Here is a 72,089-nt window from a genome sequence, read left to right on the forward strand (position 1 = left end):
GGTACTGAGGCAGAACGAATGAACCAGACCAGTGACTCCAGGTACACTGCCTGCTGCTCAACTCAGATAAGACGGCGATGATTTGGGGATAGCAGGCAAGCACGGTCACTGTCGATTTTACCACATCAAAGCTGGACAGCTGCAATATGCTACTGGCAAGACTTCAAAACAGTTCAGAGGCTAAACGGAGGGGGAACCCAGTGGCTCATCTACAAGCAGGACGCTTCGCAGGCAATGCTTGACTGTGTATGACTGACTCAGAGGCCCGCATTGCCTGACCCCAATCTTTGAACAATATTTATGATGTTGGTCATGAGGTATGAAGGTCTTTGTGGCCTAGGACCACATTTCTCCCTAGGCCATAGCTCTAACGGAAAGAGAAATGTAGAATGACCTTTTCATTAGAGCAGGGTGTCCTCCAGTGGGGCTGGGAAACAGTGACTATCACCTTCTCCAACCCCTGCTAAGTCTTGCCCGTTGGTCTAGAGTAGCCCCACATGGGACATAGTGACTCACTGTGCCCAGCATACCCAAGTGTGTTTCAGAAGAGGCCTGAATTAAGGTTTCTGAGATGATGAAGCAGTAACTGCTTCCTGTCTAGCTAAGTGAAGAATTAGCAAAGTTTAATGTGACTACTTCTCACATGATGAATTGCATTAGGGCCATTGCATACAGCCATTTCTGTCATTTTAAATACAAATGCAAGCTGTGTCTGGGTCTGCATCCTCCAGGAGAGCCTGCTGCCCCCAAGATGCAGGACTGGTTTCAGCCTTCATTTCTGTTTCCATAGATTGGGATAAGCTTGCACTGACTTCACAAACACTAATGGCTCTTCCACAGTGTACCACCAAAGAGCAGGGTGTAATTCAGCACTGCAACGTATGGAGCTACACAAACGCTGTAAGGCAGCTTCAGGTCCCCTGAGGTAGTTGATACAGGGGAGAGAGACAACCAGCAACCTCAGCCAACACATCCAAATGTCCTCTAGTGGAAACTTTCAGAGTAGGTGGGGTTTCTTCCCTTTGGCTCTTTCCTACTGCTTCCATGAGCAGCATTTCATTTGATCCAGTTCCCCTACTTCCTGCCCATACAAGGCAAATTGATCCAAACTGTCCTTTGGTTAGAAGCTGACCCAGGTTTCTCTGTAATATGGGAGTGATGCTATTTCTCCTACCACCCACTATAAGACAGACTGACCCACACTCTCCCTGCTAAGTCCTGGCTGGTGATAAGCTGAATTTTCAGCCTTATGGTGAAGAAGCATTTCCTCAGACTGAACTTGCATCCTTCCTGGATACAAGCATACAGCCACCAGCCCAGCAGCCCCACAGGCACAACATACATCATCTCCCTTGCATTCAAGTAAAAGAGAAAAGCTCTATAACACAGCAGCATTTGGGGACCAAAATATTTATTATAATAAATTAAAGAAAAAGCATTTATAAAACAATCCACCTGCATATAAATATTACACGGCAGTTTTAATTTCATAGTTCATTTAAAAGGCTCGAGTGCAGTTTCATAAATACATTTCCTCGACTATTTTTCAACTGATATATATAAATAAAAGCACTGAATAATTATTATCTTAAATAAGTTACCATTAAATATGAATGACAAGACTAATTCTTAAATGAATCTAAAATATCTACTTTTCAGGTAAAGGTCAGAAGGGGGCAACATATGCGAGAGAGGTTTCCAAGTTAAAGGCTCAAAACATCTTGGCTATGTATCGCTGCCTACCTTGAACAAAGCTGATTCACAGCTGTCAAGTCTCAGCCTGCAAAATACAGAAGCAGTTGCCTCATTTCAATAGAGATTAGCAGGACAGAAATGCGCCTTCGAAAATAACCAATGTCCTTTGTTGAAATGGAGCTGCAAACACTGCTGTGGAGCTTTCTTTTTCAAAGAAGGCAGCAATACACATCCCATCTGTACCCACTTGGCTTGCTGTTTTTGTACAGGTAAAAATAAACAGCATCTAGGGGTGTGGGGTTTTTTTCCACAATAGTTAGTCAATTTGTTTCATAGTAAGAGTTTCTTGAAGACCCTTCTTCTGGCCTGATTCGCAATTCTTTCAGTTTTTCTTCTTGTTCCCTCCCTTCTTTGGGGTGTCAGTACATGCATTTTCTACGTAGTCAAACAGTAAATCCAGTTCTCCAATGGCTTTATTCTTTCCATTTGCTCCCAACTAGAAAAGAGCAGAACACAAGTTTTGCCATCTCATTATTTCTCAGAAGATTTAAATATGCATCCAAGCTTGTCACAGTAACTGAATCCAGAACTTACTCTCCTTATTCTCCCAAGTAGTTATGTTAAAGTCATTATACCATAATGTATAAACTACCTCATCCAAATCCAACCTAGCATTTATATTTACCTGCAGCCTGGTTTCTCAAGGCCAATTTTAAGTTACTTTAACCTGTGTGGAGAGTTAACAGGACCAATGAAGCAGGGCTGGAAGTGGAAATATCACTAATCCCCTCTTTAATGCCACTGCACGCCTCACCTCTTAAATGATCTCCTGAAGTTCATTTCATAATTAGGTCAGTCTTAATCTAACTAAGTGACTGGGGCTTGGAACTGCTCTTTTTAAATGTTGAAAAAAACGTACCTGTTGCATTTTGCTTTTCATTCCTTCCAAATTCTTTTCCATGTGCTCTCTGTGTCCTGAGAATTTCTAAAAAAAGAGAAAACATCCAGAGATATTATTGGCAACTCTATGCAACAGTGGTTTTTTTTCCTTTTTCACACCTTTCTGTTAACCTCCAGTCAGATATCTTTGATCTGAGGTTTCCTTTCATATCACTGCCTTTTGCCACTCTTGCAGCATTCTGAGATTCAGGAGCAGCATCGAGAGTCACAGTGCACCGAAGGGGAAGGAAACCCGACACGACTTACGCATCTGCTCAGCTCTGAGGTCATGGACGCCAAGAACTGTGCTACCTCCTCTGTGTAGGGATACTGATCCTTGGCCTCAGACAGGAGGACATCTTTCACGATGATCTCCACAACTCTCTTCATCATGTAGCAGCGGTTGTTTTCCTACATATGCAAGTAAGAGGTCATGTTAAATCATGATAAGAGATAGGTGAGTACTGTGGAGGGATGCAAAAAGCAGCGTCTTGGGTGTAAAACTCACCTTGATGTTAACGTAGAGTTGCTGTCCAATGAGCCTGTTGTCTGTGTCCTGGTCTGAGACCCTGGCCTGAGAGGAAGAAAGAAAATGTCATATGGGGATGATATGGGGATTTTTTAACTAAAATTAGTAGTAAGCCCTAAGATTTTCATCAATAATAGTGCAGATGAAACAAATGCATGGAGACGATAGAAAGACAGCCTGTTACAGGTGGATAAACTTGGGCAATGTGACTGTTTCACCCTCTAACTGTGTGAGACTCAGGGTCAGCATCACTGGAAAATAAATAAGCAGAAGTCTGAATTCACGTCCCTCTCATAAACGTCAGATGTCGTAGTGGTTATGATGACTAAATCAGATGCCTCCAGTGGCCAGCTTCATCATGGCCCACAGAGCTGCTAGAGGTGCTGCAGCACTCGATGGTTGCACACCAGGGTGAGGCGTGGGCAAGAGCAGGCCAAGAAACCTAATGAAGTAGACCACCAAAAAATGTCTGAGGACCCTTCTGGCCATGACCACAGTCACACCCAAACCTAGCTCTGAATGGACTGGGGGGAAAAGAGAAATTTAAGCTCGTGTTTCACAACTGTCGGCTCAAGAGAAAGGGCTGCGTTCTGCCAGGAGGTTGCCTTTGCCTCTGGGATGGAGAGGAGGCGAGGCAGCAGCTTCCCTGGCTACACAAGTAGCAGGCAACAGACCAACAGCCTGTGCGTAGAGCTCTGCCTCGCCACAAATACGCGCTCTTCTGGAGAAGAGTATGAGGAAGAGAGAGAAATGCTGCAGACAAGAAGCCTGGGCACCAAGAGGAGAGGAGGTTCTCAGGTTCTGCCATGAAGGAAAGGTGGGTTACTGTACCATTTTAGCCAAGGTGTAGGTGCGATTCCTGATGTAGGGCTGCTGGAAGTTGATCTTCCTGAGTTTGCAGGCATGATGGGCAGCAACAGCCACTCCTACCCCTTTTGGAGGCAGAGGGCTGGTGAGAAGAAGAGGGAGACAGCAACAACAGCAGCAGAAGATCCATGCTGTGAAGTACTTGGTCCAGGTCTGCAGGGAGGCCATGGCTCACGATCCAAAATAGTCAGCACCAGTGGGCTGCAGCTGTGATGTTCAGCGCTGATGAGAGAGAACAGTGTTAGCATCAGAGAGCATGTGCAAGGCAAAGCGAGAGAGGCACATAGGCTGCAAGCCTTACCTTTGCTGTGATTCTTGGTGTGCTCTGCAGGAGGTGAGGTGCACCTTATATAGGCCCATCATCATCCCTCTCAGCTTTTTTTTTTTTTTTTTTTTTTTTTTTTTTTGGTGCTGGTGGTGAATTAAAAATGACATCAGCAAGTCTCTTACTTTCCAGTATCCTCTTCTGAGAACTACCTAACCACTACAAAACCCACAAATACAACTTCAAGGCCATTGTAATCTTGAGTTTCTTATAAAGTAAACCAAATTTTAATGCAGGGGCAAAGCAGGGGCTTTTTTGGGGGTAGGAATCCTGAATCCTTTTTGCATAAAAATAATTGTGAAGTTTATGGTTCTGTGCCTTCAGTCTTGATTGTAGCATGCTAATTGGATCAGCAATTTGATGACAGATTTTATAATTTATATTTATTTCTGTTTGCTCTCTGTGGTATAAGTTTGGTGCCCCACTGGTGCTGACTGAAATACACGAATGGTCAAAGACTGCACCAGACCCAAAGAACTAACAACATACAATTCTTATTCTGCAGATACCCTTCCCACACCGTGGTCCACTGAAGTCACTGGCCATCTGCCCATCACTCTGCAATTCTCTCTGAGAGATCAGAAACTAAGTAGGACTGCATTTATCACACCCCTTGTCTCCAAATTCCCATTTTCCAAAAAACGACCTATATTCCAAGCCATAACCGAGGCTAATGACCAGAGCTGTGTTCATGCACTCACTTATCCGAGTAATTTCCACGTTTCTGATCCTGTGTTGCTAACATAAAGGCTTTGCAGTAGGAGAGCTGCACCCTGAGCCCAAAATGCTGTGCATGATGTGAAAGGGAATCTGCACTCTTCAGAAAGTAATGTGCAGCCCAGCTGAGACAGTGATGCATGAGCACATAGAGCTGGTACAAACGCAAACTCATGATCGTCCAACAGCCACAGTGCAGAAAGGCTCCAGCTCTGCAGCTGAGGGAGAATGGGGCATCCCTGGGGCTCGCAGTACAGGCACAGCTCAGCTGCAGCACTAGCCTGTGCCTTGTTATGTGCAGAAGGGTAGAGCAGGAGGCGCACTTTCTGGGGGTGACTTGTAGGTAGAAACTGGGGGAAAAAAGGAAGGGAATCCCTGGGGAGGTGCAAAATAAGGAGGGGAGAGCTTGGCCCTTACCCGTTATCAGACTCAGAGGACCTGGACCTCTCCTGTGAGCTGAAATATCCAGCTCTTTTCCTTATAACCAAAAGGAAGCAGTTAAAAGCCAGTGGGCACCAGATTCACACTTCAGCCTCCCCTGACGTATCCACAGGATGAGGTTGTCTCTGTGTGCCTCAGTTGCCTTCACATACCTGCGACCGCCGCTCTGCACAGCTGTGTGACCTCGCCTGGAGCCTCTTCCAGCAGAGCTATCCTCACCATGTCCCTTTTCTTGCCTCTCATGGGGTATCCTACCTGTTTGCATGCTGCCTGCTGGCCTGCAACAGCATCTGGACTGCAGCAGGCAGCAGAAAGGGAGACCAAGGCTGGGCCCAGGATGTCAACAACCTAGTCTGGGCTCAGAAAATGCCCAGCGGCCATTCAAGAGTAACTATAAACTCCTTCACACGAATTTTTCATTTACCAGGCTAATAGGCCCATGGGGGAGTAGGTTAATGAGAAGATAGGAGGCTGAAGCATACTTAGCCAAAAAACAGACACTGAAGACTGAACTTGGAGAAATCTAGATGGAAGGGCTGTTTTGAAGGATTGGCCTCCCCTGAAATGCGCTCCCATGAGCTCCTCCCCAGCTGTTAAACAATCTCATAACCAACATCGGTTGCTAACTTCAGTTTCTCTCACTTCTCCACCAGCTCTTCCAGCAGTGCGCAGGTCTCCATCCCAGAGCAAAAGCCGGGGCTGGGCATTCAATGCTCTTCCGAGAGTGGCAGCGCTTCTCCCCGGTCCAGAGCTGCCATCCTCCAGCCGCTCTGGATCCCTCCTCATTCAGTTTGGTCACTTGCTGGTGTCCAACATGAATAACATTTTGCCTGAGCTCTTCTCTCCAGTTCAGATCCTGTGGAAAGGGTGCATGGCCTGCATAAGCCAGGGCTGTGCTCTTTGCATCTGCTCAGCCCGTACGAGGAGCCGATCGGTTCCGGGGTTCCTGCACATCCTGAGAGGCATTTAAATAAGGTCAGGCAGACGGCTGAAGAATTGCATGATGAATCTTTCTTTTTACCTCTTTTATTATATAGTGATTACAGGAACTTTTCTGTCTGTCTTCTCTAGTACTGCAAACTGTAGAGAGGAACATACCTGTATTTATAGATGTCGTGAGTCTCTCTCTCTTTTGTATTGCTAGCCATCTCTCTCTGCCATACTACCTTTTGGCTGTGCTGTGATGCCCTTCTGAGGCTTTCTAAAAGCTTTTCCCTCATTTAGTTTGCCTCTCAGCTTGTAGCATTCATCTTTATTTTTCCAGACACTGAAATGCTCTTTGTACATTCATTATTTCATGTTTTACAAATTCCCTTTACGTGACATTCTTAAAGCCTTTGCATTCTTTAGTCTTGGAGTTTGTAATTCTGAGTTTTAACAACCTACCTTCCATCTTTCTGGCTTGCTGTGAACATGGCCCAGCTCAAAAATGAACATTCAAAATCTTGCTGACCACTAGTTTTCGCAGCCTGTATGGTTTCCCTGCTCATCAGCCCACTCTGCCTCCTCCCGCCACCACTAGCCATCACTTAGGACTGCTGGTTCCGGGTGCACCATTCAATTATGGTACAGTTACAGCTATGGTTACAGTTATTCCCTGTAATATATCAAGAAAATTACTTTGGAAATAGAGCTATGCCTCCCCAAGGTCCATCATTTCTTTTACGAGATTGCTTTGAACAGGGATGTGACTAGTCACGGCTATCGCCTCTTCTGATCAGCTCATCATAGATAAGAGATATGCATTTGGCAGTTCATCTTAGAGAAAGATAGGGCTAAAAAGTTGTGAAGCCACAGCACTGGATCTCACTCCAGTCCTCAACTCAAGTCCAGAGAGGGAAGGAGGAATATGAGACTTTTCTGCTGCAGTTGAGAAAGAATTTCTCTTTCTTGTTGTTTGAGGGGGAAATACAAGGAGCCTCCAGGGGCTTGAGCCAGGAATGAAAGTGCAGCTTAGGGAAATGGACCTTTTCGCTTACCTAGGACCCCACTCCCTGTGCAGGCTGCTCTAAACTGGAGCAGTAGCCTGGTGGAGGAAAGCTGCAAATGCCACATTTGATTTTAAAATGGGAGACCCTGGCTGAAAACAATCACTGGTGGGTAGAAACAACAACGTTCAAAATCTTCTCTAAAGAAGGCACCCTAAAAAAGCACTTCTTTCTCACTAATTTTCTTACATTAATATTGCCAAGTATTCTAGCAAGTGGTATGGTAGCTGATATTTTTCTTAGAGCCTCAACTACTGATGTCTTGTGATACACAATAAACTCAAGCTTTTCTTTATAAAATAGTGTTTTCTAAAAAAAAAGAAAAAGTTGAACTCTCCAAGGTCAGGGGGGAAAAAGTAAAACAAAAACATCAAAAGTCAATTTTTATTTTTATGAGTTTTCTGTAGGTTTAATATTTTTTTAATGGCTAATGACACTGCTTAAAATACAGATTTCTTACAAGAAAACATACCTGCTATGGTTCTTTTTTAATTCAAAACTACCAAAGACCTATGACCTTCTTTAAAGTACCCTCTGCTTTTTTTAAGACTAATTCCTTTAAAAATTAATTCTGAAATTGTTCACAGATTGTATTTTCTCCGCAGTGATGTCCCGAAAGTTAAACGTCTATCCTATCACTGACCTCACTGGTAAGTGTTTAAAGCGCAACTACATGGAGTTTCCCCAAATCATTAAAAAAACAGTGGTTGAGCATTCTCGACAATGACTTCTTGACCCATATTGAACACAGGATTTTTAGAGGAGGACTGGAACTCTGCATCACATCGGCCTCAAAAACCACAGACACTTCCTTCTTACTTTGAATGAGGCCGCAGGTGAATAACCAACACTGTGCTTTGATGTTCACCTGTTATGTTTCACCAGCACACTGGCATGCAGAATTTTCTTGAGCTTTGATACATCTTTAATTAGCTAGGATTATGTCGTGTTATTAGAAACATCCTCAGGATCAAACACCAGGCTAGAAACATTGTCCTGAGAAAGCACGTGGAAGAAACAGTCTGTGCATCTTTCTGTGGTGTCTTTTACCTGAAGGTGAAATTCCCTCTACTTAAATACCTGTGCGAAGGAACCACAGATCACACAGTGCTTAAAACTCAAAAGTGCTCAAAATCTGTCTGGAGACATCCCCAAGTTTCAGGTCACCCTCTTCCCCTCCACTTTGCTCCAACTCATTTGTAAGCTAATTTTTTGCATTTTATCATATATTTGTATTTATTTTTCTGTTCTATGCTAAGATTTTTCCTAGACTTTCAAGCTTGAAAAGATTAAAGCAGACTTCAAAAAATCTTTCAACTCAAGTGCTGGAAGAGCCTTATTTTAGCCAGGTCTGCCCAGCAATGGAAGCATCAGCAATGGAGATTGATTCTTCTTTATCCATTTTGAAAAGAAAGCTTTTCCATAACAGCCCTTCATTATGGAAGCATCCCAGTAAGCAGGCAAGTTTCTTCTGGGCACGATCGTTACAGAAGGCATAAGGGATTCCTGTGCTGTGGGGGGAAATGATATCAACACAGAGACTGCAAGACCTTTATATTTTTGCCTTTTTCATGATAAACTCATGGAAGACGCTGAGAATTTTTTGGAAGGAGGAGGATGGTGTTATTAAAACTGCTTAGGCCAAGAGCGCCAAGGGACTTTGGAAAAGACTCCTGTGTCAGGCCTCAGCACAGACACTGCTGACTCAGACTTTTTGCAGAGGATGTACGATTCACCTATTTCCCTTGACAGTAACACTTTTGTTACACTGTCAGTAACACACTTCCTCTGACAGTAACACTTTTGCTTATACATCAGACATTCCCCTGAACATCCTTGTTTCTGACCTTCACTTGGTACTGTTACATAATTTCTGGGTCTATGAAGTAAAAGATGCTACACAAATATAATAAGGGTCATAAAATCGGTATTTCATATCATAAAAAGGCTAAGTAGAAAGGAACTATTAGTTCATTTTGGTCTCAATTTTAAATTATATTACAAGACAAACTTTGCTTTAAATAATTTTATTCTTCCCTCAGAAATACTGATGTAGTGGAGCTCCAAGAGAAAGCCACTCAGAGACAAGCTGAAACAACAATATACAGTTGCTACCGACATTTCTGCTCTTACCCTGGGAACACTGATATGGTAACTTCTATTGCAATGCCAGGAAGATTCAGTGCTTAATTTTAAAACAAAGAAAAAAAAACAAAAACAAAAAACCCCAAAACACTAACAAACCAGCATCAATGGAAGTGCAACATATTAGTCTAGTGGTCCTGCTTCAGCAGACAATCGCTGTTGACATCAGTAAAGCATAAAAGTTGCAACAGGACTTGCTGCAACAGGAGGCAGAAGAGAGAAAAGAAAATTCAGACCATCTCAACATACACAGCTTCATGCCACCAAAGGTACCACTATTAACCACTCCACCATATTACTGGTTCTTTTTAATTCAGAAATTAAAATCAAGCATATATTATGAGCCGCTGTTGCTTTATAGAGTGACCTACATAAATCCAACTATGTCTTGAGAATAGTCAGATCAGGTGAACTGAAACTTCTGTGCTTCCTGTTAATGTGGTGTGGTTGCAGAGCAGTGACTCAGTGACATGGCAAAGTGGAATTATTGACATATGTTTAAAAAAAAAAAACAAAAAAAAAGAATTTTGCAAGCTGGTTTATAATCCAAAATTCAGTTATGCACAATTACTTAGGTTAAGAAATAGCCTAAGCATTACACATTTTGATTTACCAAGTACAATCAGTTATAACATCTACAAATCCACAGCATCTTCATTAAGTAAATCATTCTGAAGGGTAACAATGTCATTTAAGGTGAGGTACTTCCATCCAGGCACTGCTCGTAGTAAGGGTCGGGAGTGGCCACACGCAAGCACTTCCACCAACGGTCTGAGTTCGCCATCCTCTGCTGAAGATAATCCCGTAACTGTTCAGTGATTCTGCATAACAGGGCTGCTGCAGAAGGAGCTCTAGTTCCCGTGTTATTAATAGGAATCTTCTAGTGATCATCCTTCTCTAGGAAGTCAACAGTCCATGCTCCGGCCCTTCTCCATCCTGAGGTTAAGCTCTTGCCCATCTCCCAGGAGAGAACCTTAGTCAGCAAGTTTCCTGTTGGAGTGGGACTATTGTCAAGAATGTGAGATTTATGGGGCTGAAAAGGGACCAAGCGAAACAGTTAGTCTAGTGATTAGGATGCTGTTTTCCTGGGTTATCTGTTTTTAGCCACATATTGTGCAGCTAAAATACATAAACAGGCTGGAGCCAGCTTCCCACTGGAAACAAACAGCACACTAGTCACGAGAGCACAGTTCTGGGAATATGCAAACCCGCCCCAGCTTGGGAGGGCACAGAGTCCTGCTGGATTTCCACCTTGTCTCACAACAGCCCTTATGCGACAGCTAGGCGCACAGTTCTCCAGATCAGGATGCATCCACAGATGCGGGGGAGTGTGTGTGTGCACGTGCGTGTGTCTCACAGAAACCTGGTGACCAGGAACAGATGTACGAAGTGATACTTCAGAAGTATGGGCTTCTGCATCCTGTCCAGGTATTCCTATCCTACCTCTGGTCTTAAATAAGGTGCTTTGGAGCCACCGCAGTGGTTGTCTACACTAGGAAGGATTTGCTAGCACAAGTGTATCACTAAACTCCCCCTATAAAGAGATAGCTCTTATCAGCAAATGAGTGCTTTCGCTCTTACACTTTTATTCCCATGAATGAAAAACTAACCCAATACAAGGTACATATGTGTTGCTTTAAACACTGTCAGGCCTTATTCACCTTCAAGTTTCCAAGGGGCTGCCAAACCCCAGGAGAATCTTGTGCCGTTCTCTGCCCTCCACCCTAACAAGACGCTGAAGGACTACCAAAAGCACAGGTCTCCTCAGTTTCCCAGGACTTTTCCCACACGCAGCACATCTGGCACACCGAGCTCAGACCTTAACCCCGGGGCTCAGTCCACCCCACAGGTTTTTCTAGAGCAGAGCCCACTAACAAACAGAGCTCAGTTTGCGACACAGAAGCCTCACAAGAATCAGCTCACATATCACGCAAATTAACTGTAGTAAACAGACTATTTAGGAAACTCATTTACATTTTTAACAGGAAACTCCAGATGTTCTTCTTCAACATATTATTAAACTCAGAACAAAAAGCAACTTGGATTTCTGTGAAACCGTATTTTTATTGGTTAGCTCCGAGCGGCTGACGAACTGAATCTTTAACTTTTGCCGTGTTCAGGGGTATGTGATGCAGCACTTTCTCAGTTAGAGCAAAGCCAGCCCGAGTCTGCACCTAAGAGAATTTACTATGCCCCGAAGTGCTAACCATAGGTCTGCAGAGTCCTCCCCTCTCTTCCTGAGACTCATATCTGTAAAGCTTTGAATAACTGCTGGAATCAGGACACTAATTTAGGTCACTTCAAATGAAAATTACTGTTTGAATCAGTTTGTTGTTTTTTTTTTTTTTTAATTTGCAAAACAATTTAAATGCTAATTGGAAGTTTATCACTCATTTGTGTGTATTTGGGTAATGGAACTATTTTGCTTCAGGCCACTAAATATTGGTCAACTAGTGCAATAGCAGAACTTCCACTTGCATCAATTGGTGAAGGATTGGGCTCTTTACTGACAAATTTTACCACACAGTAAAAACTGCCTTGCTGCTAGAACATTTGGTGTCAACTCAGCCTTGCAGTGGGAACAGACGTGTAATTAAAAAGCAGAATAGCATTACATAAATAAGTGCACGTTAGCATTTTCATAGAAGCTGTATTTCCTGACCCATCTTCAGTTGGTTTAGCTTTGTTCATTGAGTATGATGGACAGCATTTGAAAAGCACTTTTTCCTCTGCAGCTATCAGAAAGCACTAACATCAAGAGTCACATTAAAAAAACATCTTAGCACGTGGACTAGAAAAATTTGTCAATGAAGGAACTTCACGTTCTTCTTCACTTCCCTTGACCCTTCCTCAATATACACTGGTTTTCAACCAGCCCTTACTCCAAAGGGAACTTGGACTACCTGCAAAGCAACACCAAAGGCAAATCTGTTTTCAGGAGGCTGTTGTTCACTGTACAGGGGTCCCTATTAGCCATACAAACTACTTATGGATTTTTTAAATCAAAAAAACCTGAAAATACCCATACAACAATATAGTGACCGGTTTCCCAGCATTCCCATCACTAGAACAGCACTGAGCAGCCTTGGGACTTAATCCAGATTGTATGTCCAAAACTATGCCTTGTTGTCTACATCTGCATCAAAAATAATCTCACGCTGGTGGCTAAAGAATCTGACTGCTTGTATTTGCGAGGTTAATAAGATGAGTATATTTCTACATAACATTTCAGAACTCACCTTGGTGACACATTAGAACTTGAAAGTAACAATAAAATATCAATACAAAGCTACAGCATTTTAGCAGGAATTTTTTTTAATTGAGTGGAATTATCCACAATCCCAAATTTTCTCACAAACTTTCCCACATGGCTGGAAAGCCCCAACTGATCACTCACAAAATGTTAGCCCCAGGGGTTCAGTGATAACTTCAGCATTGTAAGTACAGAAAGCTGATGCATCATGAAAGACACTGGAAAAGGACAGTCTGAAAAGAAATGAATGTCCAGAGCCATAAAATGATGCAAGTGTGTAAACAGTACCTTGCTGCTACTGTAAGCACTTAGCTAAATCCATAAAAATCCTATCATGCCCAGAGGCAGCCAAACCTCCCTGGAAGAACTGCCCAACTACAGAGAACGGTGCTTCTTCTCTCCTGCTGAAGTCATTTCATTGTGATTTAGCCAGAAAGAGGAGGAGGTTGCTGGAGCAAGCACAACTCTCTACCTTAGTGAGAGAGAATCATTTGAGAACAAGGCGATCTTTGTTCCAACCCCTAGGCCAGCAAATGTTTTTTATGTAACGCAGAACAGAGTCCGCTGATAAAACTGAGAGCCTGTTTCTCATTCCCACAGACAGATAACAGGCTTATTATCTAGCAAGGTGGGAAGTCTTTTGAGAAGTGGCAGATTGGAATCAAGTCTCCTCCTTGTTGACTTGTTGGGTTAATACTGTATTTGCAGGAATATTGGGTGAAAGAGGGCACTTCCTGTGTTAGCAACATTTTGTGAGGAAAAGCTGGCTTATTCAGGTCTACAGGTGGTTCAGAGCTGTGAATCCCAAGCAGTGAGATTCAGTCAGTATATATTCCCAACTTGGGAACAGAGGCTAAAGACATTCAGTTCCACACTTCTTATTGATTAGCTCCATTGTTAATATGCTGATTTTGTAAATCCTGTTCCTAAGTCAACCAGCTCCCCAAGCTGTTTATTCCTTACATGTATCTCCTATTGGCAACTGCCATCCTCCTTGTTTAACTGACAGGTCTCTCCACTTCAAGGCTTCTAAGATTTCCTTGGCAGAAAACAATACACATTCACCGCACAGCACGCAACTGTAATTATTAATAAAGGGTGCACTTCTGAACTTTTTTCTGTGTTCGGCTTGCTGGAAAACACAACAGGAAACATCCTTAAAGGCTGGTCTGAGAAGTTCAGAAAAACAAGGCAAAAACGCCCTCTTGAAGAAATAAACAGACAACAATAGCAGAGAGGCATGAAGAATATTGTGTCTGCCTTGAAGACTATGGAAGAGCATTCTTCAGAAGCTTCGCACCAGTGTTACTCAGAAAAGGCATTTTGTCTACATTTCCCTTAAATTCTTCTGTCCAAAAGGAAATTAAGCTAGAACATTTCAGGCAAAAGCTAAAATCTGTTCAGACAGGAAATACCACATGATGATGTGTGAGAAGCCATGAGCTTCCACTCTCATCTCTAAGTTGGGTTTGCACCTTCATGCAACAAAAATGTCTCCTTCCTTTACAACTTCTATTGTCTCCTTGGCAGAAATAAATATACACGTACCATACAGCACACATAATAAACTCAATGCTACCCAGATGCACCACATTCACAGTGCAATACTGTACAGTAAATTGGTACATATGCTGTTAAAACCTCTACGACTTCCAGGCTTCAGGGTCAAGCCTACACAGAAACTCTGACGGACTGCCAGATAGCCAGGAATCCCAGGCAAACTTAGAAAACCAAAAAATATAAAAAATTCTTAAAGAAGAGGACATGGTTCTTAAAACGTAAATTACAGGTACCACAGAGGAGAAGCAACAAATGAGACATGTTGAACTACATGGTTAAACAAGGAAGTGGCCCATAATGAAGAATCTGGTCAGAAGACAACCAAATTAACCCTCCCACAATACACCGATGCAACATTTCCATCTTTAGCCATTAAGCTTTCCATTGAAAAACTATCATTTTAGAGGAAAATTGGCACTTTTCATAACAAGTTGTTTCACACAAAAACCCCGTTTCCCTTTCAGTAAAAATTTTCTGACCAATTATAACAGAATTCTGAAGTGCATCCCAAAGAATAAACCTGAAAGTCCTTGAAATAAAATAGAATAGCGTGATTTGTTCCAAACAACGCTACTGGTAGGAAGATATTGTAATGCAGAACTTCTGGAGGAAGTGGACACTGATTTCTAACACAATCAGTGCTGGACAGCACTCACTCTTAAATTATCTCATTTGCAGAGGACTGGTCCTTTGGGGACTGCAGTCTTTTACCCTGTGTAGCACCCATCTGCTCTGGGTGTAGTCAGTCACAACTCCATGTATCAACATATCCAGCTTTAGTAACTTATCCTTTCTAAAGAACAGTTCTAAGTGGAAATATCCTGTCTTCCGTAAGTCCACAAAGGTTCCAGCTGAACAGCTGTTCCACTGATCAGAGAAGTGCCAATGCAACACGCCAATCTACCAATTTATCTATTGTAACTTGAATAGAAACAAAGCAAAGTTGATCTTTTTTATTTTCAAATGCATACAAAATTGAAATTGATCTTGTACAAAATTTTTAAACCATGTATTACTAAAGTTTGAAACTATGTAAAAAGAACTAAACCACTGTACGAACTGGCTGCTACCCACCTATTTCTCCCACTTCATGTTAACTTGTTTGCATCACTTGGACAGAGGAAACAGGCTGTCAGCATAAATCACAAACAGTTTTTGCTTTGACAATGATTACAGTATCCCAGTCACCCAAAAACAGGCAACCAGAACAAGAGGTAATTAAGATGTCAAAGCCAAATAAAACATTCTTCCAAGTTTACTTTAAGAGACCAACTACTCCTAAATAACTGAGCAGAAGTAGGGCAGGGGAATACCAGTGCTTAGGTGTTTGAGATTGCTTTTTCTAGAGAAGTTGAAATTAACACTAAAAAATGGGTCTTGCCAACAAAAGACTTATGTCCACATTGATTCTTCTGACAAGCTGTGGTACTGTACACATTGAACTCTCATAGTCATCCTAGCCAAAAAGCTGGGGCAATTAACAAAACCCCGAAGCTTAACCTTCTTTTCTCAAACTCTTGTATATTCCACGTTAGCTTTGTTAAGAAACAGTAGGAATTTTTTTGGCAGCAGCCTAAAAGCAGTAAGTAGTAAAAGTAACAAAGTTTGTTATAGCTCTGTGCTGCACTCACAATTCAGACAGCAACAAACAAATGTACCACAGCTGTCTAATACACCTGGTTAAAATCAAGCAACTGAGGTGTTCAGGGAACAACACTATTGCCCCTGAATACTGTCCTAGGTCATACTACATGACTGCAGTAGAACACCTTGAAGAATAACACATGGGCTGCATAAAAATAATTGTTTCAGTTTCAGGAGGGGCCATTGTAAAAACAAAAAACAAAAAACAAAAAACAAAAAACAAAAAAAACAAAAAACAAAAAAACAAAAAACAAAAAACAAAAAACAAACTCAGTACAACTGCTGTAAAATAATGAATTAGGACTGAATTCTTAGAGATATCAGGGACCTAGATTTTCAGCACTGGTCTAAATATTGAAATGTCAAAACTGGGCTGACACATCTAAAAAGTTGGACCTTCTTAGTGATAGGTGAAAGGATACTACATGACATCTACAATCACAGTTTAAAAAAATGTGCACAACTATAAACTGTAAAAATAAAGCATTTTGCAGAACAGTTTCTATAAAACCAGGTGAAACAGATTATGTCTTGCCCCAGAAATCCTCCTTCCTCTTCTGAGCTCGTTCTAATACCTGAGATGCCAGTGAGCTAGAAGCTGCGGAGCGAGCAGAAATCTGAGACAGTTTGTCATCTGTGGGGAAAGCAACAAGGAAAAATAAATACATAGATTAAATACACATTTTAAAACACTGCTAACATTCACAGACTTTGAAAGTATAGATAAAAATATTTTTATGCCCCCCTATTACAGTGGATGCTAAAATAATACCACAATACACTTGAATTCTATTACTTGGTAACTGACAGGCTGAAAAAGAATCTAACTAGAGAGTCACTAAGATACTAGGTAAGTTTAAGAGAATTATGTGCCCAGTTCTTGACAAACTCCAGACTGAGATCTCCTACTCTTACTTTGGCAATTCTGAAAGCACTGCCCATTTCTCCAACTCTTCTCTACATTTACTCTCCTTCATCAGGAGACTTCAGAAATCATTCCTCTGCCACTGAACTCTGTCTGGAATAGATTCTGATAATAACATATTCATGAAATCAGCCCACCACTTTAAGCAAGACAGACATCCTCAGAATACTGTGGATAAAACATCAGAATCTATGTTGCTGAGAGCACCCTTCTGTGCCAAAAACAGTGTGCCGCAAGTTGTTTAAAAAAAAACATGCGTCTTCTGAAGAAAACAGGAAGGTTAACACAAAGACAACGACAAACATGTTTTAGAAATGTACTTTAAAGAAGATCTTCCTTTTGAATACAGGAACCATTTCATGTCCAATGGAACTTTTAAAAATAGGCAGCCTGGAGGCTGATTCTCTGAGAATAAAGCACAATGCTACACTTCTGTAACATCATTACTAAAATGTTGCCACAGCTTTATCAAGATGCTCTCTATGGATAATGACTTTATATGCACCAATTCTCCTGCAATGGATAAACAAAACCATACCACTGCTTTCCAAAAGCCCAAAAATCAACAAAGATTCCATGACTAAATCTTAATGGGATCTCTATTTTGTGAGTGTTGCAATTAACTTTTCACCAACATTTCTAAATCCTTGAAATACAGAGATCCAAAAAGCCCATAACAGGCTTACACACAACACATACAACAATATTCCCATGTATGAGAAAACTGCTAACTGCACTTCTGCAAAGAGACATGTGGTTGGAATAACTCCCAGTTTTGTATGTACACGAACAAATATGGGCATATGAAATATCTTAGCTGTCACACTGTGCCTGTTTCTGAAAGCTCATATACCATCACTCAGCTCATAGCAAAAAAAAGCAGTTACAGCACTTAATCTGTGTGGCAAGCTTGTGGGAAGCTGCAGAGTACTATAGGATCTTGCATGTTTTAAGTAGATATACAGATGCTTGGCTGAGCCATCTGCACAACCCACATATTTTCCAGGCAACTGTAATGACTGAAATAGAGAATCGGCCCAAACCTTGGTTAAAACTGAGGAGCAAACAGGCGTGAAAGAGTGCAGAAAAGACATTTTGGTTGTTCTTGGGTTTATCTATAAATATCCTGCAGTCAGACATAAGCTTGCACTGCCAATACACTAACCCTATAAGACAGGTGACTGCGGCTAGCACAGCCCCACACCAAGTTCAACCTCATATGCCATGCTAAAAAATAACATATATTAGCTCAAGCTAATGAGGCTACAGCATCTCTGCCTGCCTCAGACTACAGAAAGAGTTTATTTGTGTCTGCCCACAAAAGGGCCAAGATGTACTGCTGGGCCATGTGCTGGCTCCTCCCCTGGAGTAACTTTACCATAAACAGAAAAAAGGGCCAAAATAGCAATTAGAAAAATGGGATGCCAAAAGTATCCCTAGTGCACTTAGCAGAAAAACAGGTGTAAACATTAAAGCCAGGGAAATCATTTTATGTTAAATATTTAGTGGTGAGGTCTCACAAGCAAGAGATTTATCTTAAAATTTTTGATACATTTTAAGTTGCATCAGAAATTACCGCAGATGAAATCTGGGCTGTGATCATTTTGCAGTTTGCTTCTGTTGCAGCTGTCAATACAAAGGCTTAAAAAATGTGCAGGGAGGAAATGATTTCAGGTATGGATTTGAGCAAGCTATATTTACCATACTGAACCACATTGGTCTGTTTAATTTTCAGCCACTTTTAATGGCTTATTCATATTGGAATATACCTTCATATTCATACTTACTGGGATGAACATTTTTGAGTTTCTTTTGATGATATGACGGGGTAGTTACTCATGCAGACACATAAACAAGTAGTACTACAGTAGTCAGATACCTCCCACTTTAGTGAAAAATAAAAGTTAAAATAAATCTATTTGATATATATATAATATACATTAACACCTTGGGAAGCAATACCTTCATCATTATAGTTTCTTTCCTGAAGTGGTAACTGGAAAGATCTCATTTTGGGACTCACAACATTCCCTAAGAAAAAAAAAAGTCAAAGGTACATTTTTGAATCATTTGGAAATGCACAAAGGATAATAGTTCATTTGAAAAATCTTAAAACGTTACAACATTATTTCCAAAAACATATAACCTTATAAATAACAAACATGCCAAAACCTCAGTGAAACTCCTGGATTCTGAAATGAGGTTAAACAAACTTACTCCATTGTATTCTTCTCAAGGCATCTGTCTATGGTAGATGCCACAACAGTTACATAGTGAACTGCACTCCAGATGTAGAGCTAAAGCATAAGCATGTTCTCTGAATTTCACCAGTTCACTTAACCTGACCCCTACTTGTTCCATCATAATATGGAAATATTACCTAGCTGTTTATAATATTAGTCTAGCTGTTCCTTGTAATATAAGGACCAAGAGTACTGAGACCTTAAGATCCTGTACAAAGCCTTTCTGGAATGGAGACTTAAGCACATAAACTTTATTTTGACTAAGGGATGAAGGATTCTTTTATTTATCAGATTTATGGCCCCAATGTATATTAATAACTGTTGTTTAAAACTATTTTGAAATGCTCCAGCACAAATTCCTCCTCAACAAAGAACATTCTCAGGGGACAAAAAACTCTAAATGGCTTTTCTGTATTTTCAATACATCTTTTATAGACAGCTTTTTTGTCCCCATATCCCCCAAAATATTTAAGCAGCTTCATTCTCAGAGATCTACAGCTCCTGCAAACTAATACCATACTATAAAGGTCCCCAGTTACACATCATTGTGGGTAACTCCAGTTGGAAAAGTGTCAGAACATCCAGCTGTAGCTTAAAGAGGAAACATAATTGTTGATGCTACACCAAATTATTCTTTTAATGAATAACTGCTATTGAAATTAATAAGGCAAAATTAGACAGCAGACCACTAGAATACAATCATATTAGCAGAATCGGAAACTAAGAGAGTTGTGCACATTTCCCTTGTAAGACTGAACACACAGTAGAAAAAGCTTTTGTTTATAAACAACACATTCTCTGTAGTCACTAAAGCAGCAAGCACAGCACTCTTTTGCCCTGAACTTTGCAAGGTAGCCATTCCCACCACCTGGCACTTTTTAAACACAGACAGTTAATACACAAAACCCACCATTATGCTGGAATTCTGGGTCCTTGAGAGTCCCTTGAATACGACGAGAGGGACTCCAATAAGGTGTAGAGTGGATTTCAGCTGCCTTCAGCATAGGAGGAGAAGAGGAATGCTCTTGATGTTCTGAAGCAAGAGAAACTCGCTCATCACAAACGCTATTACCAGGCCACTGATCCTGCCTTAAAGGCAAAGGATCCAAAGTTCCCAGCCCAGCGGGTGGAGAGGTAAGGAGTGAAACAGCTTCCACTTCTACATCGGGCTAAGACACAATAAAGAAAAATAAATAAATAAAAAGGCAGCTCATACACTGCTACAAATATATTCACACCAGCCTTCCTGTAGAGATCCTCACATATGCAGCAAACATTGGGTGTGACGCTTTTCAGGAGGGTATTGGAAGAATACGTATTTAAGGCCTCTGAGACAGCTTTAAGAAAAACTATTTCTAATAAAAAGTTTTTAACATGATTAAAAGTAATCTAGTCAGGTCAAACTGAAAGCTCATTTTCCCACAGCAAAAAATGGTGAACTTAGATTTAAAATCAAAACAACCAACTTTTCATTTAATTGTCTCTGCATCTGTTACAGATCTTACTACAGATGATATATATGCAGTGAAATTATAGCTCTCTTTACAGAACATAGACTAAACACAACTTCAGAACAACGACATGATTTTAAGATGAAGATTACTAAACACCCCCTAAATGTTTCTTTTTCCTTTTGGTAATTATGTAAAGTTAAAAGTAAAATGAAGAACAAAAGTAAAAGAAAGGATGAATGAAACTATAATGGCACATTTACGCACCTAGCACATGGGTACCCAGGCTATCTTTATTAAACTCCTTTCAACTGATGGAACCTGAAGCTGTGCTCCATGTCAAGAACAAGCTAAAGTAACATTGGGGGGGAATCAACAGCTCCCAATGGCAGCTTTTTTTGCTGGACCCTGTGCAGTTAGCAGAAAAAGCCAACATGGAGCTCATCCAATCTCACTCCAACAGTCTCACTTCTTTGCTTGATTAAAAAAATAAATGAAACACTTGGACATCAGCATTTGTCAATCACGGATATTGAAAATTTTAGAACAGTAAATGACAACTCAAAAAAGTTATTAGAAAAATTACCCAAAATGACTTAAAAAGCACATTCCTAAAATACATGATGGTAAGCCCCTTTTCTGGCTCACCCGGCAGGATCTTCTTTTTGAAGCTTCTCTTGCACCTTGCTTAGGTGCAGTAGGGTCTGTTCCTAAAGCTCTTGTTCTCTGCTGTGGAGATGAAGACTTGGACTTAGGAGGAGACACTAAAACCGCACCTCCTAAAGATGAAAAAATGCTTTATTATATTTTTTAAAAAGTAAATTAATTCAAACATGTATTTTTAGTTCTTGAAGTACTGCTTTGCATTTTAAAAAGTCTTTTTACCAACAGTCGGAGTGGTGAGATCATGATGAGTCCTCTGAGCTCCACCAAGTGCTCTCAGCTTTGGAGTAGGAAGCCTGCCACCTGTCCTCGAGGATACAGAAGAAGAATCTGATGTAGCCACAGAGGAATTCAATACCAAGGCATTCTTGCTGCAAAAATGAGAAATGTTTACAGGATTAGCTAATTACTTCGGAGTCCTGCTTTCAAGATTTTGGTTTCTAATACACTCCTACGAAGCCTAAGGCAATCAGAGAAGGCCATAAAACACCAACAGCCTGCAGCTAAAGCATCTGCCTGCAATGGAGAGTTCTGGATTCCAGTCCCTGTCCCCCAGTTCTTGTAATTTTTATATTGAAACATTAACTGGATAAAATACACAGTCTCAGGTTACAAACTCAGACTCACTCTGGGCCAGTAAACCTTGACTGCTTTGCTGCACAGTGGCACACACTCAACAAGAGGGCTGGAAAGAGTCCTCACCCAGAGTGACTTTGAACCTGGTTGCTGATAGACACCTCTGAGGTGGGAATGTAGGTTTGACTCTTTTCAGTCAATGTGGTGGAACTGAAACCAAGTATCCCACATTTAGACAACCGCTCTAGCCCCCAGGTTGCTATATAAATCAGCACCACCACTTCTGTCTCCTTCCTCCAGATGGGTTTCAAAAGGAGGTGGCAGCATGCCCACACTGTGCAAAGAACCCGATCCGATCGGTGCACACCAGACACGCTCTGAGCACACCTAGGCAAAGAATGCATCATCTCTAGATCTCAAAAGGCCTCAATAGCAGGCAGGTCCTGAACTGCTCCGCACAGCCAAGCCCAGAGCAGATCTGGTCACACATACAACCACATTTTTAGATGGCAGAAAAACTACAATGACCATCAGAGACAGGTATATGAACTAGACCATCTCTGGGATTATGCAGAAGCTAAACGTGAATTTCAGGATGACGGTTTTGAATGCTGAAGCCCACACTTCATCTCTTTTTGCATCTAGCTCTCAACCTTTCTTTGTCTGGGTTTCACATACAGGATATTGTCCCTAAATGAGACGGTTACAATTCCTTACCTTAGATGGATGTTGCAACACCAAAGATAAAACACCGAAAGGAATGCAAAATGATTAGACACTCAGAAATGAGGGTCAAAGTTATTCAGCTTTTTATAAATATTTATTTATTTTTATATATATAATTTTTTTATATAGGGGGGTGTGTGTGTGTCTGTGTAAATACATACACTCATAACTTCCAAAATATTTGCAAAACTTGCACAGTAAAAAGCTCAGGTTTGTAACTAGATAAAATATGGATCTTTCAATTACCCTATACAGTACTACGTAATACACTATGCACATACTGAATTGAACTCTTACTACTTCTAAATACTCCTCCGCATTTTTTTCTACCTGAGCTCAGTTACAAAAGCACTGGTGATTACTGGATGCTAGTTATTTTTTTCCAGCAAGTCCTTTATATTTGCCTACGAGTTTGCTAGGGAAAAACAGACACTTAAATACAAGATCACAATGTATTCTATCCTTTCAATCCTATCAATCCTACACTGACAGCTTGAAGTAAATTGTGAACTTTAATTTTCAACATACTTGGCTGCCGTGTAATCAGTCTGTTCCAAGACTGTTGCAGAACACTGTAAATTTTATTTTTTTTTAAACAATCATAAGAACTCTTTATACTTTTATACAAATTACAGATTCTGTCTTGCAAGCTAAAAATCCAGCGTTCTTAAAAATGGATCCAACTCCATCAACCAACTCAATATCATGAAATTTTTCATTCCTTATTCTGCTACTGAGAATAAAACTAGTGTCACGTCAAAATTACCCCAGTCAAGTAAGTGCACTCATAAAGAAAGCTGCTTTAAAAAAAAAAAAAAAAAAAAAAAAAAAAAAAAAAAAGTTATGCTCTAAATTGTTGAGATGTTACAGGAAAAAAATTAGATATGCCACAAAAATGCTGTTTTACCCTTCAGTTTTTTTATCCTTGGTGGCATCCTTATCATCTAACTCCCGAGCCATGACTGCAACCTGCTCGTTTTCTTTTTCTTCATCTTCTGTTGATGGCTGATTGTCCCTTTCTTCAGTACCTTCTTGTTCACCCCAAACTAAACGCCTCTTGACTGGAACAGTTGAGACATCTGACAGGCCTTTCTTCTCAGTGCTGTCCTGGTGCAACTCTTCTCTTGGGTCAGGTTGGAGTAGCGCTTTGGGGCTTGGTGAAGTCTCTTTTTCAGAAACTCTAGGTAACAGAAAGAAAGCAGTGTTTGACACCACTGATTTGAAGGATATACATGTGTCAAAGTAGAGCACATTCATCCAATTCAGTCCTTTGCCAAAAGGATAGCTCGGATATTAAAAAGCGGAGTAGTAAATGCGAGGTACGATTAAATTTCTATTGAAGTTTTAACTGACATTTAAGCACAATCCATTGTCAAGCCAGATTCCATGAAAAAATCCCTTTGGATCACTATTCCTACAAATGAAATGTAAAGTTAGGACTCCGTTTCCTATTTAAATGACAATTTGGATTATTAGAAGTGCTCAAAAGATAAGTCGTCCCATGCACAGGACTGCATGTGTCTGATGGTACAACATTTTGACAGCCAAGTAGCTTAGAAGACTGCCCTTTAGGCACTAACTTTTGAAAATCTTAACCTCTCAACTGCTCACAGAAACCAGTCATTTACATGAAAGTTATCCCAGTGCACATAAATGAAATCAAAAAAGCAAACCAGCAAACCAAAATGTTTACATTGTACTTGACATCAGATACTATAGTGTAATAAATAATCTTTCAAGTGTCATCTCCCTAACCATTATTACAGCCACAGCCATGCAAATGGACAGATCTTTCCTCCCCACACAAGACAAGTAGTGTACATAGAGCAGTGTAAGTGGACTGTAAACAGAGGCAGCCAAGGCATTGCTTTTAAACATCAGATCTCAGAGGAGGAGACAATTTTTTTTCCCCTCTCTTGCGCAACAGATGTCCATACATTTCACTAAAATACTATCTTTGATTTTTCCTAACAGAAGTAAAAGTTTCAGTATCTATCAATTCTCATAGCCTTCAAAGAAAGGAGAAAATGCCTGCACACCATTCCAGTTCCTAAATCTTCATCTCAGGTGTAGGCAGAGTCTAAGACTCAACCACAACATTACTAACTAATCCTGACAAGAACACTGATAACATTTGAGTAGACAAAATATACTTCATGGCATTCCAGTGGAAAAAGAAGCTTACTCCCATCTGACTCAGTGATAAATCCCCACAGTTTTGATGAAACCAAGATTTCCACACTAAAAATACAGTTGTGTAAAATTATGAAGGTGTAATACTTCTATTCTTTCAGAAGACTTGACCACATCTGGTTTTCAATTTGAACACGTATCACCTCATACATCACATATCAGCTAACATAGTAAAAAGGCATATGCCTGCATACTTTCTAGTCCAAAAAACACTAAAGATCTCACAGCTAGGCTAAGCCCACGATCAGCATTTTGTTCAGTTTCAAAGCCACAAAATAACATGCAGGAATGGCTACCTTACCTGGCAAGATCTAGTGCTCTGATGTTGTTGCTGATGCCTTCTTCTGAACTGGAACTTGAAGACACATCCCAGAGACTGTTATTATCAGACAGAATCTGATTGAGATGGTATCGTGAGAAGTGCGTTCCCTCTATTCGTTGCCTGTACGCCTTTGCTCTGGCTCGAAGTTCTTTCACCTGCACATCAAGGTTTCTTAAGTTTCTGCATGTCTCTCTCAAATTCACTAACATGATATTATGAAGTATTTGCACTAGCTAATGGCAGTTAAAGGAGAAGGGCAAGTTATATATAATACAGGGCCACCCACAGCACAAATATTGCATGCTGCAGTAAATGTAACAAAAGGAGAGCAAAAATAACAAAAGTTCAGATTTAGTAAGCATGTTTGAGCTATCAAGCCAAAGCAAAATTGCCGATTACTTATTCAACCAGCACAAAAAGCAGCAATGATGAGTAGGTTGAGTGCTGGATTCTAGTTCTTTATCAGTGTTCAGACACAGCACAGTGCTCCAAACATTAAAACGAGAACTTAGATGCAACCAACCTCCATATACCACATGGAATTTAGGGTGTTTTGAGATGCCTAAGGAGAGGAATACAGAATTATTTTAAATTTCTTTATTTTTCTCTCAATGCTGTATGTTAATATCACCACTGTAACTTCATTTCAATCTTTCATTCATTTCAATCATTTCAATAATTAATTAATTACCAAAAACTTATCAACATAGCTCTATGCTGCCTCCCAGAGATTCAGTAAAAAGCTGTAAAACAAACACCTCAACACTTGTACTTCACCAGTTTTGGAATCAATTTAGAATTAGATGTTTAGAGGAAATGAATTTAGATTTCTAAGCCTTACAGTCAAAAACACATTCACCACATACCAATTTACAACCTATGCGCATGTGTAATACTGAGTTTGTATGCTGTGAACACTGCAACTGTCTCTTGCTATACAAATCTTAGTTCAGTGAGGATTTGATGATTACATGAGATCTCTTGGTGTTCTGTATTTAAGTCACAATGTCTAAATCATTCCTTCCTTCATCACTGTATGAATGAGATATAAAAAAACCAATGAAGTCAGTTTTAGCCTTAAAAAATAAAAGCGGCAACCCCTCTCTTTAGACATTACACTACTAATTTTATACTATCACTTCTATTCCTGAAATTATCTCCACACTCAGTCTTGTGTCCTTCACCCAAACACAATGAAAGCATAAGAAGAAAAAGCAACAAAAAGCTTTACTTTTCTTTTTAAGTGATTAAAAATAACTTTGTGATATTGTTGTATGAATCCTGGGTCACTAAAAAAAGGTTCACAGGAAATAAGCATTTTATCAAAGAGCAGGAAAGTAATACTGTCACTTCCTTTAGCACATTTTTATAACTTGTTTTATTTATTCTTCTTTCATGACTGACTTAGCATAGTTCTTCCTGCAAGGAACATGGGCCAAATTCTGCTAATCCCACTAAAAGCAACTGAGTGCAACAGATAGAAATCTACTTATATCACATCAGCTAATATCCCAGAATTTGACCCATTATACCCATTAAGCTTCCAAAGAATATCCCATTAAAAATATATACTTCTCATTTTAAGCGTACAGTTTAAAGTCTGAAATGTAACTGATTTACAGGACTATTCACTTTAAGCAGAAGAATGAAAAATTAATTATGATAGCCACAACAGAAGGAATATAAATCCAGTGCAACAGGACACTGCAGGGGGAGGAAGAATACTATGTCTCCAGTGAATTGAGAAGAAGTACAAAGGACAACCAGCCTCCTTCAGTGACTCAGCAGGCAGCATTATCTCAGCAGGACACAGACCCCAGAGAGTCCTACTGTGATTATGAATTGCCTGCATTAATTTTTCAAAAGCATAATTCAAAGAGACTTTTTTATCCTACTGCTGAAAAGCGACCCTTAATAATACATTGCAGAGTACAGAAGTAATCGCTATGGCTAAGGTTATACTAGGTTTCTATCACAATCTTTGCCTGTTTGGACTCGGAACTTCAGAAAGTATGTTTTGGGCCCAAAATTATCTACGTGCGGTCTTAGCTAAGCAGGAAATCAGACTGGATCAGTCAGAGCTTATCATCTCATCACTTATGCTAAGCAAGAGAGGTTCCATAGGCATCTTCAGCAGAGGGGAGTCTCAAAGAGCAGAGGCAGTGGCTGTATACATCTTCGCAGAACATTTCTTTTCACACTAACGCATTAGTACAGGAACAGGTTTAAAAAAGAAATGGACTGGTAGGAAACCTTTAGAGCAGCCTATATTTTACATAGCCAAAGTACTTTTGCTGCTTTACAATAAAGCCGATTAGCTTGACAGTTTTTCAAGTAATGAACTCTTTCACTAATGTGCAGTAATATATTTCTCAAACAAATTTTCTCTCTCATGTTTCAATCGTGTCTGAAATACTTTATTCAGTCCTACTCTTTTAGCCACACTGGATCCCATCCTGCAGCCCTTACCTCAGACAAGAACATCAGTGAAATTGAAAAAGAGGGAGGAGAGGGGGGGGAGGGAGAAGAAGAAGAAAGGCCTGGCTAAGAATCATGCCCACTGGGATATTTTATTCTTGCATTAACAGAGTTTTTAAGAATTAATCTTGGTTTTCTTCCAGCGTTTCCTGAAGACTGGAAAATTCCCAACTTTAAGGTTACTTTTTGCTTTTACTACACCCACATGAAACTTCCTTTTAAGAAGGAATCCTCAACAACTTATATAGAAATATTAACAAGACAATAGCAACAAAAAACCCTCTGTGAAGGGAAAAAATCACAAAAAATAACATATTTATGTGACCTAAATATTGCTGTTTCTCTACTAGCAGAACTATGCTATGCTCACAGGCTAAGCGCGATTTGAAGTCTAACCGAGAGGAGAAATTTAGATAATTCTAACTATAAAAGACTTCTATACGAAGTCATACTAGGATCTAACGTATGTATGTATACATGAACATGTATATATAATATAAGCACATTTGTAATCAATAAAACAGTGTCTTTACTATTATCATTTTAAATTGAATTTGTCTCTTTCAGGTACGCAGCACAATTCCTTCACTTCAAAGGCCCTAAAAAAATCCCAATATTTTTTTTCCTCTGAGTTCTTCATGTCTAGTCCCAAGCGACTTCTTTCTAGTTTCCTCCTCAATTCCCTTGTCAGCAAGAAAATCCCCATGGAAAAGTCAGACACAGCCAAAACACATATCTACAGCGTAGGAATTTGCTGGTTTCCTGCACACGCTAATTAAATGCCACATATATTTATTTCCTACACCTCTCAAGCACATCCCAAAAAGGATCCTGCCTGGTAAAGCAGAACACTAGACCTTCACTTGCGTTTCCTCATGCTTTCCCTACATTGAACTGCAGTGACTCCTCCCAGCTAGATGTGTAGCAAACAACATATATTCCCAGGCAATAACCCTTTCCTTATGCTTGGCTATCAGTCAGTCACTCTTGAAGCTGAAACACTGCTCTGCACTGCCCACTCAGGTTTTGAATGTTACTGACACAACATCCAGGCCCCATACAAAGACCTTACAAGCTAGAAAAATGCTGTGATATTCTATAGAAACACTCACAATCAGGCTGCGTGCAGTAACTTAGATTATTCTATAGCCTTAGTGATGGTAAAACTGCATATATGCACACATCACTATATATCAAAAATAAAAATATTGTTTTAGTCCTCTAACATCCTCACAGACCTATTTTCACCGAATGGGTTATCTGATGAATAAAAATGAAAAATCTTATTATGAAACATCCCAAACTATGATATACTTGAACTAAGAGGCCTGTTTCTCATTCAGTTTCTTTCATATATATTCAATATATATTTCTTTCTGCCCAAAATAAAAAATGACTTGCTATATCAAGTTCAGTGAGAAAACAGAAAACCGAATGCTACCATACTATTCCTGTCTTTTCCAGGCAATGTTATTTGCAAAAGCTCAGAGCCCAACACCCTACAGCAGTCCACTCCAGCTCTACCCTCCACATCAACTTGGTCCTGAAAGACGGAGCAACTCACATTTGCCAGGTGTTTGCAACATATTTAGCAGCACACCCTGTCTCATGAAGACTCTCTCTATCAGCTGAGAGAAGCCGAAGTGTCTCGGTGAAATCTGCCAGTTACAGAACTAGCTCTAGGAGTTTGTTAGCAAACTATTAAAGAGTTTTATTTTCTTGACTAATTCAGAAAACCATACTCAATAATCCTGCTAAAAAGTTCTATGCTCCTCAGGCCATTCAGCATTTTCAGAGTTGTGTCAAATGAGTTCCCGTAGAGTATGATACTGAATTAGAGCTAGCAGTTGCTGAATAAACTGCAACAAAATACTTAGATCAGCTGAAGCTTAGCAGAGAAATTCTGAATTTTGTGTTATGTATGTCAGAATTCAATTGACTGCTTTGAGTGGATTTGACCGATGAAGTTTGGCTGACAAACTGAGTCTGACTGACAAGCTGACATAGACTGATACCTTCCCTTGGAACCTTCCACCATCCAATCTACATTTTGAAAGCTTTTGCTTGTTAAAAGATGAGCTGATCATCAACACCGGGATCATCTGGTCCAAGAGACTCTGTTCTAGATGATTCTGAATTGTGAGGGAAACAAAGTTCCTCCCTCAGTTTCTATGCCACATTAATTAATACATTCCTTAAAGCACACCGTCTCTCCTGCTTTCTTACAAGTTATACTGCCTTGTCTCAGCTTAACGTCCTTTTTAAACTCGCCTTCTGCAGCTTGAGTCATTAGCATTACAATCTCAAAGTGTATTTTATAAGCACCACAATTTTAAGGGTTTTTTGCATATAAAAATCATTATACAAAGCATGCCCACGCATTAAATTTTTTAAGAATACTCACCTGATTGGGAACATTATTCCTGATACGAGACCAAGCTCCATCTTTGTACAAATACTGAGCTGGAGACAAAAATTTTGATCTATATTCAGTGTTCATCTTCCTAAGACATCACAAAAAGGGGGGGAGGGAAACAGAAAGAGTAAAGCTGGAAAGAGTAATATCTAGAACACTCTTAAAGAGCATTTTTAAAGTTATAGCAACAATCATAACTGTTCTTGCATCTAAATTCCAAGGCTGAGACGTGAAAAACACATGCTCATCCCTACCAATATAACTCAAAAAGCTGTGAAAAGCTCATTCACAGCTCGTTACCTGTGTTGGCTTCTCCTCATAGCTCTTCTGCCAGAAGCTTTGGCCCTCACAGCTACATCGCAATGTAACATGCACATAAACCTCCATTACTTAAATGCAAAGTGGAGCGTCTTAGTTGCTGATGAAGGTGCATTTAAGCAAATATATTTGGTTTTGTATTAACGCAACCAAGCCACAAAGTTGGACATAGAACTATGAGCTCCACCGTAAAGGCAGTACAGTCTGACATACAGCTGGGAAGGACTGCTGGGGGCAGTAACATCTAAAACTACCAGAACAATGTTTAGTATAACTCATCTAGCTATTTCTTCCTGGTTTTGATCTTCAAAAGCACTCAGTACTCTGGAAGATGGATTCATTTTCCCTTCTGCCACACACACACATACGCAGAGAAATTAACATGATCTAACCTAAAACAGGCAATACACGCAATACACAATATTACAAGTCAGAACTCTTCCTTAAGCACTGACTTGTGGATTTATCAACTTAAATCCAGACAAGATTTTGTTTTTAATCTTGCTTCAGAACTAACTTTATTTTCATATATTCAACATAAGTTGAAAAAGTCCTCTTTTTCACTTTTTCAGTCCTTCTTCTGAAACAGACCATAAAGCCTAAAGTCAGAGAATAAAACGTACTTTGTAGAAAGAAAAGTATCAAGGAAAGAAAATCTCTATATTCAGAACTTTTTTTCTTTTCTTGTGTCCTTTCATTTGAAACCCTGAGAGAATTCTTTAAGTTTTGCTTGCAAACTGATAAATTAGCTCAAAAACTATGCATCAGTCCCACTCATTCTGTCGCAAAAATGCAGTGTAATGCAAATTGTATGCAAAGTGCAACTCCTGTCTCTGCATACTGAGAATTTGCACATATTCACAATTATTTGCGCTGAAAACTTTTTGACTTGTGTTGCCACACTGAAGGTGTAACAGGCAGAAATCTCTGTCCTTAAAGAGAAGTCATAACAAACAATTGAAAATTTTTCCCCCAACTCACTGCAAAATTAAGTCCTATCTACTGTGTCTAGAAACTATGAAAACTAGAGTCAGAGGCTTTAATTACACTATACCCATTCACTTTCTCATAAAGCAATTTTATTTTATAGTATTTTGGTGTGTTTGGGTGTTTATTTTTTACTACCTCCCAATATCCAAAGGTAATCAGATGTGGGTTAAGTCTCCTCTCCTGTCTTTAATCTAATACCTTAATATTGCCAGAAAACCATGTGAATGAAAGTAACTACTGGGAGATGCATGAAGCATGAAGATACCACAGGTGGATTAGATTTATGTATTTTTAACTTAAACAAATTCAGGGCTTTTACATCTCTGACATATCTCAGATGTGTAAAAAATAGAAACATAAGCTCAACCTCTGCAGTGTACGAATGTGGCAGAAGTAAAAGAAATTTGGATGCCCCTTAGTAGCAGTCTGATTTCATTTTACTTCCATGCTTGTCAGATTACCCTAGATGAGACAGACTTATTTATTTCCCTTTACCTTTTGTGTTTACCGTTGTTACTCTACGGGACAGAAGGTGGTACGGACTAGAAAGAAAACAGACATCAACCAAGTACTATTTTCATAATTTTGAGATGTGTGCAGCAAGCAGGAGAGCAGTTTGAAAGGTGACTACAACTTCCAAAGCACTCACTAAAAGTTCAATAGCAGCACTGCATTATTTAAATTTCATTTGTGTTAATTTTATTAACGGTAATAATATTGCATTAAGAGGTTCAGCTGAGGCAAGCTTCCACTTCACAGCCCAGAGAAGGGAACAGAAATTAACACCAGGTTTAGATGTACCCACAAGTAGCTCAATCCCAACACGGATGCAGACATCTCTGCAAGCAGGCAGACGCTACATGTGCCCTGTGACTGTAGCATCCATCACATGGTTAAAGGTGGTCTTCCACCATTCTAAATATCAGGGTGCTACACACCTATTCACTAGGCTATGTTTTCCTGTATTATACATACCCACGACTTGTATGTAAAGAGAGGGGTTTTTGACTGATATGTTGCTTATTTTTTTGTTTAAGATGTTTCTGCTCTGATTTTTTCCCTTGTTTTGATGCATCTTCTGTTGGCTTTTGAAACGGTTCTTTCCTTTTATTCTAAGGCAAAGATAATTTTAAAAATATCATATTAGCTAACAAACTAAAAAACCTTCACATTCCTTTTGACATCAAACTTTCGCATAAAAGTTAATTTTGTTTTAAAATTTTAACTGTTATGCATATTCAATACAAGAAAGAATATTACATTCCTTGGTTAATACAAAAATAAAATGGCAAAATGCAAAAACTAAGATTCCTAGTGCAACATTCATTTAGTTAGATGACCCATTCTGTATACTTCACAAGATGAATTTAACATGAAACACAGAAATAAAAGTATATGATACCTGTGCATTCTAACCTGAGTTGCATAAAACTTAATTTGTATATTTCTGGAATTAGTAATATAAAAAAAACCCCTCTTACTATTATATTAAAGCAATATAAGCAAGTTTATACTAAACAAAAAGGGTCTTTTTAAATTTTTTGCCATTCTGATTTATAAATGGTCAGATTGATTTGTTTCATTTTCATAATCAAAGATTTTTCTTTCTTGCTTATTTTATCCTCTTGGAAAACTCAAGCATTATTTCTGATTCTGCTGGAGCTCTTTTCAGAATTTTTTTTTGAAAAAAGAAAAAGAACAGGAAAAACCCACACCAAAATCCAAAAATTTATCTTCAATATATTCAACGGAGAAGATATATGGATGTAAGCAAAAAATGTTTTAGATGTTTTCACCAAAAATTCCCTTCTCATGCCTCCTCTTCCTTTTCAGACACCTTCATTTTACTAATTCTCTTGGGAAAATAAAACCTGATTTCCAGTATTAAAACCAAAGAAATGTTCCCTGAAAACCTCATGCCCTTCAGGCTTGCTTCACATCTGCTAAAAGAAGCAAAAGGGGACATAATAGTCATCATTTTCAGATCAGATTTAAAGCACTGGGCAGGTCCAGGTTCTAACTGATAAAGCGTCCAAGCCTACAATCATCTTTAAAGATATCAAAAGTATCAATGACTTAAACCAAGCCACATGCACTCCATGTTTAGTAGGTAACAGTCATACTGAACACGTCCGACAGGGGCTGTTTCTGCTTCACCCAGGAAGAAAGACAGACACTGAAGAGACTCACACATGTTCTTTCTACCTGAAGAACGGTAAGCTAACCTGCAAGGATTTAGACAGTGCTACTTGGCAGCTTGCTACAAAAGCAGCCATTCATCCTTCCACCTTGCAAAATAGGTTAGCTGTGATGCACTTAGAGCTTTATCTGTTCTCTCCTATTTTTACAAGGTCTCAGCTCAAAATAAATCTAAGTGGTAGTAAAAGCAAGAGCTCTCTCACAGAGGGCTGCATTGTAAGAGATTACGTGGCTACCAGTAAGAACATAAAGATTTAGATTTCAGAAACTCTATCCCATTGTCTAAAAATAAATTTCAGTTTTAAAAAAAGGCCACTCTGAAACTCAGAATCAAATTAAGGTGACGGGAAAAAAACACTTAAAATGTCTCTGTAAACTGAATATACGTATTACAGAAACCACTGAGAGCAAACAGAGCTCTGCAGTGTTATTTTCAGTCTTTTAAAGCAGAACGACTCCCAACTCAGTCCAAAGTCATTAGCAACAGCTACAAAATGTAACCAAAAATTACAAAACCCTCCCCACCCACATTATAGAAATAAACAATCAAAATTGTAAAAGTATACCAATGACTTTCTTTTAGGGGAAATATTTACTTGTTCACAAACCGGAAATTCTTTCTCTTCCGAATCACATCTCAGTTGTGGACTCTTAACAGGAGAATCTTTGAAATTTCTCTCACATTCAGTTTCAGAAGTAATTGCAGGAGACTTAAATGGAGGGATGGATTTACTTGTACTGTGAATAACCTTTGAATTAAAGAAAAAAAAGTGTATGGGGATTTGCTTACCTTAAGACTAAATTTTCAAATCCGTTAACCAATTCATGCAAATATGCTCACATATGAGCAGAGAATCAGCCATGCGTACAAACACAGCATGTGCAAACTAACTCACTTCTAGGAAAAATCAGAGAGAAACTTAATTTCAGAAAAATACACTTAAAAGTGATTACTAAGTCAGACATAGTTAAACCTACACTCAAATGCTGTTTTTATTGAAGTTTGCGAACAGAGGTTTTATTTATTTGGGAAGACAGTGGGGAATTTTGCAGTCCACTTTTAGATTTGTATACAGGATTACGTTTTCTTAAAACATACGCCGTAAAGCCCAGTTTCATATGCCATGAAAGTCCTCAGTACAGGTGCTGTCGGTAAGTAAAAAACAACTATTCTGTGTTTTAGAATCGGATGCTTAGGGCTTGGTAATTTGATCTCTCCAGCACTTTCCAATTAACACCATGTTACAAGCCAAAGTACAGAATTTGCCTTAACACATGATCAGGTATTACCTCCTCTCAAGCTGCTGAGAGTTAAAAGATCATGCCATATGTTACAGGCATACATTTTCCTCAGCTCTGCTCATGTGATGGATAACTTGAACGTTCTCACAGAATTTGTTCAAGGGCCAGGTACTGTCATTATTCAGCATTCAGGTATATTCTCCATCGTATAACAGCAATCAAAAGAAAACAGTTTGCTAATACTTCGAATTTTTCACACAAAATTCTAATCTTAAGCTTAGAATCTGCAAACATTTAAACATATTTAGATCTTCTCTAAGTTATATTTACCTCAGCATTTATAGGGCCTAGAGCCTGATTTTGTATGGCTTTGATATAAGCTCTGGCAGAAAAAAATTGCCATTTTAGATTCTACATTCTTTCTTCTGAAAAAACACAATGTTCACAAGCATCAATAATGAGAGTATCAGACTGATTTCTACCACAATCAAATGGAACTCTCTACAAATTTCCATGAAGTGACATCATGGGACCTGCCTCTTTCTGAAATGGTCCTTTGGCTTCTACGTAATTGTCATGCGTTTCAGTGACAGTTTTCCTTGGACAGGGGACTGCTGGGAAACAGACATCTCAAAGTAAGTCCACCTGCTTGGCATCACAAGAGAAAGACAGGAACGGGCTTTTTAGTGATTGATGCTAGTTATAGCATTTATTATCTTTGAAAGCTGTTACTGAACAAATCTGCTACCTATGGATAAAAATGGAGATAGCACCATCTGTAATAATCCCATTAACGTAAATACTCCCAGTAAAGAAACAGAAGACAAAATAAAAACTTTTACAAAAGCATGAGCAAAGTTTAAAATCCAGGATCTTGCACAAGTGCCTATTTTATACTGTATTATGACCAAAAGCACGACGACTTCCCTGTTTCTCCTGGGGACCTTAATCTTGATCCCAGAAATAATAAATTGACGACACAACGTAGTCCTACAGTCAGAGTTGCTCTTCATAGTCTGACTAGAAATAGCAGCATTTCCAATCCTACAAAGTCCAAAAAGTCATGAGAAATGTCAAAATGCCACCAGACTGTCTTAAAATCAGGAGGCTCCACTTCTTTTTTCAATATAAGCAGCTCTCACAAAAGAAAACACAACTGAGTAACTATGGAGGTGCATTTTTGGGCCTAGACATGTACATACAAAAAGATGGAACTTGAGAATAAGAAACTGCAGTAACCCACAAAAGACCATGGAGTCTCATAAGGAGTGAGACCTGAATGATTTTAATGGCAAGACGTGATTAAGATAGAGGAGACAGAATCTAAACATTCCTATGTTGTTTAATGTAAAGCAAATCAACACGAAAACAAAGAGGTAATACTGAATAGGATCTTACAGGATCTTAAACTAATGCAAACAGAAGAAAATGGCCCTGTTAGAGAGAGCTGAATACAATCTGGGAGAATGACCAATGATGTCTACAGTATAAACAGCCTAGGAGAAGAAAATCGAGTAATCAGACTTGACTACAATAAGGAATCACAGGGAAACAAACCTAATCACACTGCACTTCTGTATATTAGAAAAAAGCATACATGTAACAGCATGCCTGTTTGTGCCAAAAAAAACCAAAACCAAACAAAAACCAATAAAGAAACCTTGGAAATCTTGAAAAGTAAGAAACTTCCTGATACACAAAACAAATTGTTCATCTACTTTTTGGATTCTTTAAAGTTACCTGTTCAGCTGCAAGTATTGGAGACTTTTCATGAGGACTCTTCCAAACAAACTGGCTTTGATATTCAGAATTTCTGGGAAAAGTATTTAAAGGTAAAATATTCATGCCTGCTTTCCTCTGAAGGGCTCTGTGAGGCTGACAGCACAAAAACAGCAAAAAATTTAACACTGATTGTTCCCTGCTAGTTATCATCCTTATGAAGTTTTCAATGCACATGTTCAAATCCATTTTGTTTTCTGTTTACATTAACTAAATGAATACAAAGTACATTTTCTCATTACAGCCAACAACATGAAGTAAATTGATGTTTAAAAATTTTTAAATTATTTAAAATTATTGGCTAAATCCTGGTTTAACTGAAACAAATAGAAATGTGTTGTGAAGGGCAAAATTTCTACTGATGTCAGAGGAACCATAATCTGGTCTTAAAAGTGGTATTCTCCCAACAGAAAAGCTAGAGTATAGAAGAACATCAATACAGAACTAGAGTGAGACAAAAACACTGTCAATAGCATTAGTCACAGAGACTAGTATACATGCGTTAAGTTACTGTAAATATCAGATTAGTAACTTCTATACTGGTCAGTAAAGAAAAAAAAAAAAAAAAAACTTCCCTTACCCCATTATCCACTTTTTCTAACCCTTTTTTTGGAGATACAAATGCTTCATTTTGATTTGGTGGAGCTGCAGGTGGTGATCTCTTCATGTTGTTTTCTGGAAGAGCAAGAGCTCTTTCAACCCTAGAATCTGCAGAATGTGACCGAACTTTTGGGGGAATCCTGGGTCCTTCTGGAGTTTCAATCTTTTCCTGATTCATATCATTGTTATTGTGGTCTCTGTGCAATTCTGCAGTCCAAAGAGCTTCAGTTTCTAGTGGATCATTCAAATTGCAATCTGCCGTCCATTCAAAGGACTTTGAAATCTGTGGTTTATGGTAGGGTACCCTTCTCTTGGAAATAAACTTTGGTTCTCTTGAGATTCCTAGAAAAGACAGACTGGGTTTAAGAAAAAACATTCTACTGAAGACATAATCGCTCTATTACAAGAAAGAAAATGAAAGGTTATCATACAAGTGATTATTAGAAAAGGTTATCTTCATTATCTTTGAGCAATGACAGCCTATGAATTATGGACACAATTGAAATTCTGGCTTCTTTCATACACATGCTGAAGACCTCTCATTTCCACTAAAACTCCAGCTCCATGTTGGATCAAACCCTATAAGCCAAATATGGCCACAGAACAATCTTTTGCAACACAGCGTAGTTGATTCTAAGAATGAAGCAAAAAAGCAAAAATTAAACACAGCCGATGAAGAGAATTTGGCTAACACAGACACGGAAAAAAACAACCTGCAGTGATAAAGTATGCCATGAACACTCCTCATCACACATGCATTAAGTACCTTGCTACACAGGTTCTTGCCTATTTTAACAAGACAATGACAGACCTGTATGTATCTAGTACTGTTCTGGACCATGAAAGAAGACACACCTGAACTGACTTTCACTTTTTAAGTATGTTGCAGAGTGGACTTAAAACCATCTCAGATAACCAACGACTTTTTACTGTACAAGTAAGAAAATGCTCCCAAAATTCTAAAAGGACCACGTAACAGAGCACAGTATTAGCTTCTTTTAAAGAATTGCTACCTTCTATACATGCATATAAAAACAAAATTACCCTGCCATTTTAAGAAGAGGAATGAATGACTGAACACAGGTAAAGCAGGATATCATAATCCAACTGCATAGTCCTAAACAGCAGACTGACAATAAGTGAAGGCACCTAACTGCCTGAAAGAAACAGTCTCTCAGACAGATAAACTAGCTCATGAGAGAGCAGTGTGGAAAGAGAGAACACACTACAGTGACAGGCATGCAGAATGCCTGCATGTTTGAGTACATATGTGCAGGAGGAAATAATTCCAGTGGGGAAACACTGAAAGAGTAGCAGAAAGGAACTCAAAGCACCAACACCTATCACCTTTTTGTGGTAGTGTCCTAAGCCATTCTTAAAACTGTCAACTATGTATATCAGTAGCAATCTGCAGGGACAGCAAAGTCCTATGACCTGTCAGAGTGACATTGAAAGACGTACATGGTTAAATGGCCAAAAAAGAACTGGGAGAGAAAATGAATGCAAAGCTGTAGGAAAATTACACCAATCACACAAAAATCCCACAGGTACAATGTGAGGATGAGAAGCCACTGTATTGCTAACTTGTGATTCTACTGCAAATCTGGTACTATTTGCTGTTTAGTGTAAAGCTGCACTGCCCCACACACGTGACTGGAAAAGAGGCTTAGCTTACAATTTTAAAAAGAAGTTGATGTGTTTGAAAGTTTGGGTGTTCAGGAACTTGTGGAAGTTATTTTCCTAAACCCATATATTGAGGTACCCATATATAGAGCTATATGCTAGGGAAAGCAAGGTTAAAGAAATATATTGCACTAACAGAAGAAATCAGTAAGTGGAAGGTACTCCAGCAAGATTTTTTATTAAAATGACTGATACCTGGACTGAAAACAAACTGCATTCCTAGGAGTCAATTGTTGATTACTAGACCACAATTCATAACACTTACGATTTTCTGGAATAAATATATTGGATTCTAATTGCATAACTGCACTAAATTCTGCAATTCTAGTAACGCCTTGTGCTCTACAGTAATTCCTATGTTTTCCTGCTACTTTTGAAAGCACTGCAGTTGTCATCACTCTACGGTTTCCTCCTTTTCCTCAGCTCCATAATGGCCTTTCTCCCCAAACGCTATTTCCCTCAGCTCTCCTTTCCGATCCCACAAATGCCTGCCATAATGTCTACAAACTCCCAAAATTACAGCATCGCAAGCTTTTCTAATGCTCAGCATTTTCTCTTCAGCCAGCTGTCCCAGTAAGTTTTCATAACAATTTTACTCTGTATCAAACTTTGCCTCAAATCAGGCCCATCTGAAATGCGGAATGACACATCTTCACGCACCACCACTAATCCCATGCACCCCGACCACTAACCCCCGGGTTACCACCGCCCCTGTGCTCCTCGGCTGGAATTTAGCTCACGCCGCGTGCCAAAAACCGCGTGTTTTCAGGTTTTACACAAACAACACTAGCAACCACGACAAAGCTTCCATGTGCAGCCACAGGAAACACGGCATTCAAAAACACGCTCTTCCAAGCGATAAGGAGGAATATGGTTTTATTGGAATATAAAAGGCAGATGCAGCTGCTTCGCTGTGGCACACACTTGGGCATGGCAAGCGCCTCCGGGGCCACCACAGAGCCAGAGGGCATCGAGGGGCACCTTACCCAGCTGGTCAGACCGCAGTCCTGCCCACGAGGCCTTGTGCTGCTGGGAAGCGCTACAGAACTCCGGCTTTCTCCATCGGAAGTTTCTCTTATATTCACTCAGTCCCTGCAGCAGAGAGAGAGCAGCCCGTCAAGGGACCGACGCGCTTCGCAGCCCCCGAAACCGACTGGGGCAGACCTCCAGGAGGGGAAACGTTACGCGAGTGCGCGGCTCCGTTAGGCTGCCGGCTCCCGCGCCGAGCGCCTCGCCGTGCTGGGGCCGCGGCCGCGCCCCCTCCCTCCTCCGGCCCCGGGCGTCGCCGCGCCCCGACACGCCGCGCCCGCCCCGCGCTACCGCCGCCTCTGCCCGGGCGGCCCCGCGCCGCCGCCTCACCCTGAAGCGCACGGGCATGGCGGAGCGCTGGGCGCCGGGCCGCGGCCGTCAACACCGCCGTTCCCCTGGCAAAGCCGGCGGCCCGCCCCGGCCTCCCGCGCCGGCGCCTGCGCGGGGCCGCCCAGCGCCTGCCGTCACGGCTGCGGGCCGCCTCCCCCCGCGGCGCGGCCGCGGGGCCATGTTGTGTTGGAGCGGCGCCGCTTGCCCTGATGGCGCTGCCCCCGGGGCCGCGGGGCCAGGGCCTGGCCGCCCCTCGCGTCACCTCCCCCGCGGGTGCCCCTTGCTGAGCCCCTTCTGCCCTCCCAGGGCCGCCGGGTCCCGGGCAGAGCCCGGCAAGGAGGGAGCCCCGGCCCCTCCCGGGCCCCCGCGGGGAGGCCCCGGCTTTGCTTGCAGCGCTCTCCCTCTCCAGGCTGCTGGCCTAGGTCAGCAAGCACCTGGTTAGCGTGCCAGCCGCCCAGCAACCACAGCCTGTTTGTGTTGCTGCTGTAAAAAAAAAAAAAAAAAAAAAAAAAAAAAAAAAAAAAACACAGCTGCCGGTGTGAGGAAGCAGATTCTGACCCCTAAGAAGTGTAAAGTGGATCCCACAGGTATGCGCTGAAGTCATAATCTTGAATCACATTAGTGGTAAAGCCCTTTCCCCAAGCTGTGGGGGATAACCATGCTGTACGTGGGATACAAGCGGCAGACAGAGGTGTGCACACACCGATACCTTCATCAGTAGCACTGGGAACTCATATACTAACCTAACAGTAAGAGGATATGGGACTCAAATAAAAAATCACATCCACAATCTGCCAATATTATCTTGGTACAAAAATAAATGTTTGGAGGAAGTAAAAACAGGTTTCCTTGCCTTTCTGGAGCTTGTAAGAGGATGTGTCAGCTGCCATTGCTTCTTCACCGCCTCGCCCGACCTCTCGGTGCACCGAGACTCAGAAGACCTTAATCCGTCTTCTTCAAGTCTTTCCTCAGGGCTCACTTTTTTGACTAACTTCCCACTGCTAATGTCCATCCTGGCACTATCTCTTTGCCTATATTGAATTAGAAAAGAGAGAGTGGAAAAAAGCAGTAAATTAGAAATATTAAACAAAATGGCTAAGGCAGTCAGTTTATACTCTCGCTGTCCTTTGCTGTTGACCCTCCCTATCTTCCTTCTTAGTACAGTCTGCTGCTGTTCACTAATTTGTCTAATTTAGACTAAGCTTCTTGAGCAAGGACTTTGTCATCTATATGTCTGCAAGGCACCCTGCTAGACACTGGAAGAATGATTCAATGCAAGTTCCACTGATTTAACTGGAATTTAGATCAGATCAGATCCCTGAATAAAAGGTAAGCAACATTTTTTACTGGTGATGGGAGAAAGGAGTCATAAGAGGCTTAGGACAAAATGAAATATTCTTATACAATATAAACGGTAGAAAAGTAAGAGATTCTCTTCTTCGATAGTGTTTTGAAGTTTCACACATCTTTATTAATGAATGTCAACACAATAATTTTGTTATAGTACAGTTTACCAAATGATTACACTGGAAACCATGAGGTCCACCAAATAAAACAGTTTGTTTTGCTATTTCGGTGGTTTATTTTATAATGTTCTACCAGGTGCAGTTCAGTACATTATCTAAAGTAACCCATTAACTTGTTTATAGATTATGAAAAGCTAGCTGGCAAACGCCTTGTTCAAAACACAGATCTCCAGGTTTGCCAGGAATCTCTCTTTTGTGATATCTTTTGAAATCAGGCCAAACATAATTTCAGTACATTTTTAGGTTGTTTTCCAATTAACCAAACTATAATAATAAACATATAGATTTGGGGGTCTCTAGATTTAGAGGTGAGTTTGATTCCTTTCATGCAAAAACATAACATGACACCACACCATCTGGAAGTGCATGGTAGTATATTTCTTCACAATGTCTTTCTCTGTTTTATAAGATAAAACAGAATAAGTTATCCTGAAACAATGGAATACACATTCTTCTATGTGCATTTATTGCTTTGAATTGTGCTTTAAATCTACTTCTTACACCTAAGAGATAGGAATTGCTGGTGTGGAGGAAATACTTCAATAAATTTATCAGCCACTGAACTACTAGGATCTTTCCCTGCACCTCTACCACTTCTGATGCATGCTAGTACTTCAGGTTCAATGTATAAACATCACTGGACATAAAACTATTCAACATAGTACGATATAAGAATGCTAAAATGCTCAGACTGATAAGAATATTTTCATGACTACTGAATAAATAGTACAATCATAAAAGTGGTTCCATGTGTATAAAATGTTGCAGTGCACTCACAAACACATGGAACTGAAAAGAAGGAAAATATGATGTCCCAAAGCCTATACAGATTTTTCTGGAGTAAATAATAAGCTGGGACTGATGTAAATATATTATTTAATGGATCTCATTGTTTAAAAAATAAATATTTAGAGCTATATGATGCTACATGACACAAAGCTATTGTTTGAGCCCAGTTCAAGGTACTTCAGATTTCCTCAAAATATGGAAGGTTGAACATTTTCCTCCTTTATTTCCTATAAAGCAAACACAGGTAAAGCAAACACAGATTCATTTTGCCTTACGGATACTTATTCCAGATTTTGATCCTGTTGTTGTTGTTCTTCAAATGAATCAGCAGATGTAAGTCCTCTTGCTAAAACACGCATGAAAATTCTTTTAATTGCTTATGTGTATAATTTCAAAATGGATAATTTCTGACCCATGTATTTTTCCCTTCACTTCATTTGTTTGCCGGTTAGCTTCACTACATCTTGCCACGTATCTTGATCCTTGTCTTTCTCTTTGTCTTTCTCTTGACCCCAGCCCTCTTCGGTCCTGTCTGGAAGTGTTTGATTAAGTTAGATTTTCCCTGAGTGCCTTTCACTTGAACATTAGCCTGTGAATAGCTGTATGTTCATTACATCTAAGTAAATGGGCACCTCTTTACAACCCATTGTTCACACTGCTCATAGGCTTATACACTGCAGGTAGCCCTTCCTTAAAGAATCAGTAACCTAGAATCTTCTTCTTTTCTTTCGCTTTAACACTGATGGTGTCTCCTGCCAAAACTTGAAGCACCATGTATCAGTGGTCCTCCCTCCAACCAAAAAAATGCTAGACACAGCTTGCCATAGAGCCTGTCAACTCTGCTCCATGTGTCGGGGGATAAATTGAGAGCAAAGAAACATGTTTGCTACCTCCAGAATCTGTATCCTCTGGCATCTACTGGTACAGGAGCAGAGGAGCAGTAGCACAGCTGGCCTGGCTCAAGTCCCATAGTTTTACACTTTTAAAAGCAAATATTTCTCTGGCAAACTTGTTCCAGCTTATTTTACAAGTCATTTAGAAACTGCAGTGTTAAAACTACTTTAATTTTACTACCATTTCAGCTCCTTTTCCAAGTTACGGAGCTGATCCAGCAGTCATTAAAGGGCAGTGTTTTGTTGCTTACTGGAACCTGTATTCAGAGATATCCTGGCTTCATGCCTTGGTAATGCGTAAGCATTAATTGTTGTAATCTTAAAACAGTCTGTCAGTCTGATAGAGTTTCATTCTAAATTGCAGAGAAGCCTGTGTAGTCCATCTTTCTAACTGAAAAAGAGGTCATAAAATGAGCATGAAGTGTGGGTAGATGGGTCTTACTTTCAGCCCACCATCCACTTTTTTGTACAATGTGAGCTATCATTTGGGGCAAATTATTGTCAGAAGTGACTGCTGTCTTTGAGAGCTTCATTTTTTAGCCACCCAAGGCCAAACACATGGTACAGAGCACTAAGCTTGCTTTCCATAACCAAGGACTACCTGCTGCCATGGGAACAGTGGGTGATCTTGAAATTCCACAGTGTCTCAAGTCAGGCCACTTTTGAAGTCCACATCCTTAGCCTTTCTGTCATTCCTCCTTCTCTAAAATGAGAATAATATGACATTCCTAACCATAATTTTTTGTCTGCTAATCATGAGCTTATTTTGATTATAAAAGCTCAAGACAAAAAAAAATGCAGAATTCAGGTTCAGAAACAGAAGAAAGTATCTCAAATGTGTGTGGCTGCTGCAAGGGCAGCAGTGGCTAACTTCATTTCTTACATTAGAAGAGAGAGGAAAGTAAGAGAACATATGTTATTTTGATCTAATTTTGATCTAATGTTTGCCTGGAGAGCACAACAAAACCACAGCTGCTCATACTTTAGCGAAGAAACATATGCCCAACTTGTAACTATAAAGAAGTGATCCCTGTTTCTGCAGGAAGCACGGGGCATTATTTTGTGATATTCATGCAGGTCATGCAGTCTACTTGACAGAGCAGTAGCCATATAATTTCATAGTAAGGCAGTAATAATCTCCTTTTTGTTTTTAAAAGTATGTAAGATTTACGCACTTTAGTAGCAAAATTGTACAATGCTGGCATAAATAATATGCTATGACAACCCCTTAGGGAGTAACTCCTGTTGGCAGTATGTGTGTAATCCCTGGATAGTCTGATGCATTGATAACTGCACTGTAACAATGGAAACATGAACCTGGCCTCGGGTGTCTCACGGCTTGGGTTGGTGGGCTCAGCTGTGTTGGCAAGGTAATGCAGTTGAAATTCAAGGGAGAAGGAGAAGTGGCTAATAGTCACTGTAGAGGGCCATCTGCTAGATGACTAAAAATCTTTATGATATATTAAAAGGTTCCGTAGAAGACATGCTGAACTTCCTGTTTAATGAAACTTTTGTCATTTCTCTTGTCATTTCTCATCCTGCTCTGCATGCTATCTGTAACTATAATGCGCCAGCACCCTGTTGGTGCTATGCACATATATTAATAACAAGTCACACTTCTGAGATTCTGACTTTAAGCAACAGCATAGCTATTTAGCAGGGAAAGCTCATTAAGGGAGTGGAAATTAGCCAACCTATATGAAGGAGAGTGACCTTTACCTTTCTGGAATTCAATTGTGAACAGCTCTCCCTCTTCCCGGGTAGTCCTGGTGATATCCTTCAGGAAATGATTAGACAAAAGTGTATTTCAACACCCTGTAGGACAGAGTGAGAGTGTTCAGAACCAATTCAGATTTTGTATGCCTAGATCACCACAGAGGCAATTTTTTTTTTTTCATCTGGCAACACTGTGGTAAAGGAACCTCTAAAAATTGTTCTTGCTCTCTTAGGAATGATCTTTCAACTTGCTACTCTGTCTGTCATCTGTGTTAGTATCTGTATCTTATGTGTGCTCTATAAAAATGATGATAATGCAGCTGAGGTAATTTTTTGAATAAAGCATATGTAAAATTGCTGTCTTTTATAGTACAAATATGGAAATAGACAGTATTAGTAGCTTGAAACACACAGAACCAGCAGCTGTAACAGTGTTTAGGAGTATGATTTCCCAAACAAGAAAGAGGACAGTAGGATCAAAGGAGAAACAACTTAAGCACCCAGCTGCAGAAAAAGCCATTAATGGCATTTGTGTAGATCATATATTCCCTGGCTCATTATCATGAACTGCTTCCCTCTAGGTACCAGGGGTACCTGGCTCCAGACAGATAGCTCCATCTTCCTTACCAGTGGGACCTGAAGAAGGAGTTCCATTTTCCTCTGTAGTATGCGTCTGGCCTTTGCCAGTTTCTTGGGTCACCACAGCAGTGTGTGGTGGTGGTTTCCTGCAATAGAGATGCACAGAATTATTTTCATGGAGTGGAAGCAGTTCTCCAGATCCTGAGTCCTATCGACTCTTTATTTGTTGTTTTATCTATTAAGCCTCCAGGGACTGAGTGTAAATGTCCTTGTTATTCTTGTTTTCACTTTTTGTTAAATGAAATAGCAGCAGATGGCAACCCAAACTTTGCTGGTACTGCTTCATAATTTAACTGTACTAAACACAGACCGGAGTGTGATTCTTTAGCCTTTTTCAATGGCTGTTTCTTCTTCCTGACTCCTACCAGCCTGTGGTATTAAGAATAATGCTCCAGCAGGTACATATCCAAGCATTTATCTACAAACTACAGAAAATATTAGATACTACTGTTCTGGCTACATTACATCCAGCAAAACTAGATTTGATGCACACAATTACTTCATTAGCTCCAGTATCTTCTAATAAGCTTATTTCAAAGCACTGATTGTAATAGCTTAGTTCCCCAAACTAAGTTCCCAAACTGTGTTCCTGCCTTTCCCCACAGTACACACATTTCGCAGGCCAGTCTAGGACATGCTGTCACTAGCAACGGTAATGGCCAGCAGCACTGCTGCTGACAGTTTTCCCTGCCACCAGTGTCCCTGCCAGTGACCGTACCCAGGTTTGAAAGTTTGTGAAAGCCAGATTTACAACTTTTTTCCCCTCAAGCAGTGCCGGTAGATATAGTAATCATGCCATCTAAATGAACTGTGCTCTGGCTGCTTTCAGTAGATAGTCCAGCCTCAACTCTGCAAGTAGCCAGGATCTCATAGCTCTGGACAATGGCTGCTCTGAATAGCTTTTTGTTCTCCTGGCTTTTGTCTGCACTAGATATGCAGAGCAGGTGATACAAATATGCCTGCCAGCCGTATGTAGTTTTTGCAAGCAATCTGCTTTACTCTGTGTCTGATTCCGATGGGCTGTGCACGAGGACAAGAACTGTGAACACAGTAGCTAAGCTTTTGCTTACTGCAGCTCAGCTTTCAAACTCAGGTTACAACCAGAAACAATTATTTCCATCACAGATTCTACCAAAATCTTTATTTTTCTAGCAGTAATCTGCAGAAAAATGTGCAAAAGGCACCATTCCAGACTAACCGAACACTCTGACAGAGTTCTTCTGGGAAGAAAAGTGGGATCACTGTCCCTCGGTTGGAATTAAGTTAGGCAATAGTTATGCAACACAGTGTTTTAGGACACTTGGTACTGCTCCAAAACACTGCAGCGTTATGGTGCAAAGTGCTGCAGGCACAGGTTTCACATGTGCTAAAAAAATTCCGATTGGGGTAGCTTTCTTGCTTTATGTTGGTCTGAGTATATTCTATCCATGCCACTCCATTTTTATGCCAAACTAGATATTACCAGTTCTCCCACAGACAATATAAAGCTAGCATAAATACCATATTGTGTACTCTGGATAATTCACCAGAAGTGCAGTCATGTGCTCATGCCCAATCCATTTGGACTGCTCGGTGATCCAGTACTGCACAAATCAAATCTTAATGGTCTTGTCAGTATGTCCTTACTAAAACTGAGGTTTTTTAATTGTCTCACCTCTCTTTTGTCTGGCATATATATGAGCACAAAGAAATCTAATATTTACCAGCACAGCTGTTTCCTACCTCCTTCCCCATCTGTATCCCCCCCGGGACACCATTCTAACACAATTTAGTGTAAACAGCAGTTGGCAAAAATCCCGAAGTCCCTTCTAAGGCAAATATGACATCACTGTGACACACGTAACTCAAATTTCTGAAGAAAATTATTTTCTCAAAACAATACCCACCAGAGAAATTGAACAAATTGAGGGTGTGCATGGAGGGCCTCATCTATCTCTGACTGAAGATAATGTCAGTCTCTTCAGGAGAAGCAGGCGTGGAGTTTTACTGAGAGCTTTACCCTTCCCCTCGCCGTCTTGGAAGGAGGCCAGGTGGTCACTGTTGCCCTGCTTGGACCTGTCAGGCTGAATTCAGTGAATGTAAGACTTGTGCAGTTGATCAGGACTCTGTGCTTTCCCAGTTAAAGGAAATCTACCTGCAGAGCTGTGGCCTCTCTCCCCTGCCGTGATCTCGCGTACCGCAGCGGTCCTACAACACAAGAAGCATCTGATACGAGGGGCCGTGCTTGAGGGAGAAGTCGTGTCGCTGCAGTGCAGCTGGCCTCATGACATTAATAGCATCTTGCTCTGACAAGATCTGACTCACCAGATGCATGTGTCAAGTCTATCTCAAACGTCTGGAAAGAAATGACCTGAGACTCCCACCAGACAAGAACGAAGGAGGCAGTGCCTATGGGTTCATGGCCAATTTGTTCTCATATCCTTCAGAAGCAGTGGCTAGACTAAGACAGCTGGTGTTGGTGTGGCATTGCACCCTGTCCTACCAGCACCCCATCTCCTTCCGGGCCAGCCAACACAGGACAGGGGAATTGTAATTTCTGTTACAGGAAGAAGAAGGTCCCACTGCTGGCTGCCTTGCTCAGCCCCAGTGTGGAGACTGGTCTGTGCTGGGGAAAGTTTTCTCTGAAAGCAACTGCTCTTAGAGGCCTGATGTAAACAGGACTTTAAACAGCACGTGAGGCCTCTGCTAGCACTCAGTGGTTTTCCTAAAGAAAGGGCAAGATGATATTTTCTGAGGTTAGTAGCGCTCTTCAGGTGGTTTTAATTTAGAGTGAAATGTGTCAGGGAGCTGCTGGCCTGGGGCTGGTGTCTGGTAGCAGTGAGGGCTCCTGGTGGCGGCATGGCAGGACCTCACAGCCAGGGCCGGTCCCACCACCCGCAAGGGAGCAGGGCAGGCTCCCTCCTAGTCTGCAGTGTTGAGGCAGGTCTGAGGTCAAGCCAGGAACGCAAGTTAGCAAGTCAGAGCCCTGGTGAGGGTAAGTGGGGTCAGATGCAGCCCCTGGTGGCTGGGCAGGGCTGTGGGACTGGGCCAAGGCCAGACTGGGCAGCTGGCCCATGGGTCAGGGTCAGAGCCAGGCTCAGCAAGTCTGTGGCTGGGCACAGGCATGGGTGCAACACTGCCAGGGCTGTAGCTCAGGCAGGGCCCAAGCACCAGAGCCTCAGCTGAAAGCAGCTGCCATGGGCCGGGGGTCAGCCTTGGCTGCAGCCTCCCTGCAGCGCTGCTGGGGACCTCTCCCCAAAGGGAAGGAGGACACCCTGGGCTGCACTGGCTCTGCGCTGGCCCCAGGCCTGGGCAGACAGACCTCCTGGAGGGCAGCTGCTCGCAGGGATCTTGCAAAATGGGCACATTGGGTCTTGCGATGTTTACAACTGGTCTGCATGAACACAGTGCTTTCTAGTATTTTCTTTGTATCTGTAGCAAAATCTAAAGTTTCCATTTATTGTTGGAAATGAAAATGCCACCCAACCAGCAATCTGGTCCTTATCACAGCTGCTCAGTCTGTCAGTGCCCAAAAGTCAAGTTTCAATTAATTTAATCTTGGATGCCTTTTCAATTCCAGATAAACTAGAGCCTTCAGCACTTCACAGCTTTGAGAAAATATATGCAATTAAATATGATATGTTGGGTTCATTTCAAAATACCTGACTTGCAATGGTATGTTTTCAAAGCTAATTTCATTAGGGGTTTTTTTTCCGTAACAATATATAGAACCAAATCCTGCAACTTCCTTCTCCTAAGTAGCTCCTACTGAAATCAATGGAGAGATCTCACAGGTACAGTCCGCAGCAGTTCTCTCTTCTTTCCATAGACCAGATCAACTGCTTTGCATGTCAGATCCAGCCATAAGACAAGTGGTTGATCATCTTTGCTGAGAGATCTAAAGAGGATTATATATTATAACCTGTTATCTTCTAGTCACTGGCTTGAACTTGGCCCGTGAGAGCAGTGGCTTGATGTCATTCACAGGAGCAATCTGCAGCAGTGAGAATTCTGGCAACACTTTTCCTGAAATGAGTAGGAGTCTCCCTGGTAAAAAATGGATACATTTTATAGTTTTTTAATGTGAAATCTGGAATGTGAGCACAAGGTTTTGTGAACAAAGCAAAGATCTCCCCACCTGCAAATGTGCAGGGTCTCACCCTCACCAGTCAGTGAGCTTTCTAAGTCCAGTCCATTTGAATACAATATGCAGTGAAGAGATAAAGTTATAACTACTGTGTCCAGAAAAAGCACCATCCACTCTTACTGAAGAGCAACATTCTTGCTGACTTCAGGAGGAAGAACAGTCCTAATATAAAGAGATAGCCCCAAAACAAGGATGCTGAAAGCATCAGTGTGAGGAGCAGTACCGTAGTGAGTTAAAACAAACAGTGGTGATGCTCACTGTTTTTAAAGGTTGGTTCAGGCAGATGTTCCAGCATGCCTGGCAGTCGAACCAGGTTGAAATGCTCACAACAGAACAAAGCAGTTTTTCATCCCAACAGGAATGTAGAAGTTGCAGGAAAGAAGCCATGTGAATAGTAGGTAATTTTTTTAATAGCCATTTAAAAAGACAAATGCATAGGAAAACATCATTCCATTGGTAATCTTATGCTGGAAGTTTCCACCTGGCTTTGGATTTGAGCATCCAAAAAAACAGGGTCAACATTTTCAGGATATTCTGTTCATTCTCATTTTTTTTCATGTGTGAATATCTCCTGGCCTGCACATATTCTAGTGTAGCAGCATGGTATAGACAGGCTAATAGTGACTAATTAACACCCATTTGTAAAACCTTTAGGGCCACCAAGCCAAGCTGAAAAACATATCCTGCCTTATATTTGGAGAAAAGTGTCCAGTGCAAACCATTGCTAAACAGCACTAAAATCCTTAGCTATGGACAAATCCACATTTATCCTCCAATGTGGCAACCTCCCATGAAGTATTTTCTCCAGTAGGCACAATACTATGTGGAAATGATTGGAAGTTTAATATTTCACATGCAATTAGCTGATTAAAAAACCCAAAATTTTCCAATTAAAAAGCTTCAGATTTTCCCAAACTTTAATTTTTGATGGAGAAAAAAACAGGCAGAAGAGTCTCAGTCTGGTTTGATCTTATCAGAAATTAGGCTTAGTAGAAATAATATTAGAGAAAAGTTTGAGAATCATTTGACATGATAATTGCACAGTAACGACAGGATCTAAGAAGGCAGTCCAGCTTGATTCCATTATCACAGCTGCTGTATTGGTTTAGCTTGAGAAAATGGGTGGTTTTGGTTTTCTCTACTTTGGGTCTCTCCTTTAAGCATGGGTCACACTGACAGTTTCTGTAAAGTTGCTACCTTGTCAGATTTAGAAAAATTTTTGAGATTTAATGTTTGGGTTTTTTTTTTTTCCACTCGCAGCATTATTTCCCTCCTAAAAGCCTCCTAAAAGTTCATCAGCATGGTATTAAGATAGCTTAAAGAAGGCACACATTCCTCAGTCTTTCTGTCTATGCGATATTTAATTCTCAAAAACTGGTGCTTTTTAACCCATTTTTTACATTCATTGAGAGCTATGGAAATGGATTATTTTTAAAATGGTGATAAAATACCTCAAAACCTTTATTTGCATGGTGTCACTTCTATTAGACTCAGAAGTCACGTTTGTTTCCTGGGCAGTTTGGCTAATCCCAATGGCAGAAAGGCTTCCTGGAAGAAGGACAGATGACAGAAAATGAGACCAGAGCCCATACATCATGAAGAGAGCAAGAACAACAGTTGAGCTGCTGGGATAAAGGTTAGATACTAATGAGACCTTTTATCAGCAGCTTCAGTCAGAAGTCATAGGGGATCCCAGTATTAATTTAAAGCTCTTCTCCCAACAATTTCCAGAAGTGGCAGAAGCACCATGTTTTTGTGTTCCCCTGAGGAGTGACTTCTAAGGCAGGCCAGGGTTTCAGATTGCATCCTATCTCCTCACCAGGGAGCAAATCAAATCTTTAGTCTCAGAATGTGAGCAATGCAGATTTTATGGCACCAGTTTCTCTGAAGACTGGAGTGCTGACTTTCTTTTCAATATTGGCCTGAATCCATTAAGCTGTACATGAATATACAATACCAGAAATTTTCCACTGTGATCTATTCATTAATACTGCAGTCTGTTCAGTGACTTGTTCAGTGCAGAAAGGTTGAAGTCAACAATTTCTTCTGCTGTGTTTTGATCAATAAATATATTGGTCCAGCTTCGTTCCTGGTGTAACTGCAATGCTGCAATGTGGATAGATGTTTTTTTTCCCCCATCCCTGAATTAAATCATACAACTAAAGTGATGGTAAGTCTTCAAAAATACTTTGCTTAAGCTAGGCTGAAAGTGTCATAGAACAGAGGCAAATGGAGGAATTTTAATTTAAAATTTACTGAAGGTTTGCTGACAACTGGTTGTTAAGCAGATCTATTTAGAGTTCAGTTTAGACAATAATCATGAATCATACTGAAACACAACATCAGTGAAACAAAGCTATTTAGAAATACTTATTTTCTAAGATAGACCTTTCAGAGTTTCAAAACAATGTGTGCACTGCTGAAAACTGTATTGTGACTTGGGCAAGTGAAGAAAGCTGGAGAAGAGGCAATGAGTGAGTGTGGCATGAGTAAAGCACTTCTCTATTTTTCTGGTTTTTTACTGCATTGCCCCTGGCTCCAAGACCCAGGCAGAGGCCAGCTGTAGTGAGCAGGCAAATTTTCTGATGTTAACACTTGCCTTTGGCTTTCTCTTTCACTGAGGGCTAATGTGCCACTTGGAGGTGAAAGGAAAAACTTCCCTGAACATACAGGGTATGGATTAATAACCTAGGACACTGTGCTTTATCATTTGAAAGCACACTTTTTCTTTAATGGAGGGATGTATAGTCCACCATCTGTATTATCATTAGGACATGGCACAGTGGTGCTGTCACCGCTAGGTGGCACGAACCTGATACAGCCGAAAACACTTTGCGTGTCATTGCTGAAGCATTTAATGCTCTGCTGAGCAGCTGACACCCAGTAAGTGAAAAGAATATCACCACCACAAAAGTCATCCACACAGGACGCATCTAGAAAGCCCACTTCATTTTGATTCGCAAAACACTCCTCTAGGTCATAGGGGAAGGAGGAAAGTATTTGGAACAGAACCATTCTGTTGCCTCCTCTCTCCGAATAAAAGAAAAATCCATTGCTATTCATAAGTTTTTTCTATATTTCTGCAGCCAGGTCTTTAAAACACACACTTTTTTTCTGCTTGGAGTTACAGTGATGTGGACAGCTAGGGCTGCACCATGAAAATTAGGCTGCCCTTGCTCTGCTCTGGCCCCTCTGGCCATGCTCGCAAGCCTCATTTGGTACAACCTTGCTGTTAGGCCACAAGGTTGTAGATTTAAGTCTCTCACCCCCACTTTGCCTCCAAGCCAGGGCTGACACTGCATTGCAGGTCTGGGGAGAGCAGCTCTCGCAGGGGCAGCGTCCTCTGGGCGAGGTGTCGGGCTGGCATCCTTCAATGGCTGGCCAGACAGGTATTAGAGATCCCAAGATACTTTCTATTTAGAGCAAGTGATCCTCAGGATTTCTTCAGGGATATGCATTCTAATATCTTATGCAGCTGATTTCTTATTCAGATTTGCTGATATCTAATCCATTACTTTATAAGGCATTTTAGATAATTATGGTAATCAATCTCTTTTAAAATACAGGAAAGCTGGCCTAGCTGTTTACAGCACAGGAGACTGAGAGTTACAGAAATATGTTCTGCTTAAGCTTACAGCTGCTGGTTAAGATTTTGTAACAAAATTTTATTTCCACAACGTAGATGTGGAAGGCACTTCAAAGAGAGAGAAAGTGGTAGATCCTTGTTTTAAAATAACTGTGCTTCAAGTGTAGTATCATGTATGCAGAAGGCACTGAAAGAAAGAGAAAATGGAAGGTTCTTGTACTGGAGCACCTACACTTTAAATGAGATTAAGCGCAGGATAAGATGACAATAAACAAAGGGCTAGATGAAAGGCTGGCAATGGTGAACAGTCAGACTTAATAATATGACCATATCTTATTTCCTCTTTAGTTTTTTTTTTTAATACAGTAAATTTATTGTAATAGGATTTTTGGACGGCATCCACTTTGAAAGCCTGCATAGAGGTTAGCAACAGAATATTGGCTGAAAAAAAGAATTGAGTCATGTCAAAGGATTTAAGGGATTCTGAGGTTGCAGTGAGCAAAAGATCAGAGAGGAGTTCTTTAAAAATACTTCTAACAATTACCATTCTTTATACAGACAGCATGTTTCAATATATTACTCTTATGCAAGTTCCTGAGTCATTTGTGTCAAATGTGAATTTGGTTTGATTTCCTGGAAGTGTGAAGCCACGTTCAGATGCTGCAGTGACGAACATGCTATACGTGAAGCTAGTCAGAAACGGCATGCAGGGGTAAGAAAGATTTTCCTTACAGGAAATGTGGGGTTTTTGACAGAAATATGAAAATGTTCTCGATTTTGGCCAGTAAGTTAAAAAGGGGGAAATGTTCTTTTTGACATATCGTAGCAGAAAGCAAACTCTTCCTGAGAAAATCTTCATTTAGCCAAAACCAGGTTTTTCATCAGCATAAGTTTCAGTCAACGATTCTCAAACATTTCTAAAATATGTATGTGAATTGTCACATTGAATGTCCCTTGCCTTAGAAGGACTGTAATTTACTTGCACTTGTCAATTATAGGTAATTTAAGTATAGATTTATTGTGGACACCATTTGAAAACACATGATAATAGCTACAGAGGTCTTGAAGTTTGTGAGGGAGGGGGAAAGGCTGCTTGAGGGCCGTTGCTCTGAGCGGGCTTTTCTGCACAGACGGAGCCGCTTTGCCATCCATTTCCCCTACTCTGTGGTTTCGCAAGCTGGGTTTGTAAGACGTGCCCCTGAAGCTGAGTTCGTCTGCGGGAAACAGCCTTTCCAGAGCTGCTATCAGCAGCTTGTCCCACATGACCCGATGGCAACGAGGGCTTGGTCTCACCACGCTTCCCTTTGCACCGCACCCAGCGCATGAGAGGCACCGGGGCCTGCGTCCCCCACGGCAGGCACAAAGGTGCAGCTAAGGGTGGGGGACCAGCCCAGGGAGCACACTTTGAACACAGCCTACAAAGGCAGGTACTGAATTACCGTGACTCGGTTAGTTTGCCGAATCCAAAAAATCAACACACCAGCTCACATGAGGGATGTCTAATCAAAACTCCTCGACTCAAAACATGCAGTGCTCATGCTCTTCTTCTCCGGAGGAAGGCTGGCATTTGTGCCATTTCACACGCTATTGGTGTGAGCTGATGCCGAGCACCGACAGAAATTCGGGGAGAGGCACTCACCGGTGCAGCCAGGGTCCCGTCCTAGGCTTCCTCGCAAAAATGTGCTTTGCCCCTTTGCAGTTCCAGCCCTTTGCTTGCCTCCACCCAACCTGCAAAAAGATAGAGCAGTTCTTTTCTGCACAACTTCCCTGAGCAAAACGGTGTAGTTGTTATTGGTGGGCCTATTACATTTGGATCTGTGTTATAATCATGGGAACTAATTTTGACCCAATCTTCCTGGGAGAATCTCCCTGCTTATTAGATCTCCTTTTACGCTCATTTCTGTTCCTTCTAAAAATACATGCAGATCAGCAGCTGGAAAGCTGTTGTCCTAGTAGCGGCAGTGGTATTAGTAGTATTTTATTTTCCTTAAGGAAAGTGTTTTCTTATGTCAAAACATTTCATGATAGTGCTGTCTGAGGTGCTACAAGAAACATCTGTACTTGTTGTTTCCCTTAACTGCTAAGGTGCTGGATCAATATTCAAACACCACCATTGGTTCCTTGTGATACCGACAAGCATCTAAAAACTCTCGCTGAAAACTGGGTAGTTAATGTGAACTAGGCATTTTTAAATAGCTCAGCCAGCCCACCCATGATTTTAAGCCTGAACATAAGGGAGCATGCTTCACAAGGTCAATTCCAATTAAAGCTCCTCTCCCAACCCAAATATCTTTAATCTCTGAAGACTACTTGTACGCGTCATTTCACTTGTGTAAGTCTGTTTTGTGATTACTCCCAATTACTTCCCTGCCCACGTAGCTTTCTCATCCACCACAGCTACGAAGGCACAGGTGAAGCTGCAGCCGGCGCTGGCTTACTGCAGTGGCTTTCCTCGGGTGCTTTTTTGTAGGGCAGTGCTCTCTTAGGCGGTCAACGCTTTGGAACAACCTAGCGAGTGGGGAAAGGGGAAACAACTACTCAAATGATGCTACTTAGTGTATCACGTTCCTGCTAATTTAGCTGCCAGTTCTACTTTTTACTATAAGGTTTATACACAAGCAGAAAGTTGAAAGATGCTCAGAAGAGCATAGGGAGGTTTTTGGATAGCAGAAGTAGAACGAAATTCAAGTCTTCAGATTAAATATGGATGAGAGTCAAAACTCCTGATCTAGACTGGAGGCAGGTTCAAATATCAGGGACAGATCTGGATCTCGTTCATCTGTGTGTGATCCTGCGGTAGTTCTACACTTTGTCCAGCTGTACTGTTTTGTTAGAGACCTCACTAAGAATACAGTTTGAATCAAAGCGTGTTTATTTAGTCTTCAGGGCTTGGATTTGGGTTGCAAAAGAAACTCACGTTGTGAACTCTTGTGCAAGCCAGGACCAGGAACTGAAATTGGTTCCAGCCCATTTTAATTAAAAATATGTTTTAGAATGTTAAAACAGAATTAAAAGGCATTTTTCTACAAACCTTAGCAAAATATACTGATTTCTTATTACTTTTCGATAGACTTAAGAAACGATGGGTTTCTTAAGTCTTTTGTGCCAGGAAAGGGGAGCGATTCTGTCTGATTCAATAGTGCCAATTTGCTTCCCTGCTTTGCATCACCTTGGTGGCACGAGAGGAGGTGGGAGCGGGGCCAGGGCGTCTCCTGAGCCGGCTGCCCTCCCTCTGTGGCAGCTCCCGGCGGCTGCTCACCTCTTGGCCGAGCGGCGCGCGGAAAGCGGAAGGGCAGGCAGGGAGATGGCCGGCACAGCGCGCGCCCGTCCCGGCTGCCAGCCAGTCCAGCAGGACCTGGCTGCTTGCGAGGGTACGGAGCAGCCTTGGGGCCACGACAGGCTTTTCCGATACAGCTCTTGCCAGCTGGGGCGTGCCAGAAAAGCAGGACCCGTGGAGCTACCCCGGTCGGTGCGAGGGCAAAGGAGGGCCCTGGCTCTTTAGTCTCATTGTTTCGTTTTGGTGATGCAATGCGACTAATTTGCTGGGAATAATAGAACTGCAGCCACATATGTCCCTCTTGGAAAGTACTTCCCCACAGTCTAATTGAGAATAACCTTTTTAAAAACTGAATGCATTTGCATCAGTTCCTGAGAGCAGAATGGCTCTTTAAAGTTGCATATACTAACTACTGTGTTATACCCCCCTTGCAACTAAACCATCTTGCCGATGTTTTATACAAATGTATTAGATGGCGCCATGATTTGTTTGGATGATACTTTTGGACAGGCAGTTTCTCTACCTCCACAAGAAAAAACTTCTAAAAACATATTTTTTAAGGGAAATTACCTTCTTTCTACCATACGTTCACTCCAGTACCAGCGCTTGGTATTTGCTGGCTAGGGACTGTCAGCATGCAGCATGTTTGTAGCTCCAAGACCTTCCATCTGAATGAAAGCAGATGTTTAATTGAAAGGAGACCCAAACATGTACAGAACATTTCTAACCAAAGTCCATAAACACAACTGATGGTAAAGGTATCCTGCCTTTGAACTGATTGTTTCAATCAGATTCCTTTTCAATTGAGTTTAGATGTAAATAGTTTTTAAAAAGGAAGTAACATTGTATAGAAGCAATTGATTTTTATGTACTTCCAGTTGGGATCAATGGTGAATTTTGACATTCTATTTATCTCTGAAGATTATGTCTGAAGTATATTCATTTCTAGTGTATTTTTCTTTCTTTGAAGTAGGAAGGTGAGAATATCTAGATTAGCGTACCTCACCCAAAACAAGGCTAGAAAGGCCTTACATACTAGTGTCCTATAGGTACAGTCTCGATAAGCTCAGCAGCTGCAGCAAATCTAGCCCTGAATTTTAAGTCTGGGTTTCCTAGGAAAGATAGTGACTGAATGAACATGAATAAAAACAGGATAAGTTGGCAGATGTTCTGGTACAATATCAGCTTCGAGATAAAAGGAATTCCTTTGAACATGGAAATGTTTTGGGAATGCCTGAGGAATTTTCCACTGCCCTCATAACCACTTAATCTGAAATCTCTGCCTCATTGCTTCCCACCGTATTTCAATTTTAAAGATTTATAACGTCACACTAGAAGACAAGAGGTACTAGGAAAGATGCTATATTGAATCGGTATATTTATTACATATACCTACACAGTGAGTTTAGGTATTGAGAAGAAAAAGAACCAACATATACATTCAAACAAAGCAATATAGTGTAAATTTATCAGCAAAGTTTGCTGCATTGAACATATGTATATACTTCTTATAGAAAATCTTCCAAGGCAGGTCTGATCTATGACAGAATTTGCTACAGTAAGTGGGTTAGCAAGCAAACTGTACTTGAAATGTAATTCCCAGTAATTACACTTGATTGGACACTATGCCTGTGCTTACCTTCTGCAGGAGTTGCCCATGTTCTGGGAAGTCAGGAATTATACCAGTTTCACTAAGCTAGGTCTTTTGAGCAGATGTTGTATCGATTTCTAGGACACATCACTGTAGAATCCAAGTCACCTTAGGCAGCATATTTCAGAGTTATGTATAAAGAGTATTGATTTTTGAACTCCTATTTCTAAACACAGCAAATGCAACATCTGCATCTTCCTTTTCCCTGAATTTGCACCTGGTATTTTCACTCCTTTCTGCGCAGACTCATTCTAAAACACTTTTTTGTGTCATTCCCTTTGCATCGCCCCTGCATGTTTCTAATACCTAATCCCAATGAAGTCAACAGCAGTCACTCTCATTTGAACAAGATCAAACCTTGAAGATACAGATTAAGACAAAGTGAAGGAGAGAAATCTGCACTACTTCTGCTTCACAGTTTCACACTGCAAGCACCATTCCGCAAGTAAGTTGTAGATTTAAGTGCTTTGTCCAGATAAAAATTCTTTGGGAGAAGTCATCCTGTTGCAAAAGATTGGACAGCAAACATCCCTACCTCACCCTTTACCCCTACCAGTTTGTTCTGTACTGGTTCCCAGATTAGGAAGTGGGGAATCAGCACAGAACAGCAGACCACAATGAAACAAAATAATGATCCTGTGAGAAGAAAGGAGAAGAAGGAGGCCCAGGCCCTTCAACCCAAAGGGAGAAGCAAAAGGTTACTTTATTATTGGTGTCTCCGTGACCTTGCCCACCAATATTCAGGAGGGCCTGCCTGAAATTTATTTTATTCACGTATCTGTGCAAGTACAACTTGCAAGTGCAAGCACAACTTGTAAGTGCAAGCGAAAACATGACCACAGAGTAAGTTTAGGTTTAAATTAGTGATAGTAACTCCTGTGGAGTGGAGTCCAGTTGTTAGCTTGTGGCTGCTCAGTGACTACTGTGGAATTAAGATGGTGCCCACAGGCAGCAAACATTGCACATGGCAGCATGTAAGATGCTGTGCGCTGGTTCTTTGAGCACTGTCAGCATGGCCATTTCTAATAAGCAGACACAGGTCCAAAGAGTGGGCCCAGCTCACGTCTGGGAGGCATATGACGTATTTAAATGTATGTGTCAAGCTTTTATCCTGTTTTAAGAACTTTAGACAAACTGCCCTTGCAACTAACACTGATAGAATAGAGGGGACCTGCATTAAAATGTTGACCTGGTTGACAAATATAGGCTACTTTAAAAGTCTAGTGTTAGTACCACTGGAATTAGATGATATATGACTAAGGTGATTATGGAGAGAGTCTTTACATTAACTGATTGGTTATCTTCTCCGTTAATGCAGGGAGCTTATCCACTGTGTTTTTGCTAGACATAGGGAAGGTTTTAAAAGTGCCTTTGGCTTTGGGATCTAATATGAAATATACTGCAACATTAAGTTCCTTCAGAAAATCTAGCCCCTGTGGAGGTTAGGAAGTCAGTAAGGACTATTTTTTGTGAGTAAAAGGAGCAGGATTTGGCCCAACTTTTGAGACACTGCCTGAATGGTTATACGTGATTGCTGCTGCATTTATTTTTGTTTGTAACTAAAAGTAAGTTGCTCCTATAGGAATTTGAATTATGCTCTGTGTATTATTTACATATGTTGAAAAAAGCATTGATGTACGATAGGAGCCAGTATGAGACTGTAGAAGGGAAAGCTATTAAAACATATACATGCTGAACTCATTAGCTAAATTTATCTTGTATTATTTTTAGTAAAAGTCGTGATGACTGTGTATCCCCATTATATCCCCCGGGATTTGTAAAAAATCTATTTGTAAAAAAAAAAAAAAAAAAAAAAAAAAAAAAAAAAAAAAAAGCCTTGATAGAAATTTATCAAATTACCTTTCTTCCAAAAATGATTTTGATCCATTGATCCAACAGAGCACTGAGGGGCTGTAAAGGCTGCCTCTGCAGCTCAGTGGCTGAGGCAGTAACAGACCTAAATCAAATCCCAGTTTCAGCCTGCATGTCCCAGCTGAGTGCCCCTAATTAAAACACAGTTATTCTGTGTATAAAAGAATCTCTGCAATAGAAGATGCTGAAAAAGCCCATGCAGTAAAATTACTTGAAACCTGGTGCCTTGCTAGTTTCCAGAAGAGGAGGGGTGGTGGGGTCAAGCATCCTCAGGCCGTGGACCACGGTAAGCCTGCGTTCTCCACGTCTCAGGCACAGGCCTCTCTGGGAGGAGGAAAGGCAGCAGAGAGCATGCAGCAAGAAATCCTGAGCAGAGACGTTTGCACCACAGAGTCCCGCAGGAGGACAGACTCCCCCGTCACAGCGGTTGCTACAGGTCCCCAGCCAGGCACCTTTTGTGCCCTAGCTCCATGCCACAGTGCAGAGGTGTGGGTCTAGCAGGTGGCAGCTGATAGTTTACGGGACATTTCCTTCTGGCCTGCAGGAGGGATTTTTCCATGCTGGAGGGAACAGCAAAACTCCATTCTAATGGGGAGCGCCATTGTTTTCTGCCCAGACCTCCCAGCAGAACAAAACCCTCTTCACCAGTGGCAGCTCCACTGCGGCATCACATTTCCCTCCTTGTCTTCCCCACTGACCGCTCGAGTGTGAAGCCCCCCCAGGATGTCAGCGAGCCATTGTCTTCTTCCCGAGCCCTTCCCGCTGCCTGTAAGCTGCTGTCTGTGTGTCATTCAAAACCAAACCAGCAGACTGTGAGATCGCCCCGGCTAATTATGCTCTATCCCAGTGGCTCTTGACATCTCTACTGTTGGCAAACAGCAAGATGCTAACTATGGCTGGGGGGACAGGAGGAGCTGGGGGAATTATACAGCAATCATATCTATTCCACAATAATTCAGGCACACTTCGCTACTCCTGGTGTACCATTGATTTTATTGCAATTAAATCCTGGAGGTTTCAGACTTGGTTGAAGTGTCAAACATCAATTAAAAAAAAGCTGAAAACATTCAGAAAATGGACACCTTCTGGATACGTTTTTAGTGACACTTTGCCCCACGCCTTTTTATCACAGCTCCAATAAACCTCAAACAGGAATTTTCCTCTTATAGTGTCAAAATATTGGCCAGACTGGCTGGGAATCCTTAATACTTCAACCTTGCCAGTTAAATTCATACGTATTAGCCAAGGAGAGGTATGCACCCAGATGTCAATGCAGGCTCAAGGACAACATGGAGCAGAGAACAATCATTTGTGAACCACTGCAAGGCCAAATTAAAAGACATCGCGAGAGATCCTGCACAGGAGTCAGGCAAGTTTTGACACAAAGATAAGCATAACGCAGCAGAGATGATGCACTGCTGTCCCTCCTACCTACAGCTGGAGTCATGAAGGGCCCCGTGTGAGCTCTGCTCTCCTGGTTACAGAAACGGCTGTGCTCTGGTTGAACGAGGCTTGCCTGCAGACCTAGTGCAAAAAGCCATGGCAGCTGGTGCTAAGGCCAAGCTCTGGGCTGGAGGTTCCCTCTTTCCACCTCTCTGACCTTCCTGCATGGGGTGGGCATCTCACTCAGCCCCGTCACTGAGCATCAGATCAGTTTAACTTGTTTACTTGCCCAAGAAGAGCTCATTAAACCAATACCTCTAACATGTTCACACTGGACAATTCGTGTGTTTCTAATGTACACATATTATCCATCCCTACTGCATCTTGCCCACTTCCTAGGAACAGCTTCTTTTCCTTCTGCTCCTGCAGTGGAGAAGGGGAGAGAGAAACAGGAATTTCAGAAAGGACACAATATACATCACGGATTATAATCTAGGCAGAGCTTGTGAGATCTAGAGGGTGAAAGTTTAAACTATGATGCTCGTTTTGTTAGACACTGATTGAAACTATTATTTCTGCACCAAGATTAATGGAAACGAGTAGCTTACTACTTGTGTTTATTGTTTTCTCATTTAATTAGGGTCTTAGCTCTATGTTCCAGTGTCAACAGAGCCAGCAAACGTTTAAATGAGATTGGGATACTCATTTCTTCATTGCTTTGCTATTAGGGGAGGGGACACTTAATTCTCTGTCTCTCTTTGTAGTATTTTATTATGAAGCAACAAAGTGAGGTCTTTTCCATCATCCACATGTGTGTTGGAAAGGGGCAGGCAGAGCATAAAGCATCACTACCTGGGAGGCTAAAACACCCTGTCTCTGCATTAGGTGGGAACACAGCTGGATTATGGCAAACTGATGCCCTAGGCAAAATATGATACAGAGCCCCCCGATGCTTTCTCTGCTCCCCCCAGGACGTGCCTTGACTCTCCGGGTTGTGTGGAGCAGCAGTGACAGGGGAGTTTGCTTCTCTACAGAGGCAGCAACTTCCCTTCTAGCCATTTCTGGCACCGTGCTGGGAGCCAGGGTGATGTCCAGCAGCGTTTCCCGGCGCTTGGGTGGGGAGGCCTGATGTGTCACACGCCTCCTGCAACACCTTCCAGCTGGGATGCGGTCGCTCTTGGCTTTTGGAGTTTGCACTCTAATCACATGCCTCAGCCCTGTGCTCCAGCTGCCAGCAGGCTCAGACCTCACTGCATTCGTTACATGCTCATCGCCCTTCAGTCTAGACCAGGAGATCTAGAAATGTTTGTAAGCTTAGGTTCAGATGCAATCACGAGACGCCAGGATACAGAGCCCAAGGCTTAGACTAGAAGTCCAGCTGCTAGTATGACATCTAGCACAGCAGGAGAGTTTGCTGTGGGCCCATTTCACAGAGAATGAAACATATCCCAGCCCTGAATGGAAAGTACACACAGCGGCACTAGCAGAGCATTGCAAAGCTGAGCATTTTTCGCTCATGCCAGCAGCATTTCCCTGGCACGGTGAAGCACTGGGAATGGAAGACTGCTTCAAACGTAAAGGTAGCATCCATTTGTATTTAAGAGCTAGCATTGATTTCCAATTTCACATCTGCTGAACAGTAGCCACCAGCCACATTAAAATTCATCATCTTCTTTGCTGTACCTTTCAATTCAGACTCTATCATTACCCTTAATGAATCAATTCATGTCAGCATACAATACATATGTTTTTAAACTATTCCCAGTGACGTTGTGAAGTGAATTCAACTGGACTCTGAACAGTCTGAGCTGACTTCACGGGGCTACAAAGAAAATTTAAATTTAAAACACTTAAGCAGCTAGAATAATATTTTCAATTATTATTGAACAAAGAATAATATGTTGAATCATTATTGAAGAACAAAGCATTGGACTACCCTCTGCCCTTAAAACACACGTTTAATGCATGTAAAATACTGTTTACCCATCATCACGGAGCTTTACTGCTCTTTGAAGCTTGATGGGAAATACCGAATCAATCATGTTTTTCTCTGCCAGTATTGAAATACAGCTGTGGGGCTCGCCCTGTGCATACTCTGTGCACACACCAGCAAAATCTTCCTGGGGCTTGGGGTTTTTTGGAAAGGGGGGGAGGGAAATATCATTTTTTATTTTTTAATCAAGAAAGGGAAAGGAGTATTTAATTTCATGGCTTTGTTGCTTTGTGAGGTGGCTGCAAAACCTGTTACCTGGTGGCCGTGCTGGTGATGCAGCGGTGTCTCCTCAAAGGCCCTTGCGGCTCCGTACAAGGAAATGGCCCAAAGCCTTAGCAGAAAGGCTGGTGAAACGCCAACATCTGACAGCAGCAAACTCGCACGGCTGCTTGGAGCCGCGTTCAAGGGGGATTTTCGTTTGGGGAAGGGCAGCTCTGCGGCTAACATGCTCTCCTTGGCGAGATTCATCTTCCCTACACCTAATGTTAGCACAGCCAGTCCAGAGACACTACTCATCAATTAACAATTCAATAAAAATAAGCTGTCATTATGATAATCCTTCTTACTGGGAAATGTGGAGTTAAGAGCTTTACCATCCCAGCCTCTGACAAAAGCCCTGAAGACTGCTGGCTGTGGTGTTAATTGATTGGTGTCACTTATAAGTAATCTAACAATACTGAATAATTTATTTACCAGTGGCATATGCTGAAAATATACAGCTGCACAGATGTGTGCACGGCTTTGGAAGAACGGGTACAAAACAGAGGATAAGGCAAACATTGAGGTTCAAGGATCTCTTTAGGAACACTTTCCTGTGAGCTTCGCTAAACGGTGCTTTTATTACGGCAGAAGTATATAGATCTGACAATAGGAGCATATAGATCTGATTGCTCAAGACATACAGAGCTCAATATTCCCTTTCGTAGCAGATTGCCTGTACTGAATTTTAAAAGCCCACAACATGGGTGCCTGGCGGGAAACGTGCAACGCTGAGTACAGCCTTGCAGCATGGCAATAAAAATTGACCACAGCCTTTCCATCAGGAGGATGCTGATGATGGGGAAAAGTCTAATGATTTAATCTCTGTCTAACCAAAACAGAATAAAAATTCTTGCCTTTCAGTGACTGCGGAGTAGGTTTTCCAGGGGTCACCTAGTGGGGAGTGACTCTCATTAATCTACGTTGTTTTTACAACTGCATGAATAGCCCCAGTTCATGTGCTTTGAAATCTGGAGAAATCAGCCCAGGGAGCAAGAAAGATTGAACAGGCTGGCAGTCAAAGCAACATCTCTTCCCTTACAGATGTGCAAATGAAAGGTTCATGTTAGCTCTTATTCGTGCAGGCAAAACTCCCACTGATTCGATGGTCACAGCCTGGGCCCGTTTCAAGTCCGCGTCCCAGCGCCAAGGGCCACGTCCCTCGCGTGGGGTGAATTCCACCCCCGCAAGCCAAACCTCGCTCTGTTTTGGTACTCTGAAGCGCAGAAAGATTTTCCATAAGTTCCATTTTATTGGAAAGATTCACTGCATTACTTGGAGTTGCTTTGAAAAATGTTTAAATGCATTGTAACTGAAAAGCCTAACCCCACTCAAGTTTGTAAAAGAGCATGGAAATTAACCCCAAAACAAGCATGATTAACAGATGGCCTCCTTACTGCATAACTTCTGTGCTGTCGTATAACATTTAAAAAGCAGTGAATTATATTTTGGGGGTCTAATTCCTGTGGTTGGCTCAAAATTGCATTTCCACAGAATATTCCTATTTTAACAAGTGTTGCAGGGTGGGGTGTTTCTTTCGGAACATTAGCTTTTGAAGTCAAGCGATTATGTGGAAATCCTAACCATTAGTTCACAAAATTTTTAGTTCTTCAATCTATTCCTGGAACAGAGCCTAAAAACATAACCAAAGATGCCTCAGAAACTAGAATGTTAGAAAAAGTGTGCAAAGCTTTTTTTAAAAAAATCTCTTTTTCCCCCTCTTGTTCAGATTTGACTTTGCTTTGAGGCCTGGAGCACGATTCTTCTAAACGGGAGTTTGACGAGCTTTGCGCTCTCCATGGGCCTTTTCTAGCTGCCCGGTATTTGCCGAGCTGTGCGCGTTGGAGGGCAAGGCTGCCTGCAGACAGCCGATCCAGTCTTGCTCCAAAGAAACCAACAGCAGAGCTTGCACTGACTTCAGTCAACGCTGGAGAGTATCCAAAGAGAGCAAGGGCAGGAGGGGATATACTTGTTTTCATTACTCATGTTCGTTGTGTAAACACCACTCACTTCTGACAGAGAAATATGTGACTTTATTTCTATCATTTTAAGGAAAAGCATTTACCAAGAAAATAATCATTACTGCTCTCTGATTGCTCAGTTTTTCCACTGCTATGCACGTCAGCGCATGCATTGGTACAAATACAACTGATCTGGCTAAGTGTTTTAATACACAGGGGAGTAAATTGTTTGGGATGAAAGAAATTCATTATCCACAGTTTGCAGGGCTGAAAGTCTGACTGTTTTCATGTTACTGCAGAGTAAAAAAATTAGAAGTGCATGCTGCGACAAGCTGAAATATGCTGTTAGATGCTATTATACTACAATAAGCATATTAATTAGATTATTGTGCATTCTTGCAGTAATGCTGAACCCCAACGTGGCTAGTAGGATAACTAAAGGTAATCAGCCAAAGAATAGCCAATTTCCCTTGATGCTTTTCTCATTAATTTAATTCACAAAGGGGAAAACTCCTGCTCCCCTCCTGAGAGAGGGTCAGGGAAAGCCCTAAGTGGCAAAAAGAGACTATCTTGAGAGGTCACACGTGAATCCAGGAGATAATCTGTCTGCGCCCCCGCGGCAGGGGGGATATATCAGGCTATGAACTACCGCAATGACTGTGCTCCTACTCCAGGCTATATAGATTAGGTTCTCTCCTCCCACTGCAAACAGATCTCCTGTACACGGCAAATATATTCAGGCCTTACACAGAGCTCCACTATTTGGACAAGAGGTTCTACGCTAAAATTAAACATTTAAAGGATCTCCTCATCCAGGCTTTTGCATCAGCTTTCTCCTACAGGATCTTTATTTTTGGCCACAGTGCCTTCCAGCTGCTGCATGACAGAGGACGTATTTATTCACTTACTTATTTGCTTATATTGCACCCCTAGTTTGGCAGGGAAGAGCCAGGCCAGCTCTGCCTCATGACCCATGAAATTCACCTTGCGCTGCCTGAAGCTCTCCCTCCCTGCATGCACCAATGGAGTATTGTCTCTGGAACTGGAGCGATTCCCACCTGGGCTTTCGTGCAGGGCTGCTGCAGGATCCCCTGTGGAGCCCTGAGGTCCAGACGTTAGAGGGAAATCACCGCCCGTTCACTGAAAAGCTTTGCAGAGCAGGACGGCCCAAGCTTCAGCACAGAGTTCTTTTCATAAAGTTGGGTTTGCAAGCACTTGAAAGAAATGACCTTCCAGGCTTTTTCCTTTTAGATAATTCCAGTCTATTTTTCAGAAAATATAGCTATATTGTACAGCTATAAAGCAGCAGCAGCACTCTGCACCACATGCCCTGGAGACAAGGTATCTGTGCTTGTATAAGATTTTTCACTGCCTTAGCAAAACGGTACCCCCAACAGAAAGGCCCGGGCAGTAAGTACCCCCTCCAGCTCTCCATCTTGCCCTCTGCCAAAATTTGCCACTACTGCAGCAGAGGTGGTCAGGAAGGGACCCCTGCTGCTCGCTGAGCCAGCCCCGGCCCCGCGTCGCAGCAGAGCTCTGCTGGTGGTGATCAACCCAGCAGCAGAAGGTACCTCGGCAGAGGTGCTACGCAGCAGGAGGACCTGGGGTTGCTACGTATTCAAGGCATTTCGTCGTGCTGCTTCAGAGCTACTGCCTGGCCCGGCGCAGTCCTGCCTGCTGCTCTCTGCCTGGCCCCGCGCTGGGCTGCGTGTTCCTGGGAGGGTGCTCAGACCTTGGGAGCAGGACGGAGGCGGTGGGTAGAAAACGTGCGTCTAGTTCGGTACGTGAGCCTCACACCTCATTATTGCTCCCTTTCTGACCCAAGGGACTGTTTCACACTTGCACAGAAAATGCTAATAAATGTTTTCACCAACAGGGTGAAAAGCCACTAGCTTGGATGTATCACATCTCAATTTTGGGGTGCCTCAGGGGAGACATTGAATTGTGCCTGACAATCACGGCTGTGAGCAGCTGCTCTTCCAATGAGCGCCAGCACAACGATGGCTCCTGGCAAGCCGTACCTGGAAAGATAGGCAAGTTATTCAAACTGAGAACAGAAAATCAGTCATCACCGTAAAACCGAAGGAGGCTGCGTCTGCTGAGAGCTGCACTGATCCTAACTCCAGCACTTTGCAATACACTGAAGGTTACAGAGCCCAACAATTACCAGTTTTAGGGTGCTTGGTTATATTTGAGAAGTCATATTTATTTGGGTGTATTTAGTTGGGATTGTTAAAAATCAACAGCTAAAGAAGTGCTTCACATTTATACCTGGGAGGACTCTCCTGTCTGATGCCCATCCTGAGGAACTGGACTTGGACCAGCAGGGGCAGGAGAGGAAGGACCTCAGCTGCTCCAGCAGATTCTCTGAACTGCGCTTCCCAGCCCAGCTCTCGTCTGCGTATTGAAGAGAGCTGCAGAGCCTCTGTAATCCTGGTGTCCCAGCCTGAGACCTCAGCAGTTGCACCTCCACACCCCTGCCCCGATGGCACAGGGGGACTTTGGCATTTGCCGGTGCCAAAGGGGAGCTGCCACACCTGGACCGCCACAGTCCTGCCTCCTCCCGCAGGTGCCTCCGGCTAGAGGGAAGGGGGCAGGATTAATTCCTTCATCAAGGAAAAAAAAATCAATGCCTGAAATGCAGTGGCTGGTTGCTCTCAGGGTGCCGCAGTGCAGGCATGACCCCGAGACTGTCGTGTTTCACATTGCAGAGCCACACGGCCCTGCCTCAGCCAGTAGCTGGAGCCGTGGCCCTTATCAAGCATTGACTATCGAGGAGGACAATAGCACAAGGAATTTTGTTTGCTCAAGTAATGACAGACCTTATTATAGAGCAACTGCGCCATACCAAACATGTTTAATAATTAAGCAATGAGATATGACAAGTGGCAAATTCCAGCACAATTTTTACATGCCTCAGATTGCATTATAAGGCCAAAGGCCAAGGAAATTTCACCAGAGGAACAAACTGTTTTGCATCTGAATCACCTATTCTGTCTATTTTTCTGCACTCTGTAGCGCAACAGCGATATTCTGTCATAAATATTATAAGCATAAAATTGCTTATGGCCTGAGACCTTGGGATCTATTATCCCAAATGATATATGCATATTACCGGCATACAGAGTGGTGGAATACACCCCTTTGCCCGTGATTAGGTCTGGAATTGATTTTCAGACTTCAGTTAACATGTCTGAAAAACAGGTTTGCTGATGGAATTGCTGACAGATTAATTACGTCAATGCAAAGGGCATCACCTCAGTGCCCCAGTGGCTAACACTCAAATATTTCTCATTATGCCATAAAAAAGAAGAGAAGAACTTGAGATTTCAAGACAATATGTGTTTTTATATGCTATAAATTTGATGTCTGAGTTCTGTTTGCTTATGCTTCTCTCTCTCTCTTTTAGAATATGAGTACAGTATTATGAAATGCAGTATTTTCCACAGAAATGTCACACTAATGCACCATCAATTCTGAGATTTTAATCCTACCAAAATCAGGTAAAGCCAGAATGAGGATACCCACAACAAATCTACAACAAACTCTTTGCGATATGTTTTGCAGGAAGGACTTTCTTTGCACGGAGAACATAATGCCAAGCAATGTGACGCACCGTACAGCAAATATTTATTTTTGAGATAAGCACGGAGGCTTGAAAGGCCTAATGAGCTAATTGAAATAAATAAGGCTCTGCTGGAATCCAGGGCCGGATGCGTGCAGTGGTGAGGGGGAAATTGCCCAGCTGCTCTGCCACTCCTTGTCTCAAGGCTTGTAACATCTGCGCCAAGCTGCCCAGAGCTGGCGGGCAAGTGATCAGGCTGCTGACCCCTCCCGCCTCTGCTCCGGCTAAGTGCATGTCTGCAGGAATGATAGAAGCCATTCCTGGCACTAATAGGCATGACACACTCATATTTAAGGGAGTGCATACTTGATCAGGCCAATTAAAATTAGCATCTTGCTCTTAGTAATGGCCGGAACATGTTGTTCAGTGGAAAAAGAGCAAAAACAAAAACTAAATGTTGAATATTCTGTAATGTAATCAGATGCATCTGTAATATTTATTCATTAGCGATACCAAAAAGAGTACTAGTGATTCCTGTCCTAAAAAGCCTCCAGTTCAAGCGTGCGACCAAGCATGTCTGCATCTTTGCTTTACCTTATCTGGCTAGTCCTGGAAGCAGCCTGAAGTTCAGGGTGTGCTGGAGAATGAGCTGGTCATGGTAACAGCAACCTCCTCTCAAGGAGGGACGCGGGGCCATCGAATCCAGCCGGACAGTGGCCATGTGGTAAGCTGGTTGGAGACAGTAGCCCAAGCAGGTACATGCAGTGTGATCAGCAGACGTCGTCTCAGAGCTGCCCTTAAAATGGAGCGCAGCTGTAGACAATTTGATTACAATACAAAGAGGCAAGGGTGAGGACAGAAAGCCTCGATAAAGATGTAATCATCTGGCCGCATGGTTAGGTATTGGCACATCTTCCTGCGTGCTAAGCCAGCTGTGCGTACATAACATCTGGAATTAGGAGGGAGAGTACAGCTGGGACACAGTTCTTTCCTGATTCCTGCAGATAATCAGTTTTTGCCCTGAAGCACTACACTCTGCTAACCACCTTCTTCAAATCCAATTTTAAATGGCCTGCAAGATCATATTGTAACACTGACTGACCGCTACAGCATGTAAATGCATAAACTCAAGGTATGACCTGCATGCATTTCAGACACTGGGAAAGTACAGCAGGAGATCTGTTACATTAAAAAAGACAGCATTCTTTCTACATGGCTATTCTTTTTATTAGATTAGATACCTAGATTTTTGCCATTTTCTTGGAGAAGTAAAGGCTGTTTCACAGAAGCTTCAGGGAAATGGCTGCATTTTAATACAGTCTAATTGACTTTTATGGTTATCTCTGAGGAGTCCTGGTCATAAAAGCTAATTAAATTATACTGATCTACATATTCAAGAACCATTCTATTTCTCACCATTGGAAAAAAGAAAAAGAAAAAACTAGAGGCTCATACTCATGAATAGGACACATTACAATCTCCTGACACCCCTCTTTGTGCAGTTTGCTTTGCTCAGTATTGCAGGATAAATTTAACTTCTCCGAACAAGTGACTCTCCTTACCATTTTTAAGAATGTCGGCTATGTTATTTCAGATATCTCATTCTACAAATGTGTAGAAAGATCTATATACTCAATTTACAATTGTACATTCATTTAATAATTCTCTAGAGAAAAGATGAAAAAAAAAAAGGAAGCTAAAAGAAAATCAGTAAATCATCTGAATTTACAAGACGGGGCTTTAAAAAGTAGACCTTCTGCATTTTCTTGAGTCTCTTTTTTTTAAATGTCCTTTTTTTGTTTCTCCTTTTCAGTTCCATGCACTTCGTGAGAGAGTCTGACTTTGTTGCAGTAAGTTTAACAGGATGCCAATCTTGATACTGTAAAAACCAATGTCGCCATTTTTTAATCATCTGAACTCTCATTATTTTCATGTCTTTATTACCCACACAGCGACAGATTTCCAAATATTTAAGTGCCAAACAAATTTGACACATGCCAAGAATGACTTTATGAAGCCTACAACATTTCTGAAGATCTTAGTAGTGGTCTATCTCTGTCTTTTAGCACCTAAATACCCTCAAAAGTCTGGCCCAAGGCAGTGGGCAGAACTCCCACAGAGAACCATGGCCATTTGGCCTGAACAAACATTGCAGAAATCAGTTTCTCTGGAGTCAGTATCAGTTCCTCTGGAGCTGGTATTTCAACCAATTTTTTAAAAAGCCTTCTGATGCTGCACCATGCAAAGTGTCCACTGAGTGCCTTAATAAAGCTAAAATATTGCCCACTAAATAAATACCACAAATTGCTCAGCCAGCGGCTCAGCCCTGCAGGCTCCCTTGGCTTCACACCCACTGTGTCCAGGGGTATGAAATGCTCTAGACAGCAGCGGTGAAGTGATAACATTCCCTTTTCCTCTGATATTAGTGACCGACCGAACAGCTTTGACCAGCTCTTTCATCCTTTACCGGCCCGTCCCTCCTCCTCTCAACCTCTCCCTCTCCAGTTGCAGCATCGGGGGCAGCTGCATCTGCTGCTGCTGCTCTGCATCTCTGAATTGCACAGCAACAGCATGGACAAGCGTTGTGA

The 72,089-nt window shown here is 41.4% G+C and overlaps 2 protein-coding genes across 7 annotated transcripts; both read right to left on the reverse strand.

The window, feature by feature from the left end:
• Positions 1-1,526: 1,526 nt before the first annotated feature.
• Positions 1,527-4,207, reverse strand: IL22 (interleukin 22). The gene is made up of 5 exons (XM_026100407.2): positions 3,995-4,207; positions 3,143-3,208; positions 2,902-3,045; positions 2,615-2,680; positions 1,527-2,191 (listed from the first exon to the last, which is right to left on the reverse strand). The coding sequence occupies exons 1-5, from the start codon at positions 4,196-4,198 to the stop codon at positions 2,078-2,080; spliced, it is 594 nt and encodes a 197-aa protein (XP_025956192.1). The 5' UTR covers positions 4,199-4,207; the 3' UTR covers positions 1,527-2,077.
• An 11,190-nt stretch (positions 4,208-15,397) lies between these two features.
• MDM1 (Mdm1 nuclear protein) lies at positions 15,398-40,400 on the reverse strand. Of its 6 annotated transcripts, none has more exons than XM_064508853.1 (15): positions 40,267-40,400; positions 39,894-39,999; positions 37,205-37,566; positions 36,586-36,720; positions 34,212-34,352; positions 32,380-32,516; positions 30,085-30,184; positions 25,726-25,764; positions 25,182-25,357; positions 23,595-23,867; positions 21,608-21,756; positions 21,371-21,501; positions 20,182-20,440; positions 18,991-19,059; positions 15,398-16,737 (listed from the first exon to the last, which is right to left on the reverse strand). In XM_064508853.1, exons 1-15 carry the CDS (start codon positions 40,282-40,284, stop codon positions 16,628-16,630), a joined length of 2,205 nt encoding a protein of 734 aa, XP_064364923.1. In that variant the 5' UTR covers positions 40,285-40,400; the 3' UTR covers positions 15,398-16,627. The 6 variants fall into 6 exon arrangements, with proteins under 6 accessions (XP_064364923.1, XP_064364914.1, XP_064364907.1 ...); XM_064508844.1 differs by having other exon boundaries at positions 34,200-34,352; XM_064508837.1 differs by having other exon boundaries at positions 34,170-34,352.
• Positions 40,401-72,089: the final 31,689 nt, after the last annotated feature.

Source organism: Dromaius novaehollandiae, chromosome 1 (genome assembly GCF_036370855.1).
Source record: "Dromaius novaehollandiae isolate bDroNov1 chromosome 1, bDroNov1.hap1, whole genome shotgun sequence".
Lineage (NCBI taxonomy): Eukaryota > Metazoa > Chordata > Aves > Casuariiformes > Dromaiidae > Dromaius > Dromaius novaehollandiae.

Excerpts from the sequence above, each read along its gene's own strand:
- IL22 (XM_026100407.2), bottom strand. The coding sequence starts at position 4,198 with ATGGCCTCCCTGCAGACCTGGACCAAGTACTTCACAGCATGGATCTTC. Across the intron at positions 3,046-3,142 it reads AACTCTACGTTAACATCAAG|GAAAACAACCGCTGCTACAT; the intron begins GTGAGTTTTACA and ends TTGCATATGTAG. Across the intron at positions 2,192-2,614 it reads TGAAAAGCAAAATGCAACAG|TTGGGAGCAAATGGAAAGAA; the intron begins GTACGTTTTTTT and ends GCTCTTTTCTAG.
- MDM1 (XM_064508837.1), bottom strand. Across the intron at positions 34,353-36,585 it reads CAATACTTGCAGCTGAACAG|GTTATTCACAGTACAAGTAA; the intron begins GTAACTTTAAAG and ends TTTAATTCAAAG. Across the intron at positions 30,185-32,379 it reads TCTTTACATACAAGTCGTGG|GAAGATGAACACTGAATATA; the intron begins GTATGTATAATA and ends GTGATGTCTTAG.